General features: G+C 34.6%; 1 protein-coding gene across 1 annotated transcript; it reads left to right on the forward strand.

Moving 5' to 3' along the window:
- The first annotated feature begins 20,585 nt into the window (after positions 1-20,585).
- LOC127106921 (purple acid phosphatase 8) lies at positions 20,586-47,593 on the forward strand. Its single transcript, XM_051044210.1, has 6 exons — positions 20,586-20,843; positions 36,792-36,948; positions 46,450-46,557; positions 46,655-46,782; positions 46,878-47,074; positions 47,161-47,593. Exons 1-6 carry the CDS (start codon positions 20,673-20,675, stop codon positions 47,372-47,374), a joined length of 975 nt encoding a protein of 324 aa, XP_050900167.1. The 5' UTR covers positions 20,586-20,672; the 3' UTR covers positions 47,375-47,593.
- Positions 47,594-72,089: the final 24,496 nt, after the last annotated feature.

A 72,089-nucleotide genomic window follows, 5' to 3' on the forward strand; every position in this document is an offset into this window, starting at 1 on the left:
TGGTAGCCCCCAGACGTAGGTGAGTTGGACCGAACTGGGTTAACAATTGATTGTGTCATTTGCTTTACCATTCTGTATCTTTATCCTATTTGTATTAATAGATATTAGTGTCGTGACATTGACTTCGAAATCTTATATCTGATAACAGAATTTCAATTGGTATCAGAGCAGGCATCCTGCTCTGGTTCTAGGTGAGATCTAGAGACAATACTTTATGGTACAATGGAGAGAGATGGAGGATATGTTCATAGGCCCCCAATCTTGGATGGTTCTAACTATGACTATTGGAAACCTCAAATGGTAGCTTTTCTAAAATCTCTTGATAACAAGGCTTGGAAAGTTGTGTTAACAGGTTGGATGCATCCTGTCATTACTAAAGAAGGAGAAGCCACTACTGAGAAGAAGCCTGAAGAATAATGGTCCAAGGAGGAGGATGATCTAGCCCTTGGAAATTCTAAAGCTTTGAATGCCATATTTAATGGAGTAGACAAAAATATTTTCAGGTTTGTAAACAACTGTGAAGTGGCCGAAGATGCTTGGGACATTCTCAAGACCACTCATGAAGGCACCTCTAGGGTTAAGATGTCTAGGCTTCAGCTGCTCACCTCCAAGTTTGAAAACTTAAGGATGAAAGAAGATGAAAACATTCATGAATTTCACACGAGTATCCTTGAAATTGCTAATGCCTCAGGAGCCCTGGGAGAGAAGATGACAGATGAAAAACTAGTAAGGAAAATACTCAGGTCACTTCCTAAGAGATTTTCAATGAAGGTGACTGCCATAGAAGAGACTCAAGACATCTCCAACATGAGGGTAGATGAGCTAATTGGTTCCCTCCAAACCTTTGAGATGGGATTGAATGATGGTTTTGAAAAGAAAACAAAGAGCATGGCCTTTATGTCAAACACAAAAGAGGAAAGGAGTCAGGAGGTTGATGAAGATTTGGTCAATGAAGTAGCAATGCTGGGAAGACAGTTCAATAAACTGTTGAAAAAGATGGATGTAAGATCTAAGACAAATGTCAAGAACATCTCATCTGACATCAGTAAATCCAACAATGCTGGAAGAAGAGTAAGATCAAATGAGAAGCTCAAAGAAGGAAAAGAGATATAGTGCTATGAATGTGATGGGTATGGACACATCAGGACTGAATGTGGAACCTACCTCAAGAAACAGAAGATGAGTCTTGCTGCCACTTGGTCTGATGAGAGTGAAACAGAGGAGGCTGCAAATCTTGTGACTGCTTTGACAGGAAGATGGGGGTCTGATGAAGACTCAAGTGATGGTGAAGTGACCTTTGAAGAATTGGCCTCTACCTATAGAAAGCTGTGTTACAAAAGTGTAGAGCTGTGCAAACAGGTTGAAAACCAGAAGAAGGAAATAACTCAACTTGAGAATGAGAAGGTAGAATACTTGGAAACCATCTCCAATTTACAAACAGAAGCAGTGGCTCTGAATGCCAAGCTAGTTGAAAATCCACAAGCTGAAAGTCAGAAGATAGCACAGCTGGAAAGTGAGAAGGCAGACCATGTGAAAACCATCTCTAAGTTGAAAACTGAAGTCATATTTCTAAATTCTAAACTAGAAGAGATGACCAAGTATGTAAGGATGTTAAGCAATGGATTTGACTCCTTAGATAAGATTCTCCAAACTAGACAAATAACAGGAGACAAATCTGGCATTGGGTATAATGACTCAAAGCCTGAGAGCAGTTACACTGGTGCCAAATCTGAAGCCGAACCTAAGTGCATCTATAATAAAAGTAAACCTGTGATGTCACATCATATGTCACAACACCAGAGAAGAAAACAGTAGAAAGGGAAACATCAAAGATGGAGATGCCATCACTGTGGGAAATTTGGTCATCTGAAGTCGTTCTGCTATAAACTGTATGGTTATCCTAGATCTGCTCATCATCAGAATCACTATCAATCCAGACCCAAACAGCACAGGCCTATCATTAAGAAGCAATGGATTCCTAAGAAAAATGTTACAGGGTTGATAGCTCACATTCCCCTCAGAATCCCAGCCAAAGAAGAGTGGTACTTTGATAGTGGATGTTCCAGACACATGACTGGAAACCAAGACCTGCTAACTGATCTGCATCATCATACCATAAGCCATGTAACCTTTGGAGATAGAGCAAAAGGTGAAATCAAGGGAGCAGGTAAGCTTGATTGTCTTGGAGTTCCTAAACTTGACAAGGTTCTACTAGTTAAGGGCTTGACTGCTAATCTAATAAGCATCAGTCAACTATCTGATCAAGGTCTGAATGTTAACTTCACCAAAACTGAATGTCTAATCTTTGACAAAAAGAGTGAATTGATTATGAAAGGAATCAGGACTAAAGGCAACTGCTACATGTGGAGCTCTCAAATGGATTATCCCTTAAAGAATTCCTATGTCAAAAAGGAATGGACAAAGATGAGTATAGATACTCTCAAGAGTGATGAAAAATAAGTTTGTGGGAAATGTCAGACAAAGATGTCACACCAGAAGCTCAGGCCTAACCTCACCCTCATAGGAGAAAAGGTTATGATAGCTCAAACAACTGAGAGGTTATATCAAATAGGTGGACATGTGACCAGTCATAGGCAGAATAGAACTGTTGGTACTAGGCCACAGGGGACTATATGTTTATCTCAAAGCAGAAATGCCAAGAACAATGTGGAGAAGATTGGGATGACACCTGCTCCTACACATGTGAAAGGTATAGAAGATAGAAGCAGTTGGGCTCAACTGGGTTGGATGAAACTATTGATGATTGCATACAATGTCACACACGATGTCATGACATTGTATTATGATAACTTGAATGCTGAAACTAGGTCCAAAAATCAGATTCAGCACAGATGGACAAAGTACTGTTTTTGTTACTATCACATCATTAGAAAATTTGTGGAAGACAAATTCAGAGGCCTAAAGCATGGACTGGAACTAGCAGACAAGGTTGCAAAGAATTTGGGTAAAATTCAAATTGAATATGAGGGAGGGAAATTAGGGATTTGGACTCTTGTGAAATTATGGCAATTAAAGTGGAAAAATAAAGGAAATAAAAATAGTGTCTGCCCTCTTAAAAGAAAGAGCCACATTAATGATAAATCATTCCCTAGCATTGAAAATAGTATCTATTCCCTCAGCACACGCTACCTAAACACATCAATCTCCACCTCCATTCAACTTCTCAGAAAAGCTCAGCTAGGGCAAAGAAACTTTTCTCAAAAGTCCTACAGCATGTCTCAACATCCATCATCATCTGGTTCAAAATCCTCTCACCATGCAAAGACTCCCTCCATGGAGTTTGTAGATGAAGACGTGATGGACGTTACTCCACTTTGCATGATACCAGGCGAAACCCCAGGTCCCTCCTCCAAGGCTGGAGATAAGCAAGGTAATACCCCTGGTAACTCCTCTCTTCCAAAAGACATGCATTATACTGATCATGCCATAAGGAACCTAGTCACTAGGATTCTAAGTGAAGGGCATGAAGTCAAAGGGGTTTCTACCCCTCTGTCCAGAAGGGACCCCTCTCCTGAGGAGGAACCTCATGCTGATAAAGATGATGACTCATTTAGATCAGAAAAGGAAGTTGCTGCTGAAGGGCTATGCTCTCTAGGTAAAACTCTACCTAGCAAGAAACCAACAAATGTGTCTCAGGAGAAGGTTATTGACCTAGAGAAAGAAAGCTCTGAATAAGAGGATGATCCTTTGGTTCATCTTGTAAAACCTAGTGTAGCTGAGAAACTGAGAACTAGGAAAGGGAAAAGTGTGGCTAAAATGAGAACAGCAAGAGTGAAAAAGGCTGCTGGTATAGGACCCTCAAAATCCTGGAGCAAAGTTGAGGTTAGGAAAAGGAAAGAAAGAGACAGCTCTGACTCTGAGGAAGATGTCGAAGACGATGTCCCAGACATCTCCCCTGCAAAAAGGCAGGTTGTTCAGAAGTCTCCTGGCAAAGATGCTGCTGTGCACCTAGACAATATCTCCTTTCATTTAGAAGATGGTGCATCAAAATAGAAATTTGTCATTAAGAGGAGAGTAGCTATTGAAAGAGAGCTTGGAAAAGAGGCTGTAGAGGTAAAGGAAATAATTGATTTGATCAAAAATGCTGGACTAATGAAGACTGTGGTAGCTCTACTCAATGTTATGAGGGGTTGGTAAAAGAGTTTATTGTTAATATCCCTGAGGATATTTATGAAAAGAGCAGCAGGGAGTTCTACAAGGTGTTCGTAAGGGGAAATGTGTGAAATTCTCACCAAGTATTATCAACAGGTTCCTAGGAAGAGGAACTGATGAAGGAGTGGACCTAGAGACTACAGACAATGAGGTCTGTAGGGTTATTACAGCTGGCCAAGTTAAGGAATGGCCTAGTAGGAATCACTTATCAGCTGGGAGGCTCACTGTCAAATATGCCATCTTACACAAGATTGGTTCAGCTAATTGGGTGCCTACTAATCACATCTCTACCATCTCCATTAGTCTTGGAAGAATCATTCATGCAATTGGAACCAGGATTAACTATGATTTTGGAAAGCTTATATTTGATCAAATCATCAGACATGCCTCTACAAATGCTGTGAAATTACCCATTGCCTTCCCATCCATTATTTGTGGTATTATCTTAAGTCAACAACCAGGCATACTCAATACAAATGACATGCCAAGCAGAAGAAAACCCCCTCTGTCCATTCGTTATAAGTTGTTTGAGGGAAGTCATGTCAATGATATTGTCATGACATCTGCCAGAAGGGAACCTGCATCTCAAGGGAGCTTAATTGACCAACTAAAAGATACCTGCAAGGAATTGGAGAATGGTATAAAGGTGGCCAAGGCAAGAAAAGAAGCTTTAGAAGCTCTTATTTGTAGCCTGGAAAAAGAGGAGATAGAGAGGGTTGGTAAGGATTCAAATGCAAAAGCACAATCCAGTGGCAGCTCTGAAGGTGAAAGTGATACTTCTTCTTCTGATTAATGGTTCCCCCCCTTTTGTGTATGGAAGACTGAAGATTGTGTGAAAGGTGTTGTGTGGCTGTTATGACTGTTGCTGCTATTTGAAGACCGAGGTGTTATTGTTTTCTTTAAAAATGTGTAATTTGTGGCAGTCCTCATTGATGCCTGTTTTGTAATATTTAAGGCTCTTAAAGAGTTCCTTGGATTTGTTCATTATCTCAGCTATCACAGCTGTGTATGATGATGGTTTGTACTTCCTGAATATTATGTTTTAACATGCTTAATGTTATAACATCTGATCTAACTTTCTCTGCTAGGCTGATAGACATTTATTTTGTCTGATTGGTCACCTTTGGTCAATTTTCACTAAAAAGGGGGAGAAGTGCTGATATGGAAGCTGTTGTGGAAGTTGTGAGATGTTTATAGCTGGAGGACAACTATTATTAAAGGAAGTGCACAGGTGCTAAAACAGAATGTTGTTCTATTTACAGATGTCAGAAAGGATGTTTGATATGGTGCATAGCTGTTGATGTTGAAGCAGATGTCAGAATGACATTCTGGCTTGTATAGGTGCTGGAGTTACAATAGCTGTTATGTTCATGGAGACTGTTTGTTGTATGCACAAATTTAGGGGGAGAAGGAGTACCCTTGTGCATTTGTGTGTCTTACTAGTTGCATCCATAACTAGTAATTCTGTTTTTGTTGCACAAATTTAGGGGGAGGAGAAGTACCCTTGTGCATGTGTGTATTACTAGTAGCTATAGCTAGTAATTGTTTTGCTTCTGCTGCTGATTAAAATTCTGTTAAGTTGTTTAACTGCTGATAGTTTACCTTGTGAACAAAAAGGACAAATATATGTTTTAGCCAAAATTTGTCAAAGGAGGAGTTTGTTGGTTCTATGTGTTGGCAACAATTTTGGTAAAACAAAGAATGTTCACAAGATGTTACGTGTGATGTCTTAACACGAGATGTCCTATGTACCTGCTGAAGTTCAAGAACATGTTCATGCAGGATTGTTTTAGAATGCCATATACAATGCCATGGCTTCTGATATTGGATGTACCTGCTGGAGCTTAAATGAAAGACATGTTCATGCAGGATTGTTTCAAGATGTCATACACAAGGTCTTAACATCTGATATGGTTGTACCAGCTGGAAGTTATAAAAGGAATTATTGGATTATGCAGGATTTTTCCAGGATGTCAGACCCGATGTCATGACATCCTGTACACAGAACATTCAGTGTGAATGTCTGGTGTTTTGTGATTGCACAATTAATGGCAATCTTTGTATGATTGAAGATCTGATTAGCTGGCACATTCAATCATGGATTGCAACCAGATTTACTTATTTTCCAAGGAGATCTAACCAACTGTTATAAAAAGATTTGATTGGAAAATAGATTTAGGGTTTTCAAGATGTCCAAGCCCAGCTGGATGCTTCTATAAAAAGGGACTTAGAAAACCTGTTCGAACACACAACCAATACTGAGCAAAATATAGAGAGAGAGCTAGGGTTTGTGTCTGTTTAGTCGTAAGACTTGTAAGTCATTCAAGTCATCTTTTGATGATTGAATTGGACTGATTTGTGGTTGTAATTTGTCACTCTGAAGCTGTTAAGCAAGACTGTGTGTCTACTTGATCAAAGTTATGAAGCAAGATCAAGTGTGTGTCTTCTTGATTAAAGCTGTGAAGCAAGATCAAGAGTGTGTCTTCTTGATGGAAACTATGAAGTAAAATCAAGAGTGTGTAATTGAAAAGTGTTTTATTTTCTCAAGGGATTGTTGTTTAAGATCACAGGTGTGATTGTAGGGAAGTGAGTGGGTTCTCATATCTAAGAGTGCTTAGGTAGAAATTGCACGGGTAGAGATTAGGTGAGAAAGACTGTAACTTGTTGAAGTGTACGGAGAGTCTTTGAACTGATTCTATTTTAGTGAATTTCCTTCCTGGCTTGGTAGCCCCCAGACGTAGGTGAGTTGGACCGAACTGGGTTAACAATTGCTTGTGTCATTTGCTTTACCATTCTGTATCTTTATCCTATTTGTATTAACAGATATTAGTGTCGTGACATTGACTTCGACATCTTATATCTGATACCAGAATTTCACACAATTCACCCCTCTCTTATGTGTGAAGTATTATGTCCAACACCTATTAAGATTATCAATTATGAGGTTGAGATCTAACAACTATTGTCCATGCCATGCATACTGTATTAACAGTAGTAAAAGACATGTGAAACTTAACAATTCATAATTTTACTCATGTTTTATAGTTATATTGTCACTAATTGAATATGTTATCTATATGGAAGCATGTTTAAAGGACATGTTTCTCACATGAAAAGGTAAAATGAAAAAATATGGAATGGGGAGAAGTAGGTCAAACATGGGTCAATTATCGTACCTAGAAAATAGAATATGACACTCACGAGGCGCGTCACACGCTCGTAGAGTAGACTAACAGAGTCTCCACCGCACTTTATTTATTCCCAAAGAGGGAAAGAGAAAATATCGATAAAACCCCTAAAAGAACGGAAATGATATATCGTCACCACTAAATTGGATTTGGGAGTTGATTATGCAATGGGAAGGTATTAGCACCCTTCACGTCTGTTGTACTCAATGGGAGCCGTTTAGTTAGTTTGTGCTTAAGTGTTTGCTTTTGAAATGTTTGGATTTCCTCATGTTATTAAAAGGTTTAAAGAGAAAAATAAGGGCGTCACAAAAGGTTTTTTATTGATGTGCCTGAAAAAATTGCATAGAAGAACTCAAGGCTACATAGTTTTGGATAGAAAGTATTTATTTGTTGGTCGATTTTAGTAAAAGCTATTTTGTTACAATTGACGGAAAAACATTTCTTACCCAAAACAATTTAGAGGAGCAAGTTTTTACATCACATTGAATGGATTTCTAAATATCAACATTCATGGGAAAATGTAATTTATCTCAACTCACACATTTTTGGATGAAGCATTGTTTTGCATCGTCTCGAGACAAAACATATTTTGTTTGTGAAAAGGGTTTTTGATCGCGCGGCGGCGACGAGAAAAGAGTTTATTTGTTGGATTGTTTTTGGGTTGGAACTAGAGTATTTATGACTTGTAAGCTTTTACAACTTGGATCTAATACTCGGGAATATGATTGGACTTTACACCCAGGTAGTTTTCTCCTTCCATTTTATGAAATAGGTCAAAGTTGTTTAAGTTAGTCATTTTCGGATTTGCTTGAGAAAAGAGATTTGACGTTGGATCAAGCATTTTATAAGTGCTGTAAAGTGTAAATGGTTTGGATGGTTTGAATCGAAAAGGGCTTGATGTTGACAAAGTTGATTTTTGAATTGATTTGAATTGATGGCGAAAATGGCTTGAAAGATGAACAGGAAGCGAGAATCGTAATGCAAAGGTGCAAATTGGATTGCGAGGGGTGCAAATTCAAGCATAGTGGTGTGAACTCAAGCACAAAGTGTAATTAACGCCACAAGGATCAAATTGAATATATATAAGGCATTCAACATGATAAAATGATAAAAGAGCATGTAAAATATTTCTAACATGTATCTATCATAATTAAATCGAAAAGAGTAAAGTAATAATGGACGTGTACAAATTAAAATCATGACGCAAAAATGAAAATCAATGTCGCGTACGCGAAGACGTGCAAAGCTATCACACAAAATTCCAATTAAATTTAAATGTAACGATGTTGGATTGTATCACCTTAATACAAATTGAACGGAAAATTGATAACGCAAATGCAATCATCATAAATAAAATCGAGAAGCAACAAAATATAGCATTGTGAAAGCAAAAGTTATAAGTCGAAAGGAGAATTGGTAAGAAGCATAAGTGCGGATTTTCGCTATGCTAAACCATCAGACGTGCATACAAAATTGAAGCGCAAAAACAACAACTAAAAAGTCGCATGTAAATCAGTAAAAATCAGCCCCTAAACTTGCTATGTTTAATGCGATCATCGCAAGATGGATCGAAACTGTGCAAAAATCAAAATCGATGAAATGAAATGCAAAGAAAAAATGAAACTTAATATGCGTGAATTATAACACAATGCAACCAAACATGTAGAATATAATGCTAAGACGCAAACAAAGTCAGCCCGTATATGCATCAAAATGTTGTCAATGTATCGAACTAAATTTTGGCGGAGTAACGACATATGTATTATATCAAACCCACAGATTATTCAATTTAATTACAACAAAAGCAAACAACAACCAATCACAATGTATATTTTTCATTATTTCAGCAGTGTTACAAGGTTTTTACAACGAATCTTTGCAACTTACACTAAAAGAAACAACACAAACAAATGAAAATATATCAAAATACAAAAAAAAAAACTTAAAATAGAATGTAAAAAGGCAAAGAAATCGAACCGAAATGTTATCGAATCGAGGAAAAGCAAACAACCTTCAACATAGTTGTTTTGTGTGTGCTGCTGAGTAAAGTTAAACTGTTGCGGAATCGAGTGAACCGAGCTTTTGAGTTGTTTGAGTTGGAGTTGCGGTTATCATTATGAATAGTTCCAACATTAGTTCCATGTGATGATGAATGCGTAACCACTTTCCTTTCACTTTACGACAACCTCTATCTTCAGCAAAAAATTCATCAACACTAATTGGAGACATTATATTGCTAGAAACTGAATGCCCAGTACGGATCTGGTCAATATTATTGGTCTCAGAGATGCTTTGTTCAGTTGATTGATTTGCCCTTGTTGCAATATTTGTGGTGAAATACAACCATTCCGTACCAATCTCTTGTGCCCTCTACCTCCCGGAGTAGTGGAAAACACGAGGAGGCAAAGAAACTTGCTTTTCACCTTTTGATTTAGATTGATAATCATTGGATAAAGAAATTCTCTTGCCAAGATTTATAAATAGATGAGAACCTAGAAGTGTTTTGTTAGATTGTTTTTTCTTTTCTAAATTTGGCAATTGAGAAGGATAAATAGAGGTTCTTGTTCTTCACTTTTTTAGTTTCCTTTGTTATCAGAGAAAGAAGAAGTTGATGGGAGGAGAAGGGTACACGATGGTATTATGGTAGAGGGAGGTTGTAAGTTGTTTGAAGGGTGGTGGAATAGATGTGTGTGTGTGATGGTGTAGCTGCTGGTGGTTGTGGGTGGTAAAGGGAATGGTTCAAAGGTGAAGCTTAGGGGTGTATTGGTGAACGACAAAGGAGGTGAAACAAAGTTGTTACATTGGGATGGAGAAGGAGTGGAGGTGAAGTAGAGGATTATTGAGAGAGAAAGAGTGTGGAAGAAGAAGGGAAAAATTGTGTGGTGAAAGAAGATAGAGGAACAAGTTCTTTCAAAAATGAAGAAGAAACTCAATAAATTGTTTATGTTTTTTGTTTCTTTTTCAGACAATGTAGTCCTCTCTTTCTACTGATTTATGTATTTTGAAAAGAAAAAAAACTTCTCTCACACCACGTGGAACTAATTGGTCCCTCTCCTCTCTCTTTCCACAACTTTAATATATATGACATGAACTAGGGTTATTATTTTTTTAATACAAACAATGCCTTTGTTTTTATGATTTTAATGTGAAATGTGTTAAAAATAATTAAAACAACTAAAAATCAAACAATTTTAAATAATTGTAATAAAATCAAAATGAGATCATAAATAATCCTATTTATTTTTTATGAACATGTTGACAAAAAAACAAAAATAAAAGGAATAAGAAATGGACAAAAATCGAGCAGAAAATGCTCGAAAAATTAAAATGAATGAACTAAAATGATCTACGCGAAATAAATTTCCCGAAAACAGATAAATAAAGATTGAATTTTTTACAATAAAATATGCTCGGTTGAAAAGACTTAGGCTGATAAAAAATCAAATGCAAATGGAACCGAAAAAATAAAGCGAACACGTCAGGTTGAACTACGCGAACTGCAAATCAATAAAACTGACAACTGGCCTGATCTCAAAAAATGTTTTCCGTTAAGTATACACACATATGAAAATTGATTTAACCGATATGTCCATTAAGCCAAAATTTTATTTTGAGAGACATTTTAAACATTATTCTGAAAGAAATGCATGCTAGGATATGCAGATGATGTGAATATCTTTTGAATGCATTGATTTATTAAATGAGGGACAAAATTTGGGTATGACAGTCATGTACACCCAACAATAGAAAAATACCATGTACACCCAACAATAGAAAAAATGTGTAATACCCATGATAAAAGTCAAACAAGATTGGAATTTGTAGGTCAAGATATATTGAGCAATAAGATTAGTTTAGTATGTAAATACCACACTTGTATATTTTATTTGTAACACAATCAATTAAACAAGTATTTTTTCCCAAATTGTGATTTATGTTTCTACATTATATTTCACTTACACATTTCTAAATTTATTAGCTCACATAAAACCTCAACGATGCATTTAACACTCTTTTAAGGAGTTAAGTAATCCATAACTAACGGGGTTGAAATTTATTAATCGGTCACTCATATAAATTTCAAATTTGATAACAAATTTGAAATGCTGATGGGAAAGTACAACCAATACCACTAAAAAATCAATTTCACTTGGGGAAGAATACATTTCGCATATGCATTTAAGTTTTGGAAAAATATTTGTAGTGTTGAATTATAATTTCTTGTGTTGAAGCGGGTTACTCGACAGAAACAAGGAAGTGCCGAATCACCTAGGTGTCGAAATATCAAAGAGTATCTTGATAGTAATGTTAGACTTAGCTTTATTTGTTTGTTTACCTGAGTTAGTTATGTTAGTTTTGGGCCTTGCTTGAGAAGCAAACAAGCCCAAAATCTATAAATAGGGAGTAACCCTTATTATTGTATACACTTGAATTTTTGCAGTTGCAAAAGGAATAAAGAAACATAGTTTATGAGCAGAGAGAAACTCTGCAGAATCAATTCATCTTCTTCTCTCTCTCGATAAACCCTAATCCTTTTCTTTCCTCAATTCAATTTTCTTTTCTTGTTTTCATCATAATTGTGTTGCGATACAATCTTGCAACCAAGGTTTGTTGATTCACTCGAGTGAAAAATGAAGAACAAGAGAAAATTTGATCGGTTGATTGAATCTTGTTCATCAAGATTGAATCAGAATTACTCAAAGTTTTGGGTTTAATTCCAACATATGGTATCAGAGCCTGGTTGAGTGAGTCTTGGAAGCATAACATGATGAATCATCAGAACGAGCATTTTCTAGCGAGTCTCCCAATTCTAAAGAATCATAATTACGAGAATTGGTTAAAGCAGATAAAAGTTGTCTTTTGGTATTAAGATCTTTGGGATTTTATGAAGGTGGGAGTGACACTGTTTGCAACAAACACGACAGATGAGGAAAAAACTGCAGACAAAGAATTGAAGAAGAAAGATTATAAATCTCTCTTTCTAATCCATCAATGTGTTGACTCTGATAAATTTGAAAAGGTTAGTGATGTTGAATCAGCGAAATAAGCATGGAAAATTATTGAAAAATCGTTTAGAGGCGGAGAGAAGGTGAAGGTGAAAGAGGTGAGGTTACAAACTCATAAAAGAACGTATGAATTGCTTTAGAAGGAAGACAATGAAAGCATAACTAATTTTTTCACTAGGGTTACAAAACTGATGTATTAAATCAAGGTATGTTGATAAGTGTTGACATCAAGATAAGTTATTTCAAAGATCTTGAGGTCATTGGCTCCAAAGTTCGACCACGTGGTAGTAACCATAGAAGAGTAGAAAGATTTGTCAACATTGACAAAGGAAGAGCTTTAATGGACGTTTGAATCTCATGAACAAAGAATGGATGAAAGAGACGCAAGAAAGTCTAATAGTGATGTGGCTTTGTAGGCGCAATCAGCAAGAGAAAAGAAAGGCAAATGAAAGTGGCTCGACAATAAAGGTAAAAGAGGCTACAACAATTCAACTGGTCGAAATCAACAAGAAGGAGGCTGGTCGATTCAGAGAAGTCCCTCATGCCAAAGTAACCAAAGAGGCGATGTTATAGGTAGAGGAAGATGTGGTGGTGGAAAACCTAACAAAAGTCACATTCAGTGTTTCAATTGTCAGAAGTATTGTCACTACTCAAGTGATTATCCTAAAAAACAAAAGAATCAGGAAACTGATACAAAGTTTGCAAAACATGAAGAAGAAGAGATATTGTTGATGGTTACAACAAGAGATGAAGAAAGATTCTAGGACCAATGGTACTTGGACTCAGGATTCTCATCACACTTGACTGGTAGGAAAGATTGGTTTGCAAACATGAAACCCTAAATGAAAAACATGGTAAAATTTGCAAATGACAATACTATAGCAGCTGAAAGTATTGGGGATATTCTGATTATAAGGAAAGATGGAAAAAGGTCAGTAATTTCTAATGTATTGTACATACCAAGCATGAAAAGTAATTTTCTCAACATAAGGTAGCTAGTCGAAAAGAACTACAAAGTGTCAATCAAAGACAAGATGATGAGAGATATCGACTCAGGTGGAAGGTTAATCTTGAAGGCACCTATGTCTTATAATAGAACCTTCAGGATTGAACTTAATATGATGGAGCACAAGCGCCTTGCAATTGCAACTAGTGGGGATGAATGGATATGGCACTATAGACTTTGTCATCTCACTTTCAAAGACATCAGAGATCTGAAAAGAAGAAATATGGTTTCAGGGTTACCAGAAATCGACATTCCAAATGAAGTGTGTGAAGAATGTGTGTGGGCGAAGCAACACAAGAACAACTTCAACAAGGATGTAGGAAGTAAGTCGAAGGAAATTCTTGCAATCATATACTCTGATGTGTGTGGTCCTACCTAGGTGGATTCGATTAGAGGTAACGAACGCTTTATCATATTTATAGATGATTTTAGTTAAAAACCATGGACTTACATGATCAAGAAGAAAAGTGAAGTGATCTAGGTATTTGCTAAGTTTAAATCTATGGTCGAAAGACAAAGTGGTAGAAAGCTCAAGATTTTGAGGACTAATGGTGGTGGAGAGTATATGTCGAAAGATTTCAACGCATTATGTGAGAAAGAAGGGATTGCGCATGAGGTGATGCCACCCTACATTCCACGTCATAATGGAATTGCAGAAAGGAAGAATAGAACTTTCATGAATATGGTGAGAAGTATGTTTAAAGGCAAGTATCTATCTAAAGAATTATGGGGAGAAGCTGTGTCGACAGTAACATATGTCTTGAACAGATACCCGACGAAGAAGTTAGAAGGAATTATGCCAGAAGAATGTTGGTCCGGTGTCAAGCCTAGCTTAGGTCATTTGAAGGTATTTGAATCTATAGCACATAAACATGTTCCAAATCAGTTGAGAAGAAAACTTGATGACAAGTCGAGTCAGATGGTCCTAATAGGATATCATTTGACTGGAGGTTACAAGTTCGACCCAGTGAACAAGCAAGTAGTGATCAGCAGGGACGCGATCATATATGAGCTTAAGGAATGAGATTGGACTGAAAATGTCAAGAAGGATTAAGTGAGAATCTTATATGAAGAACCAACAATTGAAGTCAAAAGAGAAGTTCGACAGGAAGAAGTCAGCGGTTAAGCAAGCACAAGCAAGCCTCAAAGAACAAGACACGTGCTTGTAAGGTTGCAAGAATGTATGATTACATCAAATGATGTGGTCGATGATGAAGGTGAGTTGGTATATTATGCTTTTTATGCAGATGTTGAACCAGTCAATGCAACTGAAGCATTTAAGGATTCGAAGTGGGTGAAAGCAATGAATGAGGAACTGAAGTCCATCAAAGACAACAACACCTGGTCACTTGTTGAATTTCCTCAAGGAAAGAAGGAAATCGATGTGAAGTGGGTATACAAGGTGAAGTTGAATCCCAAAGGTGAAGTAACTCGACACAAGGCAAGACTTGTGGCGAAAAGATTTCTTCAGAAGGAAGGAATCGACTTCGACAAAGTTTTTGCACATGTTGCTAGGATCGAAACAACCAGGTTGGTTATTGGTCTAGAAAACATGAACGATTGGCACATATGTCCGATGGATATGAAATATGCGTTCCTGAATGGCCCCTTAGATGAAGAAGTTTATGTTGCACAACTAGTTGGGTTTATGAAACAAGGCGAAGAAAGTAAGGTATACAGGCTGCATAAAGTCCTGTATGGACTTAAGCAAGCTCCAAGATCTTGGAACAAAAATATAGATAACTTTCTAAGGGAGAAGGAATTTGTGAAATGCACAACTGAGCATGGAGTATACGTAAGAAGAAGCAATAATGAATTGCTTATATTATGTCTCTATGTCAATGACCTGTTAATATCAGGAAGTTATAAGAATGAGATCAAAGATTTTAAACATGACCTAAGTGAGGAATTTGAAATGTCAGACTTGGAAAATCTCTCATGTTTTCTTGACATCAAATTCTACAAAAGTAGTAGAGGCTTGATGATGCACCAAAGAAGATATGCAAGTAAAATACTCAAAAGATTTGAGATGCAAGATTACAACCCAACTTCGACTCCAGCTAAGCCCATATTGCAACTGTCGAAAGACACAGATGAAGATGATGTCGATCCAACACAGTATAGAAGACTCATTGGATCACTTCGATACCTTTGTCAAACAAGATCTGATCTAGCATACAGTGTAGGTATGGTGAGTATATTCATGTAGAAGCCAAAGGTATCACACCTAGCAGCAACAAAGAGGATGTTAAGGTATCTCAAAGGAACTCTCGACTATGGAATTTTGTTTTATGCAGCTGATGAAGGAAAAGAATGGAAACTAGTGGAATACACCGACTCAAGTTGGTGTAGTGATTCTGAGGATAGAAAATCCACAGCTGGCTATGTGTTTATGCTAGGTGGTGCACGAGTTGCTTGGAGTTCGAGAAAGGAACCAATATTAGCATTGTCGTCGTGTGAAGCAGAGTACATATTCGCTTCTCTTTGTGCATGTCAAGAAACTTTGATGGTGAATTTGGTCGAAGAGATTATAAGGAAGAACCATAGAGATATTACCATGAAGATCAATAACATGTCTGCTATCAATCTAGAGAAGAATTCGATAACGCATGGATAAAGCAAAAACATCGAAATGAGGTTCTATTATCTTCGAGAGCAAGTGGCAGAAGCGAAGCTGGACTTAGAACAACGCAAAACTGAGAATCAGATTGCAGATATCATGACGAAGGGAGTGCCGGTCGAAGTATTTAAGAAGTTAAGATCTACGATGAATGTAGATAGCTTAGATACAATGAATTAGGTGGTGTGTTGAATTGCAATTCCTTGTGTTGAAGCAGATTAACTCGACAGAAACAAGGAAGCGTCGAATCACTTAGGTGTCAAAATGTCGAAGAGTATCTCGACAGTAATGTTAGACTTAACTTTATTTGTTTGTTTAACTGAGTTAGTTAGGTTAGTTTTGGGCCTTGCTTGAGAAGCAAGCAATCCCAAAATCTATAAATAGGGAGTAACCCCTATTATTGTATACACTTGAATTTATGCGGTTGTAACAGGAATAAAGAATGACAGTTTATGAGCAGAGAGAAACTCTGCAGAATCAATTCATCTTCTTCCCTCTCTTGATAAACCCTAATCTTTTTCTTTCCCCAATTCATTTTTCTTTTCTTGTTTTCATCATCATTGTGCAACGATACAATCTTGCAACCAAGGTTGGTTGATTCACTCGAGTGAAGAGTGAAGATCAAAATTAACTCAAAATTACTCAAAGTTTTGAGTTTAATTCCAACATCTGGTATCAGAGCCCGATTGAGTGATTCTTGGAAGCATAACATTTTAGATGGAGGCAGAAAGACGTTAGAGTGTGATGCGGTGTTTCGCAAGTATACGAACGCGTCAGAGTAATATAAAAGATTGTCGAATCCACAGAGACCAAGTGTCAATCTATCGTTATCTATTGTTATGGTGTTTATCAAAGGCAATCAAAATAGGTGTTTTTTGGAGTGTGCAATGAAAAGTAAAGTGTTGAATAAAGATTAATTAATAAAGACAGGGTCGAATGTAATTCACGTAATCAATTAATAATCCTAGTACTTGCTAATAGAATTACTTATGGGCATTGTTTCCTACTTTGAAAAGAACTAATTTAACAGGAACTGTCGCTTTCGCGTATTCAGAACCGAGTTGTACTCCCTAATCAAACCCTCTTATTGTCACTTATAAAAAGGCGCGCATTGCGTTAGAGTAGTAAACCTATTTTTAAGAAATATAGTATCTTGACTAAGTTGAAAAGTATTATAACCTGGATTTCTTAACCAAATGAGGTTCTCACGAACCAGACTCTAAACTTATAAACGCGTCTGAAAATAATTTTAAAATCTCTTTTCTTCTTAAGTTAAAAACTCCTAATGAACTAAACAAAGCGCTTTCGCTGTTTTTGAAATAGTTAAAAACAATTAAGTTTAGATAGACGTTGGATGACTTTCGATCTTACCCAACGGAATTGAAGTGCGGGAAAACTTAAGTTGAAAGTTAAAATAGCCCTTAAGTGTTTCTACGAACAATTGTACGGATTATCGGTTCAATTATGATCCTTACATTCTAACCTTATAGATTTAGTTAGACATGGTAAAGTAAAAGTGCATTAATTTAAATAAAAGTAGTGCGAGTGCGGAAAGTAAATAAAAGTAGTGCGAGTGCGGAAAGTAAATAATTTAAAGCGAGTGCGGAAAGTAAATAATTTAAAGCGAGTGCGAGAAAATAAACAATTTAAAGCGAGTGCGAGAAATAAATAAAGTAAAGAGAGTGCGAGAAAATAAATAAAAGTAAAGGGAGTGCGAGAACTGAATAAAGTAAAGCGAGTGCAAGGAAATAAATAAAAGTAAAGCGAGTGCGAGGAAATAAATAAAGTAAAGCGAGTGCGGGAAAATAAATAAGATAAAGACAAGTAATAAAAACCTGCTCCAATCGGAGGGTTGAGTAAATTGCAAAGCGGAAATGAAAATGGCGGCAGGATTAACTTCCTTCCAAAGTGCTCCAAACTCGATTATAGACTCTATCACAGACTCGATTACACAATTGTGGTAACACTCCAATGCGAAGCGATTACCACTTTATAATACTGAATATATGCCTAAGTGAAACAAAGTTGCTCTGAGTTTGCCTCTGCTCTAAGTATGGATGATTGTAAAAGTGATTTCGAGTTTCTATTTATAAGCAAGTAAAAAGATGGAAATGACAAGGATGCCCTTCAACTTGAAAATGGGTGGGAAAACGTTTCCTCTTGTGGCGCCCGCCACAAGGCCAGTCTGAGGCGCCTTAGTGGAAGTAGTGGGGAACGTGGCAGTTGAGGGATGTTGAGCTTGGACACATCATGGAAGGGTCTATGACGCCAGCCATGGGGTAGGCCACAAGTACAAAATGTTGAATTTTAGGGTTTTTAGCTCTTTTTCACTCCTTTTCTCGATCGGGGCTCCGATTAAAGTAAAAACCTGAAAACAAAGGAAAACATAGCAATAACACAACAAAATAACAATAAAACAACTAGAATGCATGTGAAATCGGAGTCGAAAATATGGTAAATTTCAGTGTTATCAGAGTGGTGTAGAATGGTGGTTTGAGATTTATTTTTTATTTTTTTGGATGGGTAATCGAAAGGAATATATGTTTTGGGATGATTCTTGGTTGGATGAGGGGATGTCGAGGGGTCATTTTTCTTGGTTGGTTGGTCTCTAATGGGGTGGGGTTAGAGTTGGATGTGGCCACTTTTGGTGTGGGAGGAGGATTTGTTCAAAGGGTATTACGGTCTTTTCAATAACCTTATTTTGTAGATTAATGTATCAGATATGTGAGTGCGAAAGACAACTCATTCAAAGACTTTTTATGTTAAGGAAGTATATCCGACATTGACGCGAAGAAAGGATGATGTTGACATGGAGAGGAATGTTAATACTTTGGGAATAAAATGATGTTGTTATAAATATAAGAGTTTGCTTAGAGTTTTTTAACTTATTGGATACCAACTCTAGATACAATCTCTTTAAAAATAGCGTTCTCGATATTGATGCTCAAAATTGCATATTTGGTTGTGGTTTTGTGAAACTTTGGACCAATTTATTTTAGGTTTTAAAAATATATTTTTTATTTGTATTTTTGAAAATCGATTTTATAAAAATGTTTTTCAAAATATTATAAATTTTTTTAAATTTTTTTTTATAAATTAAAAGACTAATTTTGATATTCTATAACATAAACCTAAATTATTAAAGATCAAAGTATAGTCAAAATCACAGTTTTTTCAAAAAGTTTTATTTCAAAAAAGTTTTTAATGAAAAGTTATTTGAAATAACTTTAAAATTAAGTGATTTTTTAAAATTTCAATATTCAATTTTTTTTTTGATAAAATAATGAAATATCTAAAATAACACTTTAAGAATAACTATTCAAACCAAATTTTTATTTGAAACTTTTATGAAAAAAAATTTGCAAATTTTTTTACATCAAAATATGTTATATTATTTTTTAAAAAATAACAAAATCAACAACCCTTTATTCTTTTTTTTAACTCATATGGTTTGGTATGGTGTCTTTTTGTTTGGTAGAAGTGTGAAGTGTCTATCATAATAATACATTTTCACATGCCCGGTAATTTATCGAGTTACAAGTTTATTTTTTTTGAAGAGTAAGAATTATTTTTAAATGAATTGGCTCTCAACAATTTGATTAATTTGGAGAGCTTTGCAATGGAGAATCCTTATCCAGTCAAATTATAGGTTTGATGGCGGTTTAAGGTGGAATTCAAAGGCTTCGATTGCACGTTTACCGTTTGGTATAATAACCCCTTCTTTTGTTTGGGTTGAAGGGTTTGTAAGTTTCTATGTTTCATTGCTTGTTTCTGATGATGCTATTGTATTTGATTTTTGCTTAACTCCTAATCTGTGTTGTAAAAACATTAAGTGTAAAAATAATGCTTAGTATATTATAACTTTTCTTATTTAGTGACCGACATTTATTGATAGTATGTTTCAACAACTTCTTTAATGATTTATTTAAAAAAACATTGTGAATAATTTAAATATAAAATATATTATAATTTGTATCTTATAATTATTTTTTATTTTATGCTAAAAAAGATTAAAAAATATATTAAGTCATATTGTCTTACTAATTATTTTTTTGATTTATTTTTTATGTCTAGTGTAAATTACAAAATTATCTCATATACTAATTGATAATTTTGATGAATTTGTGGCAACATTTGCTGATAAAAAAGTTCATTTATAATAAAAAAAATATAATTCGTATATTATAATTAGTTTTATTATATAAGTCATATTTTCTTGCTAATCATTTTTTATTTACTTTTTATGTCTAGTATAAAAAATTATTCCATATACTAATTAATTGACAATTTTGATGAATTTGTGAAAATATTTGCAAATGAAAATGTAAATATAATATAAAAAAAATTAGGGACAAAGAGATAAATAAAGATAAGAGTATTATTATAAAATACTTATGTAAGAATTGTGGCAATTCTCTACATAATCTTTAATTTGTATAATGTGTCAAAAGTGTGTGGATTGGAAAGAAGGATTTAGTGGTTTATTTACTTTATTGAAAAAAAACATATATCATGGACCCCATGCACGTGGATAATGAATGATTAGCCTTATTGCAACTCTTAATTATTTCCTCTTAAAATCATATATATTAAAGGTCACTAATAAAGTGTTCTCTCAAATTAAATCCTTCAAAATCTTTCTTTCTGCAAATATATATTTTTTTCTGATTGAACTCATCATGCTCCTTCTAGCTGTATTCCTAGTTATCATAACCCAATGTTTGGTTTATTCTTCAGCAGAGCTTCAATTGTTTGAGCATGCACCTAAATCAGATGGGTCTCTAAGCTTCTTGGTAATTGGAGATTGGGGAAGAAGAGGAGCTTACAACCAATCTCAAGTTGCAGTTCAGGTATTGTTTGGAGGATTAATTTGGCGAGCTTAATTAATTGATAATATACATGTTCTTAATCATTTTATAGCTGGTTAATATTGAAATTAATAACTAATACTTCTTCCGATTTTTATTTATTAAAAGAAGACACATTTATCCACAAATTTATAATACTAATAAAGAACCAAAAACATATACCAAAACATCTATTCTAGGTGATCATCATGAGTGAATTTTTTAGTGAATTGAGAAGGCATGGGTGTTGAGACGTAATATATATATATATATACTTTTCACTTTTTACTTATATTTAAATTATTGTATTTTTATTATTTGCTTAAATCAACATGTCTTCTAGGAGATAACTCTTCTAGATTCAAACTATCTCTATTATGAAAATACAGTATTTACGATTTATAACGTAAGTCTCAACGATAGTATCTTATCTACGAGATTGAAAGTACAAGATCAAATCATTGGATCTGATCAAGTTCTAGAAGCTATATCTTCTACTTTTTATCACCAAATAATTTATTATCAAAAAAATCATTCGATATATTTTCCTATCTTGGGATGTTCTTCCAATTCGTTGTTGGTCATTACTAAAAGAGAAGAAGATATAATCTCTATTGTTCAGATACCAAGAAGGATTCCAAGAGAAGAATTAACCCAACTATTCCCCTTGAATGGATGATAAATTATGAAAACATCCATCTTGACAGAAGAACCATATAATCTCAAGAGGCTACCTTGAGAAGATCCATTGAAAGAACTGTCAAGACAATTTTCAAAAAGTCAGATTAAGGGTCAAGTTTAGTTTCTCTTATTTTCATAACCATGAGATCCAACCAATATTTAAAAAATACACGTGTTTGGTTCATGTTATCACTACAAAAGAAAAACTCATTTATCCTGACAAGATAGATGGCCATTTCATTGGGGGCGTTGATCCCAAAAAATGCGGCCCAAGATGTGACTGTTGGATGCACGATGATGATAATAACAAAGAAATTATCCTCCCCAAAGGAAAAAACAAAGGGACGTGCAAGCCATCTCCTCCTCCCTATAGAAGATCTGATCCTGATAATGGCCCATGGGTAAGAACCCATGAGAAAATGAAACCTCTCCCTATCTATGAAGAAACTCCAAAAAATCCCCAAGAAAGAATATTTGTTGCCACCTGGTGACCCTACTCTTGTTACGTGGTCACCTTAAGACTAATGTAAACCATTGGATCCTCCAAAGAATATTGAGTCAATCCCTTATTTTATGTACTCAGCTACAACATTAGATTATAGCCAATAGTTTCCTGCTTTAGAACGGAAAATGGACCCAATCAAAAGCAGAACATCCAAACCCTTCATTCATCCTAATGAAGTCTAGCCTGGTGGAAAACTTAAACCTTTAACTCAACCTGAGGAAGTTCTAAATTGGCAATCGAAAGACATGGTTGCTTAAAATGATATCCTCCATAATCTTGACAAAAAGGTTGATAAGATTGCTGAGAAAATAGGCAAACAAATGATTATCTAAAGGCTTTGTCTCAGAAAATGAAAAAGCATTACAAAATCCTAAAAGCTCAAGTCTCTCAGTTGGATCATGACTTAAGACAAATGTTAGAAAAAATAACTTTTGGAAATACTTTTCACCAAAAGGAAATAGAAATAAGAAATCTACAAGGCCAAGTAAAAGACATGGGTGATTTCTTGAGGGCTTCTCATGAAACAAAACTCAAGCCTGTTGAAAACTCTTTCTTTAACTCTCCTACTTTCCCTACATATTTCACACGAATATAAAAGCCTTCTCTTTTATAACCTACATATGTCTATTGTCCATCATATTATGTTAAATACATAGCCACCGCTTGCAGACCAAAATCTGGTAGAACAAATGCTACCTCAACCGCCAGGAAAAAGGGAAAGTTGTCTTTTTGAGAGCCTGGTCCTCATACTCTCAGGATGTTCCTGAAACACCTCCTCCAAAACTACAAAAGGAAGACAAGATTTATGATAAAGGTTTCCAAGACATGGTAATCACACAAAAGTATGAATTCCCCTTAGAAGATCATTCTCCTACTGAACCATCAGCATAACATGGTGAAGATTCCTCCTTGGATGAAAACAACGATTCTTATCAAGATGCATCTGATGATTAAACAGCGAGATCATTTTCATCGGAGTTAAAATTTAAAGAGAATTATATTTCCAGGCTCTTCATGGCAAATATAAAAGAGGAAGAATGTTTTTATGAAGAACCACCTAAAGAAACTCCATCCACTGAAAGGACAAAAGTAAATAGTGGTCCTTGGTTCACGCTGCTGGGGGAAAATATTCCTCTAATTTAGGGCTTGGATTTACACTCAGATGATCAAAACAAGTGTAGATAGTTATAAAGTCATTGCAGAATCTTGCTGTAAAATGATAGGAACTATGAAAGAATGGTATCATAATCTTTGAGCATTTAAACAAGATGAGCTACACCGAATACAAAATATTGCTAGTTTCCTTGGAGTCCTTCACCATGAATTTATTGATGACATGGAGATATTTGATAGAAAAAGTATACAATGATTATGTGAGATGAAGTGTTATTCTCTAAAAAAAGACCTTGACAAACATTACCATAGAATGTCATAGAGGTATTATATCCTCAATAGTTTTGATGACCCTAGTCTCAAAAATACATATGTCACCTCTCTACCCTAAGAACTTCAGGTTGAAATTCGTAGAATGTTAGCAACAACTCAAGAAGATATTAAAGCCATGAGTCTCATCCATATTCATCAAGTAGCTTTAGAAGCACTTGAAAATCTATGCAGACCACATCATCATTTATCAGAGGTGGTAGAACAAAAGTCAAAGTTCACCAAGGCATGCAAGAAGCCTTACCTACATATCAAGTGTAAAGATGAAAAGTATAGTTATGCAACAAAAAATTAACATCATTAGAAAAAATACACCAAACCTCATAGGATCTTCAAGGGAAACAAAAAGAAAGCTATGAAGTTTTAAAAAAAGAAAACCTTTCAAAGGAAAAGAGAAAAATCAGAGATGCTTTGTATGTGGGAAAAAAGGGGTACTTTTCTAAGGAATTTCCTAATAATACCAATAAAGTCGCAAAGTTGATCAACTCTTTTCAACATCTAAAAGGGGACCTGAAATCTTTGTATTCCGAACAAAGCTCTGCTGATGAAGAAATAATTTTTCCCTTCAAAACTCTTCATTTGACGAAGCATCATTTTTGGAATCAGGAGATTACAAATATTTACCTATTTACTCCTTCAAAGAAATAAGGAGTTCTCTTCCTAATACTCCTCTCCCCTGTGTTGAAATTCATGTCCTTGCATCAAAGTTTTCCCATCCCAAGAAAGTGATAGTTTATATGGATACAGGTGCCCAGATAACAATGATGAATCCAAACATCCTCCTGACAGAATCATGGGTGACATATGTTGCATACTTTGTAGCAACAGATGGCAAAGTTTTCAGGACTGATTTAATGACAGAGAAAAAGATAATAATCAAATTATTCTCGTACTACATAGTTTGGACAAAGGTCATTTGGAAGTAATCTTTCAAATAAAGATATTGTTGTAGGAATGGTTGTCTACTCAGCAACAAATAGACTTTAAATTCTCCCCACAGGAATCAAATTCAAAAGAGAATTCAAACCCTACTCTAGAATACTAAAAATATATTCCATTTCTAAAGTCCCTGTTAGATATGAAGAAATAAAGTCCAATTTACTGAAACTCTATGCAAACAACCATGAAAAATTTCTCCATCCAAAACCTTTATGGGAAAATGAAGACTTTTTTGTCCAACTTCCTTCGAAGCTCAATGAAGAGGTTAATCCAACCAAGCCCACTCATTCAAGAATGCGTCCATTAGATAATATATTGGCTAGGGAAGAATGCAATCAGCTTCTCGTACAAGTTCTAATAGATCCCACTAAATCTGAGTGGGTTTGCCAAGCTTTTCTATGTGGAGAAGAGATTTGAAAACATGAGAGGAAAAATGAGGCTAGTAATTTTTTACAAACCTATAAATCATTTTCTTAAAGATGATAAATTTACAATTCCGAAAGCCTCTTCCTTAAATGTTTTCATCAAAGATGCCCAAATCTATTCCAAGGTCGACCTAAAGTCAGGGTTTTGCTAATTGGGTGTCGATACTCAAGACAATTATAAAATGGCATTATGCATTCCTAACGCCCAGTACTAATGGACAATATTACCATTTGGGCTTAAGGTAGCTTGACCGCTATTCCAAAAGGCTATGAATATAATTTTGAGGCCATTCTCAATAGTATCCTCATTTATATTGATGATGTGCTATTATTCTCAAAAACAGAAAAAGGCTCATAAACAGTTCTTGGGAAAATTCCTTCATTTATCCCAAAAACATGGAATGACGTTCTCTAAAAATAAAATCCAATTGGGCCAAATAGGAATTGATTTTCTAGGAATGCATTTCTCCCAAGGGAAATACCAACCTCAACCCCATATTGCTCAAGAATTGTTTCCTGATGAAAATCTCACCGTTAAGAAAATTCAACAATTTCTTGGTATAATTAATTATACCATAGATTTCCTACCAAAGATAGAAAGATATGCGAGTCCTCTGTCCCAATTACTCAAGAAAAAACCACCACCATGGGGAACAAAGCAAACCAAAGCAGGAAAGGCTTTAAAAAGGATCGCACAAACTCCACCTGACCTGAAAATCCCGGGGAATGATAAGAGAATTTACAAATTGATGCTAATGATCATTATTGGGGACCCGTCTTAATAGAAGAAACTAATGGGATAAAGTATTATTGTAGTCATGTTAGTGATCAGTCCAAAGAAGCTGAAAAACATTATCACACCACTTATAAGGAAGCTCTTGAAGTTAAGTTGCGTATCCAAAAATTTGACTTCCACCAGAAAGGCTATCACTGGATCGGTGGTCACAATTTAAAATCAAGGATCTTAGGAAAAGAGGAATTATCCATATGAATTTTAAACTGATAGCCTCTCAGGTGGAAGTTAAATTTTTGGATACCTAGCTTAACTACAAGAGCTTCCTTATAAGTAGTGTGATAATGTTTTTCAGCTTCTTTGAATTGACCACTAGCATGACCATAATAATAATGTATCCCCATCAATTTTTTCTATTAAGATGGCTCCCCAATAATGACCACTGGCATCAGTTTGTAAAACTCTCTTACCATTCCCCGAGATTTTCAGGGCAGGTGGAGTTTGTGTGATCTTTTTCAAAGCCTTTACTACTTCGGTTTGCTTTGTTCCCCATAATGGTGTTTTTTTCTTGAGTAATTGGTATAGAAGACTCGTATATCTTGCAAGCTTTGATATGTAATCTCTAATATAATTAATTATACCAAGAAATTGCTTAATTTTCTAAACGATGAGATTTTCATCAAGAAAATTTAACAATTCTTGAGAAATATGGGGTTAAGGTGGGTATTTCCTTTGGGAGAAACACATTAAAATCAATTTCTGTTTGGCCCAATTGGCTTTCTTTTTAGAGAGTGTCATTCCACGCTTTTGGGCTATTTGAAGGAATTTTCCTAATAAGTGTTTATGAGCCTTTTCTTCTTTTGAGAATAATAACACATCAGCAATATAGATGAGGATACTATTAAGAATGAGCTCAAAAGTTATAGGCATGGCCTTTCAGAAGAGATATGGATCTACCTTAACCCCAAATGGAAATATTGTCTATTGGTACTAGGCGTTAGGAATACAGAATTCCGTTTTGTAACGGTCTTCAGTATCGACACCCAATTTCCAAAACCCTGACTTTAGATCGAAATTGGAATAAATTTGAGAATATTTGATGGAAACATTTAAGGAAAAGGCTTTTGGAATGGGAAATTTATCATCTTTAAGAAAATAATTTAGAGGTTTGTAATCAATTACTAGCCGTTTTTTCCCCTCTCATATTTTCAGATCTCTTCTCCACATAGAAAGCTTGGTAAGCCCACTCAGATTTAGTGAGTTCTATCATACCTTGTATTAGAATATGGTTGCATTCTTCCCCGACCAATGTATAATCTGATGGACTCATTCCTAGATGAGTGGCCTTGGTTGGATTAACATCTTCATTGAGCTTAAAAGGAAGTTAGATAAAAAAAGTCTTCATCTTTAGATAGGGGTTTTGGATTGAGAAATTTTTCATGGTTGTCTGCACAGAGTTTGAGTAAATTGAACCTGATTTCTTCATATCCAGCAAGGACATTAGAAGGGGAATATATTTTCAATATTCCAAAATAGGGTTTGAATGCTATTTTGAATTTGATTCCTATGGGGCGAATTTAAAGCCTATTTGCTGCCGAATAGACATCCATTCCTAAAACAATATCTTTATTTGGAAGATTACTGCCAATGACCTTTGTACAGACTATACAGTTTGGGAAGAATTTTATTCCTATCTTTTCCTTTATCATTAAAGTTGTCATGAAAAATTTTCTATCTGTTGCTACAAAGTATACAACGTGTGTCATCCCATGTCTTTGTCGGGAGGATGTTCGGAATCATCATTGTTATTTGAGCACCTGTATCCATATAAACTATCACTTTCTTGGGATGGGAAAAATTTGATGCGAGGACATGAATTTCAACACAGGGGAGATGGGGAGTATGAAGAGAACTCCCTATTTATTTAAAGGAGTAAGTAAGGAAATATTTGTCAACTCCTTATTCTGAAAATGATGCTTCATCAAACAAAGAGTTTTTAAGGGAAAAAATTGTTTCTTCATCAGTAGAGTTTTGTTCAGAATACAAATATTCTAGGTCTCGTTCTAGAGGTTGAAGAGAGTTTATCAACTTTGCGGCTTTGTTGGTATTATTAGTACATTCCTTAGAAAAGTGCCCATCACAAACAACGCATCTCTGGGTTTTCCCCTTTCCTCTGAAAGGTTTTCTTTTTAAAAACTCCATAGCTTTCTTTTTCTTTCACTCGAAGATCCTCTAAGATTTGGTGTATTTTTAATGATGATGTTTCTTTTTTGTTGCACATCTACACTTTTCATCTTTACACTTGATCTTCAGGTAAGGCTTCTTGCATGCCTGGGTGATCTTTGACTTTTGGTCTACAATCCCTGAGAAATGCGGATGCAGTATGCATTGCTTTTCAAGTGCTTATAAAGTCACTTGATGAATCTAGCCGAGACTCATGGCTTTAATATCTTTTTGAAATGTTTCTAACAGTCTTTGAATTTCAACATGAAGTTTTCGAGGTAGAGAGGAGACATATTTATTTTTCAGACTTGGGTCATTAAAACCTTTGAGGACATAATACCTCAGTGTTATTCTATGATAATGTTTGTTGAGGTCTTTTTTTTAGGGAACAACACTTCATCTCAAAGAATTATTGTATGTTATCTTATCAAATGTCTCCATGTCACCAATAAATTCATGGTGAATGATTCCAAGGACATTAGAAATATTTTCTAGTCGGTGTAGCTCCTCTTGTTTGAATGCTCCAAGATTATGATACCATTCTTTCATAGTGCTTTTCATTCTACAACAAAATTCTACAATGACATTATAACCATATGCATTTGTTTTCATCATTTGAGTGTAAATCCAATCCCCAAATTAGAGAAGTATTTTCTCCAGCAACTAGGTGGATATCATGAAGCGTGAACCAATGACCACGATTTACTTTTTCCCTTTCAATGACTAGAGTGTCTTCAGGTGGTTCTTCATAAAAATATTCTTCCTCTTTTATATTTTCTATGAGGAGCCTAGAAATATAATTCTATTCAGATTATGACTCCTATGAAAAGGATTTGTGTTTTATCAGCGAATGCATCTTGATAAGAATCGTTGTTATCATTCGAGGAGGAATCTTCACCCTTTTGTGCTGAGGATTCAACATGAGAGTGATTTTCTCAGGGGAATCCATATTTTCCTATAATTTCCATGGTTTGAAAACCTTTATAAGGAATTTATTCTTCCTTTTGGAATTTTGGAGGAGGTGTTTCAGGAACATCCTAGGAGTCTGAGGATGAGGCGCTCAAACAAACAACTTTCTTGTTTGTCCTGGCGATTGAGGTAACATTTGTTATGTCATATTTTTGGACTATAAGAAGTGAGTATGTATTTGAAATATTTTGGTGGAGATGAGACATAGGTAGGGTATAAAGGAGAAATCTTTTCTAATCGTGTGAAATATGTAGGGAAAGTAGGAGAGTTAAAGAAAGGGTTTTCAACAGGTTCATGTTTTCTTTCATGAGAAGTCCTCAAGAAATCATCCATATTTTTTACTTGACCTTGTAGATTTTTTATTTCTATTTCCTTTTGGTTAAAAGTCTTGCCAAAAGTTCTTTCTTCTAACATTTGGCTTAAGTCCCGATACAACTGAGAGACTTGAGCTTTTAGGATTCTGTAACGCTTTTATATTTTATGAGACAAATCATTGAGATAATCATTTATTTTATCTATTTTCTCAGCAATCTTATCCACCTTTTTGTCAAGATTATGAAGGATATAATTTTGAGCAACCATGTCTTCCGATTTCCAATTTAGAACTTCCTTAGCTTGAGTTTAAGGTTTAAGTTTTCCATCAGGCTGGACTTCATTAGGATGAGTGAAGGGTTTGGATGTTCTGCTTGTGATTGAGTCCATTTCCTTTCTAGAGCAGGAAATTGTTGGCTATAATCTGATGTCATAACTGAGTACATAAAATAAGGTATTAACTCAATATTCTTTTGATGATCCATTGATTTACAATATTATGAAGGTGACCATGTAACAAGAGTAGGGTCGTCAGGTGGAAACAAATTTTCTTTCTTGAGGATTTTAAGAGCATCCTCATAGATATAGAGGAGGAGATGAATTGCACGTCCCTCTATTCTTTCTTTTGGATAGGAAAATTTCTTTGTAAATATCATCATCATGCATCCAACAATCACATCCTGGGTCGCATTTTTGGGGATTAACGTCCCAAATTAAATGGCCATCTATTATGGCAGTATATATGGGTTTTCCTTTTGTAGTGATAACATGAACCAAACACTAATATTCTTTAAATATTGGTTGGATCATCATGGTTTGGAAAATAAGAGAAACTAAACTTGATCCTTAATCTGGCTTTTTGAAAATCATCTTGCAGTTCTATCAATGGTTCTTCTCAAGGTAACCTTTGGAGATTGTATGAGTATTCATTCAAGGAGAATTAGCTGAGTTGATTCTTCCCTTATGATCTTTCTTAGTATCTGAATAATAAAGGGTATATCTTCTTCTCTGTTAATAACAACAAATCGCAAATTGGAAGAACATCCAGAGAGAGGAAAATCTATCGAATGATTTTGTAGGCGATAAATTATTTGGTGATGAAGAGTAGCAAACATAGCTTCCAGAACTTGATCAAATCCAGTGATTTGGACATGTACTTTCAATCTCGTAGATAGGGTACTATCATTGATGTTTACATGATAATTTGGAAAAATAGTAAGGATAACACTTCATGCATGAAGTGTGGTTAGAATTGTCCCTATTATTGCATCTTCGTAGTGGAGATGACTTGAATATATAAGATATATTTTGCATAAGACATGTTGATTTCTTCTTCAATATAGAAATATGATAAGGCTGACAACTCCAAAATGTAAAGTTGTGTATCCTTCAAATTTCCAACGATTTACGAGAATCTGAGGAATATCTAAACCTACATATTACTCTTAGCTCTTAGAATACATTGGTCTAGCCGAGATGACTGGACATTCTACTTCATATGAGGGCGGTTTGTAGTGATTAGGTGTCAGATGGATCTGGTAATTGTTTTTGTCTTTTGAAGATATTATAAGGACTTAAAAAGGGAGGTATTGTAACGCCTCAAACGGCTTTCAGGATTACTGACTGACACCACAAACCAACATAAGTATTTTCAACATGTTTTATCCTCATTCACACGCTTTCTAAGAAACTTCCCAGAAGGTCACCCACTCAAATACTACTCCAAGTTAAGCACGCTTAACTATGAAGTTCTTTTGTTAGGCTACCAAAAAGAAGATGAATCTTGTTTATACAGGTAGTACCAATTAATCCTTATAAGCCTTGCTTTATCCATGTAGTCCCATACATGCATATCCTCAAGATCCCTCTCATTCCAATATGAATTTGGTTTTTCCCTAGAAGCTGCTAGAAGTGTCTCATTGTCATGCCTCATGCACCGAAAACCACTCCCTCTCCCTCGGGTATTACATGTACCCGATCTCCGCCCTCTTCGGCCTCAGGTGTTACATGCCCACCATTGTACTGGGAAAGGTCTGCTCTGAAACCATTTATAACACCTCAGAATGCTTTGAAGATTACCGACTGACCCTAAAACAAACACATGCTTTTCAACATGTTTTTTCCTCACTTACACGCTTTCTAGTAAACTACCAAGAAGGTCACCCATCCAAATACTACTCTAAGTCAAACACACTTAACTATGAAGTTCTTATTTGTTAAGATATCGTAAAAAAGATGCATCTTATTTGTATAGGTAGTACCAATTAATCCTTATAATCCTTCCTTCAACCATGCAGTCTCATACCTGCATAGCCTCGGGATCCCTCTCATTTTGATGTGAATTTAGTTTTTCCCTAGAAGCTGCTAGAAGTGTCTCATTATCATGCCTCATGCATCGACAACCACTCCCTCACCCTCGGGTGTTACATGTAACCACTTTCCGTCCTCTTCGGCCTCGGGTGGTACATATATAACACCCGAGACCGAAAGGGAGGAGAATGGTTACATTTAAAACCCGAGAGTGGTTGTCGGTGAATGAAGCATGACAATGAGACACTCCTAGCATCTTTTAGGGAAAAATTAAATTCACACCGGAATGAGAGGGATCATGAGGTTGTTCAGGTATGAGACGACATGGTTGAAGAAAGACTTATAAGGATTAATTGGTACTACCTATATCAATAAGATGCATATTTTTTGATAGCCTAACAAATAAGAACTTCATAGTTAAGAGTGCTTGACTTTGAGTAGTATTTAGATGGGTGACCTTCTGGGAAATTTCTCATAAAGCGTGTGAGTAAGGACAAAATATGCTGAAAAGACCCGTGTTGGTTTGTGGGATCAGTCGGTAATCCTGAAAGCAGTATGGGGCGTTACAAATGGTAATAAAACAAACATATCCCAGTACGACATGGTTCGGGGACGAACCAAGCGAAAGCTGGTGGGCATGTAACACCCGAGGCCGAGAGGGCATAAAGTGGTTATATTTAACACCCGATAATGGTTTTCGGTGCATGAGACATGGCAATGAGACACTCCTAGCAGCTTCTAGGGAAAAATTGAATTCACATCGAAATGACAAGGGTCCCGAGGCTGTGCAGGTATCAGATTGTATGATTGAAGTAAGGCTTATAAGGATTAATTGGTACTACCTATACCAACAAGATGCATCATATTTTCGGTAGCCTAACAATAAGAACTCCATATTTAAGTGTGCTTGACTTAGAGTAGTATTTGGATATGTGACCTTCTGGAAACTTTCTCGGAAAGCTTGTGAGTGAGGACAAAGCATGCTGAAAAGATCCGTGTTGGTTTCTGTGGTCAGCCGGTAATCCTAAAAGTAGTCTGAGGCGTTACAAATGGTATCAAAGCAGACCTCTCCCAGTACGATGTGGTTCGGGAATGAACCAAGCGAAAGCTAGTGGGCATGTAACACCCGAGGCCGAAGAGGGAAGAAAGTGGTTATATTTAACACCTGAGAGTGGTTGCCGGTGCACGAGACGTGACAATGAGACACTTCTAGCAGATTCTAGGGAAAAATAGAATTTACATCAGAATGAGAAGGATCCTGGCGTTGTGCAGGTATGAGACTGTATGGTTGAAGGAAGACCTATAAGGATTAATTGGTATTACCCATACCAACAAGATGCATCTTCTTTTAGGTAACCTAACAAATAAGAACTCCATAGTTAAGTTGTTTGACTTGGAGTAGTATTTGGATGGGTGACCTTCCAGGAAGTTTCCCAGAAAGAGTGCGAATGAGGACAAAGCATGTTGAAAAGACCCATGTTGGTTTTGGGGTCAGCCGGTAATCCCGAAAGAAGTCTGGGGCGTTACATGTATTGTTTCAATAATTTGAGCATCTTCTAGAACATAAGAATACTCAATAAGATTCTCTATTTTGTGAGAATCAATCTTTTTACATAGCTTAGAAAGCGATAGGGAAGAGGCGATAATAATGGGTCGAGTGTTTGGTTATGGTGTTTCCATGATAAAGATGATTTCTCTCTTATTCATTCTCTTTATTATATTCATACCATATGCACCCCCTCTTCTTATTAAGGCTTTGATACCACATTGACCGGGAGCCTCACATACTATAAGACCAACCTTTACCATATCGTTAAACGAGACAACAACCAATCAACCATAGGCATAACAAAGTCTCAAGCACAAAAATAAATAAAAATAAAAACTATCATTTATATGTTATATAGTTAAATATGTTCGAAAACATATAATATAACTAATTAAATATTATTAAAAGAATAATTTTAATAATTATTTTTATTGTTTTTCATTTTTTTATTTCATAATTTGGGTAAAGATTCATTTTATTCTTTAAAAATATATATTTGACTCAAATTAATTCATTAAAAAAATAAAAACAACTTTTATACTTCAAAATTTAAACATATATGAATAGTTTTCACCTCTTTAACTTGGTGCTTAAAATCATGGAAACCTTAAAAGAAAAGAATAGAAATAAATAAATGTTAATTTTTTTAAAAAAAAATTCATTAAAAAAATTTGACCACTAATAGAAAATAAATAAAGTGTAAAACAACAAGATTAACAATAAAAAGCAATTCTTTCAAATTGTATAGAGAAAAAATGACTAACGAACAAAAAAACAATAAATAATATTCATTCAATAATAATTTATTAATTGGGTGGGATAGAGGGATTGAACTTTAATTAATTCCTAGAATACCATATAGCACTGATGGTGTGGATAATTGCAACACCCAAACCACCCTAATTTTCTATATTTTATTGATCAAGATTTTTTACGATCTCCTAACAGTTTGAGAGGGATGCAATTTGACTGATGGTTCTGAGTATGTTAGATAGTTAGGTCTGTAAGTGATAATCAATATCATAATCAAATAGAAGATGTTGGGATGTTTCACTTTACTTGAAATATAGGTTATAATCAGAAGGAACATGACATCCTCTAACAATCATATTTTCATTAGTGGGTAGCTTGTTATGTATAAATCAACAAAAGGAGTATTGATTTTGATGGAGGAATGTGAGCATTCCAAACATGCTTTCTCTAGCTGAGTGATTGGCCATGTTTGATGAAGAAGTTGTATGCATCCTTAAAGGTCAAGCAATTTGGTTCCAAGTGGTTCCAACATCTAGGGTCTTCCAAATCTTCAGTTGGAATATGACAAGCATGAATGACGTTGTTCAGGGTAGGAAATGCCAACTTGTATTTGTTGGAATCAATTCGGGGGGTCAACATGACATAATATTTTTTACTTTGGAGTTTTTATTTAAGAACAACCCACATTTGTGAGAGACACACCACATACTCATCCAAAATCTTAAGGTGATAGATGTGTGTGTTCTCCCACTTATAAATGCTCAAGTCTACATATTTCCAACTAATGAGGACTTCCCCACACTACTCACACTTATTATTCTCAACACTCTCCCTCCAGTGTGGATTTATCCACAATGCTCCCCTTCAAGCGAAAGTTTTTTATTACATATACTTGACACTCTTCCAATGGGCACTCTACCCACAACCATGTGAGAATACTTTTGATACAAGTGAGTTTGTTCCTTCACTCGAACCAAAGGCTCTAATACCAATCTGTTAGTGATGACGCAATTTGGTTGGAGAAGGAAAGAGAGAAAATAAAGATAGAAAATGAAAGTTGTTATTTGAAAAACTGTTATTGCTATATATGAATTACTCTATGTACATGTATATATAATAGTAACTATATTCTAACCCAAGTAACTAACTTGAGTTTGGACTTGGATTATATCACAACAGTAGTATCGAGTATCTGCCATAACTTGTTTATAAGGAAGTCACTTACTTTTTGGTTAGAGAGGATTGGTCAAGAAATGTAATGTTGAAAGTTTGAGCAAGAGATGACCACACCAAGAGTCCTTCCAAAAGATGATTTGCTTACCATTGCCTAGAATCCAAGTCATGTTACCAATGATTTAAGGGTAGGAACTTTTAGTTGAACTCCATATCGAAGAATGAATATGATGTCTTATAGATTTGTCATGTCTCAATTCTCTATTTTTGAGTAATATGGCCCTACTTTCTTTGGATTTAAGCATGTCCCAACAAAGTTTAAGCTTATTTCGTTCAAGGTAGCCAGAGATCTCAGGCCAAGCCCACTCCCCTCATCAGTAAGGGGTTTGCTATATTTTCCACCTAGCCACAATCATAATCTATATTTTCTCAATGTCTTTACTCCAGATAAAATTCATCATCCAATTCATAAATTAATGCAGTAGATGAACATGCTATGAATAATGGATTTGACAAGTTAGATATTTTCACTTATAGATAAAAGGGGTAGCTTTCTAAGCAAACTATTGGATATTTCCACAATAAGCTGAAGGCATCTAGATTTTAACTTTCCTATGAAGATAAGGTCTCCAAGGTAGATAAAAGACATATATCCAATAATGAAACCTAGCAAAGAGCAGGGTCAACCATATACAAGAGCAACAAGCTCTACTGCGCAAGGTTCCAAATTTTAGAGGCCCAATTTTTTTTATAAATATTATTAAATATAATATAAAAAAACCCGGAAAAAAAAAATACAAAAAAAACCCAATATATTAAAAAACGATATTGATCAAAAGTCAAAATAATTATAATTAAATTTATTTTTTATTAACATATAATTATATTTTTGATGTGTCATTTTTTATTATAATAATTGTATTTTAAAAAAATTAGGTTCATTTTCCAAATTAAAGTGAAGCCACCAGATTGATTGGGCTAACCCTGAAAATAAAATAAAAACACATTGAAGATGTTTAGCACTGCTCATGCACCTGCATAAATTATAGACTTAACAGCAAGCTTCATATCTATCCAAGAATTTGTCAATTGATTTGATTGATTTTATGTCTCCTTTTCGGAATATCATAATCTCATAAGAATATAAGGTATAGGAAGGGACATCAATATTTCTAGTTCCATTCATAAGCTTAATATTTGAGTTAGCAACCAACACATAGACTTCTAGTCAAAACTTCTTCTATAAGAAAAAAAAGAGAGTGGAGAGAGATTCACCATGTCTCACTCTTCTTTGACGATTGAAAAAAAATCCCATTTGCTTACCATTGATGGAAATACTTCTTCTACAAAGAAAAAAGGAGAGTGGAGAGAGGTTCACCATGTCTCACTCCTCTTTTAATGATTGACAAATCCCCTTTGCTTACCATTGATGGAAATTGAAAGAAAAGTTGATTGAAAAATGATGTGAATCCAATGACAGAATTTTATACTAAAGCCAAAGTAGTTGAGGACTTTCAGAATTTTTTTCCAATTGATGGTGTCAAAGGCTTTTTAGATATAAATCTTAAAAGCAACATTACCACCAAACATTTCTTATCCAAAATATTAATGGACTCATACGTCAAGCAAATACAATCTCTGATGTTTCTACCATTTATAAAACCTTTATGTTTTATGTTCCTTTGACGTGATGTGTGGCATCATAAAAGCTAACTTATCTACAACACTATTTGTGACATCCTTATGTTTGAAGTTGGATATTTGTGACATCCTTATTTTTGAGCTAACACTTCAAAGACATGTTTGTTGTGTTCATGTATATCATTGATGAAGAATTCCAAGCTCATAATGTTCAATTTCCATTATGTCTTTTATCTTGTCATGGTTGTAATAATTCAATATGGAAACTAAATATATTTTGTTTACTACTTACTAGATGGGGATTATTGGAGAAAAACTGGACATCGATTTTGTAATTTCTACCGGGGACAACTTTTATGACAATGGTTTGAATGGCATAGATGATACATATTTTGAGCATTCATTCACCAAAATCTACACAGCTCCTAGCTTGCAGAAGAAATGGTACAATGGTAAGACTTTATATTCATTAATCATTTCTCTCACTTGATGATTTATAAAAAAAAAACACATTTTAATTCTTATAAATTATAAGTAAGAAAACGTCAACTTTATTTTATTTTAAAAATACATTAAACTAAAATTAAATATAAATTGCATTAAATTTTTTATCTGATTATTTTTCATAAATAACAATCAATTAAAATTGATTTTTTTTATCTTTTTGTAAAATACATTTTAAAAGACATACAAAATTAAATTTTCTTAAGTATGAAATATTGATTTTTCCTTTTAAAATTGTTAGAGAGAGAGTATTCATTAGGCTACGAGGAGCCTCCCATATATGAAAATTAGTATATTATATGATATAAGCAATCACTCTTGTGCTAATTCATAATTGATACACGATACGCGCCAATATCGACACTTATGTCTTAAAATATGAGAGAGAGAGAGAGAGAGAGAGAGAGAGAGAGAGAGAGAGAGAGAGAGAGAGAGAGAGAGAGAGAGAGAAGAGAGAAGAGAGAGAGAAGAGAGAGAGAGAGAGAGAGAGAGAGAGAGAGAGAGAGAGAGAGAGAGAGAGAGAGAGAGAGAGAGAGAGAGAGAGAGAGAGAGAGAGAGAGAGAGAGAGAGAGAGAGAGAGAGAGAGAGAGAGAGAGAGAGAGAGAGAGAGAGAGAGAGAGAGAGAGAGAGAGAGAGAGAGAGATAGAGAGAGAGAGAGAGAGAGAGAGAGAGAGAGAAGAGCTCGAGAGCTAGAGAGAGAGAGAGAGGAGACTCTCCTCTCTCTCGAGAGAGAGAGAGAGAGAGAGAGAGAGAGATCTCGCTAAGCTCTCTCGGAGAGAGAGATCTCGAGAGAGAGCTCTCTCTCGAGAGAGAAGAGAGACTCGCTCTAGAGAGAGAGAGAGAGAGAGAGAGAGAGAGAGAGAGAGAGAGAGAGAGAGAGAGAGGAGAGAGAGAGAGAGAGAGAGAGAAGAGAGAGAGAGAGAGAGATCGAGAGAGAGACTCGAGATAGAGAGAGAGATCTCTCGAGAGATCGCTCTCTCGTTTACTATGAAATTTTAGTTACAAACTTATGAAAATTTAAGATCGCTTGGGAATGAAGATCTTAGATTAGTTTAAAGATGATAATTTGTGTGTGATATTTTTATCTCTCTAAAATCTTATGTCTGGTGGAGAGAAATGAAATGACTACTTATAGACAAAGCATAATTTTCAAATGAAGGAAATACAATAAAATTTGAAATCCGTCTTGAGTGGAAGATATCTTTGAAAAAATCTTTGATTGAGGGACATATTTTGATAAAGTTGTAAGAAATCTTTGACTTTGAGAATTAGTTATTTAGTGGGCAAGTGTTTGATTATTTTTTTGTTTGTAAAAGAGGGTCAAGGCCCTTGTATAAAAGAAAGAAGGATAATGACAAAACGAGGAGACTAGGCCAAAACCTCAAGGATAAATAAACCTAAAATTAGGTATACCATGCAAGTCTCTATTGAAGGCCACAATAGCATTAGAATGAACCTCATCCCCCAAGAAAAAAATGTTTAAAGTTAGGCCTATGTTAGCTAACATATATGCACATTTGTTAACCTAGGCTTAAATCCTAGCATACATCTATTTGCTTTGAAGATAAGGATACAAACCATTTGTTTGCTTGTTTCGCGGGGAAACTATTTGGAATGAATAGATTTTTTTTTAGTTCTATTTTTCTTTCTTTTTATTTTATTTTTTAACTAAATCTTTTTTCTTTTATTTTTCTTTTTTCATTTTTTTTCCTTTTATGAATATTGTTTTTTATTTTTCTTTCTTTTATTTTTTATTTTTTTATTTTCTTCCGAACTACCAAAGGTAGTCATAAATCTAAAGGAATTTGATCATAATTTCCTACGAAAGGATCAGAGGACATTTCTTCTGAAGTAACATCTTCATTGTTTGATTCTCTTTTATGTTTGAGGAATTACAAGTAACTTTTGGTCAATTCTGGATTTGTCTCGAGCATTTTGAACATCTCAAGTTCCGTTTGAGATAAAGAAGTCTCCATGGGATATTTCTTCTTTTATGATAATGATTTTTAAATTTGAGGAGATGATTTTTCCAAGGTAGTTTTTTCTCCAATAATGAGAAAATTTCGGACTACTTATGGATTGCAATAATTTATTGAATAATATTTTCACCACTTGATTTTGAACTCTCTAAAATTAGATAGTGGTCGTGGTTTTAGAAAGTGTTGTTTGAAAGTAAAACTCCAACAGAGAATTCAAGGAACCTTGAATTCATAAAAGAATTGGATTTATTTTCTAAAATGATTCTTCAGGAGCCTTATGATTCATATGGGAAAACATATTTGCAGAAGTTAGAATGTTTTAAACCAAACAATTTTAAACCAAACAATTTTATAATCCACATAAGTATAATCTCCGGGGTTAAAAGGTTTTGAAAAATGTTTTTCTGCGGAAGCAAAAGTCCAATCGTCAAATTTTTGAACATTTTTGATAATACATTTTGAAAAAGAAATCTTGAATCATCATTTTGATCCATAGTGTGAACAAGTTCAATAAACTTTGAATCAACAAGAATGCGTTCATAAAAAGTTTTAATTTTCCTAATGTCGTTAGAACACCATTGACATCCCTCCGTGAAGTAACATTTACGATGTCTTTTAAAATTTTGAAACCCTAAATAGTTGAGAATTTTGTCATATTAATGTGTTGGTCATTTGGTTTTGTGAAGTAAGTTTTTGGATGATTTTTGGAGTAGTAGGGTTTGAGGATTCACCTTTAGAAGGTGTTTTTGGGATGCTTGAACTTTGAATAACCTAAGAATAAGGCTAGAAATTTGTAGTTAAGGCTGAGAATTCTTATAGCGTAAAGAATTGGTTTGAAACTGGTAAGGTGGTAGGTTTTGAAGTGGGTGCATTCTTTGAATAATGGTCGAGTGTTTGCATCCTTGGCCTTATTTGTCTACTCATTTTCAGTAGAAGATTGTAAAAATACTCTAGTTAGAAAATCAGGTAAAGAATTATTTTCACCTTTGATATATCCAAAGAATTTTGTCAGAGTAATGTTATCTCTTAAAACAAGATATACCGGTGCATCAACACCTATATGAACTAGAGGTTTTACATCTACTTGAATAGATCCAAAATAAACATACCTATAGCCTTTTTAAATATATATTTTGATAGGAACTTTAGATAAAAAATAATGCCTTAAAATTTTTGAAAAAATATAATTTCTTCATGAGTTTTTATAGAGAAAGCTATTTTGAAATCAAAAGTATCTATCTGGTACATGGTTTCAACTTGAGTTTCAGGAATATTCTAGTTTGAGTAATTGTTTAGTATAAGTACTTCTTTCTATTGTACTATACCGGAACATGAACTAGCATTACCTTTAGAAAGTAAATTTCTTATTTTAGAAGCCATTATTTCAGTATGAAATCCTCAGGTATTTATCATAAAGTATGTGTTTATCGGGAACACCAAATTTTAGGGTTACCAACAAATTTACGATGGCCAAACGCTAAATGCAAAGCTTAATGATAAATTCCTTTGAATTTTAAACAATTAGCTGATTCTAAAAAAAGAAAAGTATTTTCTTGAATAATGACAAGTATCAGATGAGTGCTATTGGAGGAAAAATGGACATCGGGAGGCCATATGGCACTTCAAGGTTCAAGTACTTCATGGTAAAGCAAGGGTTTGTATGCTAAGTCCAGAGACAATGAGTTTAGCGAGGCAAGGCGACTAGGTCCACCTATTAGACAACTAACATTGCTTATTTGGGAAGAAAACATACTGACTAGGCGTAAAGGCAGTGTGTCTAGTGAGGGGCTGAAATCCTAACTTATAAATAGAGGATTCTAGTTAAGTTCAACATGAGTTTAGGTTGATTAAGGTAGTACAAAATTGGCTTATGTTCACCTTGGTATACAACAAGAGAATAAGAGATGAAACTTTAAGGAGGAAGCACTTCTCAAGTGAGAAGGCAGATAAACTTACAACCTTAACTTCACGAGATTATTGCAGCATGTGTGATTAGTAATCATATCTAAAAATGTCTTTGTTGGGGGTTAGATGTAGTTATTATATTCTTGTATTGAATATGTCAGGGCGGTTTATGTAAATCTACTCAAGTTTTAATATTGATGACTTTTTAATCTAAATACCTATTTATATTTGTTAGCTAAAACTTGTTTTCATGGTGTGACTTGACATTCGAAAGATGTTGTCATTACTAGATCCAAGATAATCATCTATTGGATACTATATTCCTAGATATATGGTTAGGTTCAATATCTGCATGTACGTTAATAGGATGGCTATGAATTCTTGCTGCTTTATAACTGTTGGAACACAATGTTTTGCCTTAGTTAATAGACTAAGGTATCGACTATTAGGTAATGCACTAATGTCTCGGCGTTGAGAACATCAGAAGATACGAATGGGACTAACATGTGTTAAAATTAATAGCTGAGTATAGAAGCATATTAGTGGCCTATAGTTATGCATGTTAAATACGTAAGACAAAATCTACCCCTTGCAAGCTTTCTTACTATTAACACCAAAATCTCCATTTTACTTTCTGTCATTTATTTTATGTCATTGACTTTCACGCATCAAAAAAAATATAAATTCCTTCTATACTTAGAATCTTAAAAATTGTTGAACGGTCTTTGAAACCACTGGTCTCTGTGGATACAATAATTATAAAACTTACTTTTGTTGCCCAGTGAATAAAATGGCGCAGTTGTCGATGACTAGTACTATTTTTAAAGACATCGCATAGTTTTTATCATTTTAAGTGTTATTTATATTTGTGTATATTTGTTTATATCTGTGTATATTTGTTTATACATGTATATTTTGTTTAGAGTCACTAACCCATTAACATCTAGAGTTAGTTATGCTTTTACTAGTTTATGCAAAGTAAGGTTTCTACAGAACAATTGTTATGGGATACAAAAACTAAAAGAATCGCATGCAGAAATCTGAGTAATAATAGGAAAAAGAAACAACGAGCCAATATGCTAGATCTAGAAGAGTCTTTTGTCTCTTTCAAAGAACTATGACTGAAGTCGACAACAATAATAACAACAATAGAAATGAATGTCCTAATAGCCCCAAACGTCTAGCTCACTTAACTAGAGTGCAAAGGAATGTCGGAAAAAGTGAAATGAAAAAGGGCCGAGTATAAATTTTGTATGTTAATCCTTATGCAAGTTTAGATCATGAAGACCCGTACACGCACCTTAGAAAATAATGGATAATTATTGGTAAGTTAGGAGCTACAGAAAATGAGGAAGAAGCGATATTCCTATGATTATTTCCACTCTCTGATTGGCAAGGAAAAGAAGTGGTATCTAGATCAATCAACGTTGGCGGTGAAAATTTGTAATTTGTTGGAGGAAAAATTCTTAAGCATACTTTTTCTTCATAACAAATTCATGGAAGCTAAGACAACTATCGCAGTGTTTTCTGAAGGAGTAAGATACACTCTTTTTGATGCATGGGAAAGATACAAGTCCATGCTAAGACGATGCCCAAACCACAATTTTGACGAACTCTCATAAATACACATCTTTAGAAATGGACTCCAACAACAACCAAAGTTGTTGATAGATGTTACTGCTAGGGGTTCTCTCATTTGCAAAAGTGAGGAAGATGCATTAACAATTATTAAGCGAATGACCCTCAATGATCATCAACGACAAGAAAATTGAAACCCTTCTTATTGGAAGAACAGTGTCATAGAACTAAACACCAATAATGTAATTCTTGTTCAAAATAATTTATTAACTCAAATGGTGGATGAACCGAGTAAACAACTGTCAATGCCACCACAACAAATGAAAAGATGCATGAAATACCTTAACAAAGGGAGATTGCATTTTGTGAACTCTACAACAGAGACCATCCAACCAAATTTCTCCTCCTTTGATGAAGAAGTAAAATATGCGGAAGAAGAAAGACTTGGGCAACATATGAACAACAACTTAACACAAAGTAACAATTTTAATCAAGGATGGAGATTCGAGGTTGGTCCATCCAATAGACAACCTTTTCAACATTACCCACAAGCACCTCCACAACAAGACAAAACAACAAAGTTGGAAGATACACTCAATCAATTCATGCGGTGTCTATTACCAGTCATAAAAATACATAAGCATCCACTAAAAATCTTGAAATATAGGCGGACCAATTAGCCAAGACATTATCAGATCTCCCAAACAACGCATTCCGTGGAAATACGAAGAACAATACAAAGGATCATTGTAGTGGTGTTCTTGTGGATGAAAGAATTTTTGTCAAAACCAAAGAAGAAGGAGCATAAGGACCAGAAGGACTAGAAAAATGAGCAGAAGGATCAAAGGAGGAAGAATTGTAGGATGAAGCCGACAAAGATAATTAGAAAGACCCACTCAATAAAAAAGTTGGCCCTAGTGTAGTTTTATTACATGTTTCCATATGTAATATGAAGTTTGGAAATGCACTCATTGATTTAGGTGCAAGTGTGAATATAGCATCATTATCACTAGTAGAAAGGATTGTGTATATGCAAATAGAGCCATCATCACCAACATTACAAATGGCAAATAAAACATGCATGACACATGGGAACATTCAAAGATGTACTGATACATATTGATAAGTTCCCATTTCCTATTGGCTTTGTGATACTCAACATCAAAGCAAACCCAAAGATGTCTTTCATCTTAGGAAGACCATCCATAAAAACTTCTAGGATGTTTGTGGACATTTATAAAGGTGAAGTAAATGTCAAAATCAAAGATCGTGATATATGTTATAAGGTAATTGGTATTATCTAACATTGATAATTGTATAGAGAAAACATGTTTATATAAGTAAGGAATCATAAGCCTACCCATGTGAGATGTGCGCAACCTTATGTTTTACTTAAATAATGAGAGCAAACATGCATGCTAACTATGTAGACTTTGCATCAGTCTGAATATTACTTGATATGTTTGAAAGTCATGGATATGATCAAGGCATTGCTTATTTTTTATTGAAAAACTACTTGACCTAAAAATACTACCTTGTAAGAGTGATACTCCTTTGGCAAACCCCTTTAAGCCTTAAAATGGAAAATTTTGTTCTTTTCAAAAGATACAACCCTTAGCGATTTAAAAGAAAAACAATGTTCACTACCTTACCTTAAGGATATGAGAGCACGTAAAAGCAAAGGTATGTCGAAATCAAAAGTTGGGGAGAAAAAAAAAGAATAGGATTTGAAAAATAAAATTCAAGTAGTCCTAGTGTAGTAAAAGAAAAAGAAATTGCTTTGACATAAAACATTTCCAAAATCAAAAGTCAGGCATCCAAAAGAAAATGATTGAAAAAAGTGAACTTTTGAAAATAAATACCTTATGCTTCTTATATTTAGGCTTTTGAATGCAAAGAAAAATCAATATTGTTTGTAAATCTCAACCATATTACAACCAAAAGAAAGACATTAGTGATCCATGGATGATGATGTATCTGGTGATACTGTTAAGATGAAATGCTAAGTGTTTCTATAGCTCATGCAATGTCTAATTTTTTAGGGAAATACTAATTATTTAGTGATACTCAGTGAGATCATGATCCTAATAAATGATTAATCGTTGATCTAGACATGTTTTAAAATCTAGCTTTGTTCAAGCAAATGATTCATCTTTATATTATGTTGTATGGATAGTCATGATGTTGATTATGAACTTACATTTAAAAGAATGTCATGCCATAAAAACAATTTCAAAATTCTTGACCCGAGTTAGTCAACCCTTTCAGAGAAACATGCATTTAAAAGACTTATGAACCATTTGATTAATTTTATTTGAGGACAAACAAAAAGATAAGTTAAGGAGAGTTGATAAGTTCCAGACTTATATTTTATATGTAAACACTTATTAACTTACTTTACAAGCAAACAATATAAACCTCCCAATTGATCTATAAAAAGCTATAGCACACCCATTTAGACTTTCTTAGCATGTATTAACTAAAAACAGGTAAAAAGGACTGAAAAAATTGAATCCATATGTTCTGGGGATTTTGTTCCATTATATTTCCACATTGTTTTCCACTATAATAGATCAATGTGAAGTCTTCTTATTTTATAACTGTTGGAACGTAATGCTTTGCTGGGTTAATAGACCAAGATATCGACTATTATGTAATACACTGATCTCATAGAATTGAGACCAACAGGAGATACGGATGAGAGCAATAAGTGGTAATATTAATTACTTAGTAGAGGAGTATATTATTGACCTATGATTACGCATGAGAAATACGTAATGACGAAATCTATTCCTAACAAACTTTTTTACTATCAATTCTGAAAACTTCATTTTAAGTTTTATTATTTATTTTATGTCATTTATTTTCACACATCAAAACAAATATAAAACCGTTCTCTACTTAAAATCTTAAAAACTTTTATTACTTAGCAAACAAATAACATTATCGTGAAATTAATTTACAAAATTAATGATATCTCTCTTCATAGTCCTCCTTCAAGTTTTAATGAAGGAAAAATTGAATCCATGTGTTCTCGAGATTTTGTTCCATTATATTTCCACATTGTTTCATTAATCCCTCTTTAATGAAAAGTTATTCAAGATTAGCATTGCCAATTAAACTAATACTTTTGAAATCAATCCCGTTCAGATTAGGATGATTAAAGTTGCTTTCTTGAAATACTTTTTCAAAGTGATATTTCACTTCATTTTTTATTTGTTTCACTTCTTCAAGTTTGTTGTTTGGTGTGTTGATAAAAACAATATTATTCTTCCTTCTTCTTACAAGTTTGAGTCTCTATCTTTGATCCACTTTTGTCTAGATTTTTGTTTGAGCATGCTTTCTTTGTCATTTTTGTTGTTGCTAGACAATGTTGGGTGCCTTTACATGTCAGTATGCAATGGTGGATCTGCCAAAATCATCATCATTCATCACCAATTGATCAAGTCATTAAATTCTCAACAGCTTTGTCAATCTTTAAGTCAATCCACCCGAAAACCTCCATATTCCACCATTTTAACATATCCTTCATTTGTTTGAATTTCTCTTACGAGGAGCCTAAAATATATAAATTAGTACTATTATATAAGCAATATTCATGTGCTAACTCATAAATATATAAATTAGTACTATTATATAAGCAATATTCATGTGCTAACTCATAACCCATTCTAGTAATACGAGATTCTACTCATGTCGGTGTCTACACATGTGTGGTAATATGTACGACTCATACGCGCGTTTGTGTCTACACATGTGTGTGTGGTATATGTACGATACATGTCGGAAAATTCATAAAATCATTCTATTAAGACAATAAGTTTGATTTAATTTTTTAAATTTTTTTATAACAATAGATTGATAAATGAAGATCAAATATTATCTTATATATTGTGATTTTAGTGTCCTATATTTTTAATATTTTCTGTGTCGAATTTCATTTTTCATAGCTAATGGTAGTTCTTTACTATATATATGGTTCTGCAGTTCTAGGAAACCATGACTATAGAGGTGATGTTGAGGCACAGTTGAGTCCCGTTCTCACAGATCTTGACAATAGGTGGTTTTGCTCGAGATCCTATGTTGTTAATGCAGGTGCAAACAATTTTTATACTTTTCCTCATATTATCTATAGATAAGAAGTTCACACATGACATGTAATTACTAATTAATATCTTGTTTTCTGTATCAGAATTTGTAGAATTTTTCTTTGTAGATACTACTCCGTTTGTGGAAAAATACTACACAGAACCTTTGGATCATGTTTATGATTGGAGAGGCATATGGCCAAGAAAACAATACATTTCCAACCTCCTCAAGGTTCAAACCACTCATCATTCATATTAGAATACCAATATATAAAAACCATGGTTATAAATTGATCATTTATATATACATGCATATCTTCAATATAGGATGTGGATTTAGCTTTAAAACAATCACATGCAAAGTGGAAGATTGTGGTGGGTCACCATACAATTAGAAGTGCTGGTCATCATGGTGATACAGAAGAGCTTGTAAACCAACTTCTACCAATTCTTGAGGCAAACAACATTGATCTTTTCATAAACGGACACGATCACTGTCTACAACATATAAGCACTCTTAACAGGTTTGTTTCAATTGGTAACTATGAAATCAAGCAGTTATATACTTATATATAGCACTGAAGATTCATGAGTTTCATTTTGATTTCAGTTCAATTCAATTTTTGACTAGCGGTGGAGGGTCAAAGGCATGGGGAGGTGATGTGAAGTGGTGGAAAGAAGAAGAGATGAAATTCTATTACGATGGACAAGGATTCATGTCTGTGCATGTTATTGAAAGTGAACTGAATATAGCATTCTATGATGTGTTTGGCAATGTTTTATACAAATGGAATACGACCAAGCAGCTTCATTCGACCTTGTAGATAAATGGGATGTTGAAAAGGAAATCATTGGACCACAGTAGATTCTCCAGAGTCATACATGTACTTTTTAGGGTTGAAGTGCTTTCACCTTTCAAAGTGCACTTCAAAATTGCAACATAATTCCTGTAGTGTAATTGTAAGTTATCAAGATACCCATTTCCACGAAATTATACTCCAAAAATATCATCCTTAAAAAAAAAAAAGTCCACAATTGTCATATTTTTTTTTTTTATGGTGACATTTTTTAATGTTTTTTCAGTATCTCAAAGGTGCAGTTGAAATCTACCATCTTGGATGGAGTCCTTTTTTTAAAATTCTAAATTATTGTTAATTGATTAAAATTATTTTTTAATATTAAATCATAATTAAAATATTATATTTAATATAATTTAATTTTAAAAAATCAATAAATTAAATACTTTTTTACATGATATTTTTAATAAATATTTAATATTAATTAAAATTAATATTTAATATAAATTTGAATAAGTTTTTTTAATAAATTAAATAAATTGTTACATAATATTTTTAATAAATATTAAATATTAAATAAAAAATTAATATTTAATATAATTTAAAAAAATTAATTTAATAAATTAAATACATTATCACATTCTATTTTTAATAAATATTAAATATTAAATAAAAAATTAATATTTCATATAATATTAATTAAAAACAATACTTACAATGTTTACATTCTTAATATTATTAAAGTATAATTATAAATTACAAGAAATTAAAAAGAATTAATTTATACGTTAATTGGGATCTTCATCGACGAAATGACTACCGGTTCGACATCTTGCACGAACTCGAACCTGGTGACCACGATCTAATGGTTGTGTTGAGGTAGGTATAAGAGGGGCTGATGTTGTGGACGGATAAGCAGTGGTTTCAAAAATGGGTGGTTGTTCACGAAAAATTTCGGCCAAAGAAACTGAATATTAGAAGAAACTGAAATATCTGAAAATTCCTCTCATGACGAAATCATTATATATACAAGAATGTATAATATATTGTGCATTGCATTTATCTTATTCCCTGATAAATCGGCCAAAGATGTACATAGTATGTGGATACCGTTTGTTCAAGATTTACGGCAGTGTGGTGAATATAGTTAGGGATTGGTTGTGTTAACATTTTTATATAGGGAAATGTATAAAGCAGTTAACATTAATGTTGATGGTATGGGGGATGTGTTATTCTGCTACAAACCTGAGGATTTACACAATTCCCATTTATAGCACCAATTAGTTCTGTCGTTCCACTTTACCCATATGCATCAATGTAAGTTTAAATTTATTCATGTAAATCTATTATTTTTAATTTACGTGTTTCAATATGTTAATTTTTCAATGTAATCTCAATTTTTTAAAATGGGCTTTGACCAACAAGAAAAAAACTGCTCTACAAATTCTCGCCATTACCTTGACGGTTACCGTGTCATGTTCGATCACATGTCGTCAACTAACGTAATATTAGTGTCTCTAATTTTTTATTTCAAATCACTAAAACAATAAATGGTACACTAATGTATATTTTTTATACATTAATAGTTTATATGGAGGTCATATCTTGGATACCCACATTGGAGAATGATGACAATTTGATTTGGAGTGCAACGACACCTATCTTGTGCTTTTGGATCGTTGAAATGCATCAATCAGATAGGGTAAAATTGTAATTTGGGTATTATCAAGACATACCCAACCCTCCTAAATGCCTCCAAGAACAACATACCATGACTATGCAAGAGTCATGGAATTATAGCTACACAACTTTGAATAGAAATGAACAACAACTTTGGGAAAACAAACACCAATTATGTTTGACTGGGGTTACGTTTCAGGGAGAATTGAAGCCAATCGAAGAATATTTTAATTGGCTTCGAAATCTTCCATTACAATACGTATCAATAGAACAACTACTTACTGACCCCCGTCAACATTGTTCCGCATCACAGATGTCGACTCCACCACGACCACAATTAACAAACCCCTAAACATAAATCCCTCCTAACCAACATTATACCCAAACATCGACTTCCACCCAATATGAACCACAAACTCAATATACACAACATTTTCAACAACAAACACAATACACCAAATACCATATACCAAACTACCAAACCCAAACACAACACACCTAATACCAACAACCAAACTACCACACACAAACACAACAAACACCAACTAATTACCCATATCAAACACCACAAACCCTACAAACTACCCTTCTCAAACCCAACAACAACCATACCTACGTCCCCCACATAACTACACACCCATCGCACCATCTAACTTTGATTACTCAAATACCTATCAACAATCAACAACCACCGAGCGACTATTACATCGCAACCGTAGAACCTTCAAACTCAAACCCTGCCTCCTTTACACAAATATTAAACAACTTTTCTCCTAATATGGATTTTGATAATTTTGAAGCATTCAAAAATTTTCGTGAACAACCACCCATTTTTGAAACCACTATTTATCCGTCCACAACATCATCCCCAACTATACCTACCTCAACACAACCATTAGGTCATGGTCATCGGGTTCGAGTTCGTGCAAGATGTGGAACTGGTAGTCATTTCTTCGATGAAGATCCCAATCAACGTAGAAATTAATTGCTTTTTAATTTCTTGTAATTTGTAATTATACTTTAATAATATTAAGAATGTAAACATTGTAAGTATTGTTTTTAATTAATATTTAATATTTATTAAAAATATTATGTAACAATTTATTTAATTTATTAAAAAAAATTATTCAAATTTATATTAAATATTATTTTTTAATTAATATTAAATATTTGTTAAAAATATTATGTAAAAAAGCATATAATTTATTAAAAAAACTTAATTAAATTATATTAAATATAATATTTTAATTATTTTTAATATTAAAAAATAATTTTAATCAATTAACAATAATTCATAATTAAAAAAAGGAGGGGGGGGGGGGGGGGACTCCATCCCAGGTGATGCATCCCAACTGCACTTCTGTGGTGTCTGCCATCTAGGATGGAGGATGCTGAAAAAACATTAAAAAATACCACAAAATGACAAAAAAAGGTGATAAATTGTGGACTTTTTCTTCCAGAGGGTGACATTTTGGGAATATAATTTCGTGGAAATGGAAATGAGGTCAAAAACTCGATACACGACAGTCTATATCTCAAACTAATGGTTCTAAACCTATCAACATCACAAACACTCTTATTTTCTTTAGCAGGTAGTAAAGTGTTTTTTGGCAAGACAGTAACAAATTGCTCCATAACAAGACCGTCGAGATCACAAACTTCATTCTTATGGGGAGTCATATCATCTATAAATTGTGTGTCATTGGTAAACAATCCACACACCTTGTTATTTATAGCACAAAATACACGTAAACTTTCATCCTCACTTATCATGTATTCACACAATGTCTCCACATGATCATTGGTATTAACACCACCACCATCACTCTTATCATAATCAACCTCAACATCTTCATGGATATGATTATCATTGTCCTTAAGCTTTTGAGTCTTTGTCAACATGTCAGACAAGATGTTTGACATATTTTTTATCAACATCTCGATTTCTCATATTGGATTCTTAGGATTCTTCACTAACAGAGATGTGAATGAGATGATGATTTCTCATCACAATTTCTTCAGTAACTAGATCAATCTCATCAGCCCATGGAAAGTTGTGGAGAGCAATATCTGGAACAAATTTCTTGTCAAATAGCCAGTGGTTGGACTTCAAGATATCAAGAGTAACACCAATTCCAATTTTACCAAACACGTGAACATGTTTTTGGTTAAACAAAGCTCCATACATATGAGAAGGAATGCCATAATTCTTATTATTCTTCAACTCTTTCTTCCGAACCATTACTGGTTGTTGAATGTTGGGAGGACCTCCAGCCTGACCATTAGCCTTCCCTTCAATGGAAACTCCTTGCTTGAGTCTTGTAAAGTCCATATGTTATAAATCCTAAGTATGAGTAAGATGTTTAATCATATTGAATGACATCTTGGTTTGCTTATCATCTTGACACATGTAATGAATTTTACCTTCTCAAATCTTGAGTTTTGGCAACCCCTTGACACCATCTCAGATATGATCCCCTTCTTGCTCTTAACCTTGGATGAGGGCTGAGAAATCCATATATAATAGTTGTCTTTGGATCTTTAACCCTTCATTAAAACAACTTGATATTTGCTAGAGACAATACATTCTGACTTGGTGTAGCTAACATTCATACCTTGATCACATAATTGATTTATGTTGATCAAGTTAGCAGTTAATCCTTCTACTAGCAGCACATCATCAAGACATGGTAAATTTAGACTCACCAACTTGCATATCCCCTTTATTCTTCCTCTAGTTCCATCACCAAATGTGACATAACTATTAGAATAAGGCTTTAACTCTTCAATGTAGCTCCTTTCACCAGTCATATACTGTGAACATCCATTATCAAAATACCAATCCTTTCTAGAAAACACTCTAAGAGGAACATAATCTAATAGACAGTTGACATTTTCCTTGGGTTTCTACATTTTCTTAGTTTGAGTTTTCTTCCCTTTATTTCCTTTGGACTTTGGTTGACTATAATACTGAGGATATCCATAGAGTTTATAGCAAAAGGGTCTTATATGACCACATCTACCATAGTGGTGACATCTCTTTTTAGAGTTCTTGTAACCCCTGTGTTGACGATACACATGTCGAGCACGATGCTGAGACATATGGTCCACCATCTAAAACACAATCTTCTTATCAGGTGGAACATTAATCTTTTTGTTCATGGAACTGTAGCAAATGCTACATCCTTCATATTCCCTTCCAACACATCATTCAACATATATAACTTGTTGTTCTTCAAATGTACAAATTCTGGCATATTTTTAAGTTTGAACTTTAACAATGTGATTTCTTCTTCCAGATCTAAAATGGTTGAGCTTCTCTTTTTCAAGGAGTAGAGCACTTATGGTCTTCTTTTTTTGTCTTCTTTCAATCAAGATTCCATCCATTCTGTGAGTAGCTCTCTATAACTTTCATCAAGTTTTTCTACTAAAATCTCTTCATCACTAGTCTCACTACAAGAATCATATTTCCCTATAACTGCCATCACTTTATCATATATTTCTCCTTTACTTTTATCATCAAATTCAAATCAAGTATACATAATACCTTTTTATGTTTCCTTAGAAGAGTAGTACATCCATTTTTAATGTGACCATAATCTTCACATTCAGAATATTTAGCTTATTTACCTTTTTTATCTTTGAAATCATCTTTGCTTTTGTTCAGAGGACTGATGCCTGGCCTCTTTTTTGGGACATTTGTCCTCCAATTTCAGTCCAGCTTTTCTAAATCACTATTAAACTTTCTCCAATCAAAAGCTATAACCTCAGAAAAACTTTCTCCAATGTTCTTATCTCCCTGATCCTCCTTCACATGAGTATTAGATACAAAAGCTACAACTTTTCTCTTCTTTTATGATCTTCCATTTATAGAAACTTCAAAGGTTTGAAGGGAACCAATGAGTTCATCAACCTTCAAGGTGCTTAAGTCTTGGGATTCTTCAATAGTTGTTACCTTCATGTCAAAATTTTGACATAAAGATTTGAGAATCTTCCTAACCAACTTTTCTTCTGACAACTTTTCTCCCAAAGCAAAAGACTTGTTGGCTATGTCACGCAGACGAATGTTAAAATCAGATATGGATTCATCTTCCATCATTTTTACATTTTCAAACTTGGCTGTGAGGAGCTGTAACTGTAACACCCTTCTAAAATACCCCAAAAATTAATTAAAATAATAAACATATAATCAGAGTAATAGTGCACCAAGGGTGTCACACCAACATTCCAAACCATTTAAACAATATAACAATCATGCTCTTTTATTTAATTTAAATATAAGGTATTTGCACAATTACGCAGCGGATAGAGATCAACTCAATCATGCAAAACATGTAACATCACATGTAATTTAGTTCAACCACAACAAAAATAATCAAAGTGTTCCCGCCCGATGTTACATCTATCAGAGCATGACCCACTAGGGAGACTACACTAGACTCCAAGCATTTGCTCCTACTCAACTCATTTCTCGTTACCTGAAAAATAGTTGTAAGGGTGAGTTCCTCAATCAATATAATAAGCATTATAAAACAACATGTAATGCCAAGTAATTAACACATCAATCACCCTAATTGCAATACACATTCAGTAATAGCTCATTGGCTTAAACATCATACTCAACATCAATATACAATACCAGTATACTCTCAAATCCTACTTAACAACAACACAACACACGTATAATATTGGAACACATCCATTCATATTATACGCCATACATATTTTTATGCAATGAGACTCTACACATGCGGTACCGACTATTCTTGAACATATAGTTCAAGCTCACCGATCCCTCCAGATACGGCTACTAAGCTCACTAGTCCCACTCATTTGAGACCTAGTGACTCACTCACTAATTCCTCACCATGAGAATTAGCTACAGCCCCGAAGGCTAGACTATGCAAGCTAATCATCTAGCATGCAAACATCAACAACAATTCACAACGATTCACTCACCAATTCCTCACAATGGGAATTAGCTACAGCCCCACAGGCTATGCCATGCACACTAATCATCAAGCAATGCAGCATCAACAACAACTCACAATGGACATATGCTCACACTCTAAGCCATACAACAGTCCATTCACAAATACATGCATATATATATACATTCACAACATTTTGCATATCATTATACATCATCAATACATGTATCAACACATCATCAACACATGTATAAAAACACTTCCTCAACACATGTATGAAACACCTCAGCAACACATGCATAAACACTTCTTCTGCCTTGCTCGCTAGGCGAGGCAGTGGCGAAGCTCTGGTTCGCTAGGCGAGCTCAAGGCGAACAGCTCCAGGAAATTGGTAAATTAATTCGCTAGGCGAGCTCAAGGCGAAGGTAATAGCGAACTCATTCTGTTTTGGTGAAAAACACAGCTAGCACTCACTCGCTAGGCGAAGCTCCAGCGAGTCCACAGCGAACATTACAGTAGCAAAACCTCTCAATCTCGCTGGGGCGAGGTTGAGGCGCGTTCCTTCGCTAGGCGAAGGTTATGTTCGCTAGGCGAACATGACAGTTCACCAGACGCGTTTCTTTGGGCAGGGATCTCATGTGCCCATTCCAGACCCTTCCCACTCAAACTTACTCGTCGCCATTCATCACCAATTTATCGGTTTGATTACACACACAATTATCAATTTGATTACGGTTTTCACTCAGCCTATTCATCACAAATTTTCAGCATTCCAAATCCCAATTAGGGTCGATTCAACGGTTCCTCACTACCCATTACATATTATCCCATAATACCCATTAATCGACGATAAACCCCCCTTACCTTAACAATCTGGCGAATCTTTGAGCTTCAAGCCTTTCCGTTCTTCAACCTTTGCTCTTCAGCTCCTTTCTCCTCTTCTCTGCCCTTTCCCTTTTCACGATTTTCTCTGTTTTTCACGTAGAAACCTTTTTACTCCAAATGGGACTTTTTCCTTAATTCCAACTTATATATATTTTCCAAATAATAATTATTATTCCAAAATAATAATAATTCAAAAAAAAAATAATAATAATAATAAAATTTCCAATTATTTAATTAAATTAATAATTAAATTATTAACTCAATTCAAATAATTATTTTATTATTATCGGGGTGTTACAACTCTCCCCCACTAAAAGAGTTTTCGTCCTCGAAAACATACCTCAAGCGAACAACTCTGGATAAGATTCCTTCATCTTACTCTCCAGTTCCCAAGTCACGTTGCCACCTGCTGGCCCCCCCCAAGCTACCTTCACCAAGGCAATCTCTTTACCCCGCAACTGCTTCAACTCTCGATCCTCGATCCTCATAGGTGATGTTTCAACAGTCAGGTTATCTCTCACCTGTACATCATCTATTTGGACTACATGCGACGGATCATGAATGTACCTCCTCAACTGAGACACATGAAAAACCTCATGCAAATTTGCAAGCGACGGCGGTAAAGCGACACGATAGGCTACCTCCCCTATCCTCTCCAAAATCTGATAAGGACCAATAAATCGCGGTGTCAACTTCTTCGACTTCAAAGCTCGACCAACACCAGTTATCGAAGTGACACGAAGAAACACATGATCTCCCTCTTGGAACTCAAGTGACTTCCTCCTCTTATCATGATAACTCTTCTGACGACTCTGAGCAATTCTCATCTTCTCCTGAATCATCTTAATCTTTTCCGTAGTTTGTTGAACAATCTCCGGTCCAACCACAGCACTCTCACCGGACTCATACCAACATAACGGTGTCCGACATCTCCTACCATACAAAGCTTCAAACGGTGCCATACCAATGCTCGAATGAAAACTATTGTTGTAGGTAAACTCAATCAAAGGCAAATAACAATCCCAAGCGCCTCCTTTTTCCAAAACACAAGCCCTCAAAAGGTCCTCCAGTGACTGAATCGTCCTCTCAGTCTGACCATCAGTCTGCGGATGATATGCAGAACTCAATCTCAGTTTAGTTCCCAAAGCTCTCTGCAAACCTTCCCAGAACTTCGATGTAAATCTAGGATCTCTGTCCGAAACAATACTCGACGGAATACCATGCAAACTTACAACCTTCTCAATATATAACTCAGCTAATCTCTCTAACGGATAATCCATTCTGATCGGAATGAAATGAGCCGATTTTGTTAACCTGTCAACAATCACCCAAATGGCTTCAAAATTCCTACTTGTCCTCGGTAAACCCGAAACAAAATCCATACTGATACTATCCCACTTCCACTCTGGAATAGCCAACGGTTGCATTAGTCGGACGGCTTCTGATGCTCAATCTTTGACTTCTGACAAGTCAAACAAGAATAAACAAAACTCGCAATTTCTCTTTTCATTCCCGGCCACCCAAATAACTTCTTCAAATCATGATACATCTTCGTAGCTCCAGGATGAATACTTAAGCCACTACGATGTCCCTCCTCAAGAATACTCTTCTTAAGCTCAATAACATTCGGAATACACACCCGACTACCAAATTTCAAAACACCATTCTCATCAACTCTGAATTCACCACCTCGACCTTGATTCACTAAAGTCAACTTATCAACCAATGCATATCGGATTTCTGACCCTCTCTGATCTCCTCCAGAATACCACTCGTTAACTTCAACATTCCCAATTTAACACTGTTGTGAGTACTCTCACACACCAAACTCAAGTCTCTAAACTGCTCAATTAAATCCAATTCCTTAACCATTAACATAGACATATGTAATGATTTCCGACTCAGCGCATCAGCCACCACGTTTGCTTTACCCGGATGGTAATTCAAACCAAAGTCATAATCCTTCAGAAACTCTAACCATCTCCTCTGTCTCATATTCAGCTCTTTCTGATCAAACAAATACTTTAAACTCTTATGGTCACTGAAAACCTCAAATCTTGATCCATACAAGTAATGCCTCCACAACTTCAAAACAAACACTACAGCTGCCAACTCTAAATCGTGCGTCGGATAGTTCCTTTCATGAACCCTCAGCTGTCTCGAAGCATAAGCTATAACCTGCTTATTCTGCATCAACACACCACCCAAACCCAACAATGAAGCATCACAGTAAACTTCAAATGGTTCCGACGAACTCGGTAACGTCAAAATAGGAGCAGTAGTCAACCTTCTCTTTAACTCTTGGAAACCTTCCTCACATTTTGAGTCCCAAACAAACGCTTGCCCCTTTCTAGTCAACATCGTCAACGGTAACGCCAACTTAGAAAATCCCTCAATGAACTTCCTATAATAACCAGCCAAACCAAGGAAACTTCGAATTTCAGCAACCGACTTCGGAGCTTCCCACTTAGACACCGCCTCTATCTTAGAAGGATCAACAGCAACACCACCTCTTGAAATCACATGCCCAAGAAAACTAACCTCTTCTAACCAAAATTCACATTTAGAGAGTTTAGCAAATAACTTCTTTTCTCGTAGAACTTCTAAAACCACTCTCAAATGCTCAGCATGCTCTTCTTCAGATTTCGAATACACCAAAATGTCATCAATAAACACCACAACAAACTGGTCTAGGTACGGATGGAAAATCCTATTCATATACTCCATGAATACTCCAGGCGCATTAGTCACACCAAAAGGCATTACAGAATACTCATAATGTCCATACCTTGTTCTGAAAGCAGTCTTCTGAATATCCTCAGTTTTCACACGTATCTGATGATACCCAGATCTCAAATCTATCTTGCTGAACACACTCGCACCAACCAACTGATCCATCAAATCATCAATCCTCGGCAAAGGATACCGATTCTTGATCGTCACTTTATTCAGTTGCCTGTAGTCCACACACAACCTCATAGTACCTTCTTTCTTCTTAACCAACAACACTGGTGCACCCCACGGTGACACACTCGGACGAATAAACTTCTTATCCAACAGATCTTCCAACTGACTCTTCAATTCAGTTAACTCAACCGCAGACATACGGTACGGAGCCATCGATATCGGTCTAGTACCAGGTACCAATTCAATCGAGAACTCAACTTCACGCTCTGGCGGTAACTCATTCACTTCTTCCGGAAACACATCAGGAAAATCACACACCACTGCTAGATCACGAATCACTAGTTTATCTTTAGCCTCTAAAGTTGCCAACAGCATAAACAACTCTGCCCCATCTGCCACTTCCTCATTCACCTGCCTGGCTGATGAGAAACAGACTCTGCCCTTCCTCAGTCTCAGGAAATATCACCGTCTTATCAAAACAGTTGATATAAACTCGGTTAAACACCAACCAGTTCATACCCAAGATAACGTCAATCTGCACTAATGGAAGACACACAAGGTCTATCCCAAAATCTCTACCAAAAATATTCAAAGGACAACTCCAACAAACCGAAGTAGTAGTCACTGAACCCTTTGCAGGAGTATCAATCACCATACTTCCACGCATCTCAAATATCTCTAACTTAAGCTTCACAGCACAATCCACAGATATAAAAGAATGAGTAGCACCTGTGTCAATAATAGCTATAAGAGGAAAGCCATTAATATAACACGTACCTCTGATCAAACGATCATCTGCAGAAGTCTCAGAACCTGATAGAGCAAAAACCTTGCCTCCTGACTGATTCTCCTTCTTCGGCCTCGGACACTGGGGACTGATATGACCCAACTCTCCACAGTTGAAACAAGTTACAGTCTTCAATCGGCACTCTGCAGCCAAGTGACCACCTTTCCCACACTTGAAACACTTCATCTCAGCACTGGTACACTCATGAACACGATGTCCAGCCCGACCACATCTATAACACTTAGCAGGAGCACTAGAGTCTCCCCCACTAGGCCTCTTCATCCCACTCTGCTTCTGAAAACCTTTGCCAGCTGCATACGGTTTTCCACGATCCATCTGATTCTTACCCTTCCTATCAACCCTCTGCTGATAGCTTTCTGCTCTAGCCTTGGAATCCTGTTCAAAAATTCTGCAACAGTTAACCAAGTCAGAAAACACCCTGATCCTCTGATATCCAATAGCTTGTTTGATCTCAGGACGCAACCCGTTCTCAAACTTCACACATTTCGAAAATTCTCCAGCGGCCTCATTATAGGGAGTATAGTACTTTGACAGCTCGGTGAACTTCGCAGCATACTCAGTAACCGACCTGTTACCCTGCTTCAATTCCAAAAACTCTATCTCTTTCTTTCCTCTGACATCTTCTGGAAAATACTTCCTCAGGAACCTTTCCCTGAACACAGCCCAAGTGATCTCAGTATTCCCAGCAGATTCCAACTCAGTACGGGTAGCAACCCACCAATCATCAGCTTCCTCTGACAGCATATGTGTACCGAACCTGACCTTCTGGTTATCAGCACACTCAGTTACTCTGAAGATCCTCTCGATCTCCTTCAACCACTTCTGAGCACCATCTGGATCGTATGCTCCCTTGAACATTGGAGGATTGTTCTTCTGGAACTCACTCAGTTGACGAGCAGCTCCCATTCCTACAACATTTGGATTCCCTCCAAGTACTCCAGCCAGCATACCCAGAGCCTCAGCAATCGCAGCATCATCTCTACCTCTTCCCGCCATCTCTATTCTGAAAACCCAACAAACTAAAACAATAAGTACTGATAGGGTTACACAACACCTATCCCGTACAGGGAAAACATAATAATTACGACTCGACACGACCGACTATGCTCTGATACCACTAATGTAACACCCTTCTAAAATACCCCAAAAATTAATTAAAATAATAAACATATAATCAGAGTAATAGTGCACCAAGGGTGTCACACCAACATTCCAAACCATTTAAACAATATAACAATCATGCTCTTTTATTTAATTTAAATATAAGGTATTTGCACAATTACGCAGCGGATAGAGATCAACTCAATCATGCAAAACATGTAACATCACATGTAATTTAGTTCAACCACAACAACAATAATAATCAAAGTGTTCCCGCCCGATGTTACATCTATCAGAGCATGACCCACTAGGGAGACTACACTAGACTCCAAGCATTTGCTCCTACTCAACTCATTTCTCGTTACCTGAAAAATAGTTGTAAGGGTGAGTTCCTCAATCAATATAATAAGCATTATAAAACAACATGTAATGCCAAGTAATTAACACATCAATCACCCTAATTGCAATACACATTCAGTAATAGCTCATTGGCTTAAACATCATACTCAACATCAATATACAATACCAGTATACTCTCAAATCCTACTTAACAACAACACAACACACGTATAATATTGGAACACATCCATTCATATTATACGCCATACATATTTTATGCAATGAGACTCTACACATGCGGTACCGACTATTCTTGAACATATAGTTCAAGCTCACCGATCCCTCCAGATACGGCTACTAAGCTCACTAGTCCCACTCATTTGAGACCTAGTGACTCACTCACTAATTCCTCACCATGAGAATTAGCTACAGCCCCGAAGGCTAGACTATGCAAGCTAATCATCTAGCATGCAAACATCAACAACAATTCACAACGATTCACTCACCAATTCCTCACAATGGGAATTAGCTACAGCCCCACAGGCTATGCCATGCACACTAATCATCAAGCAATGCAGCATCAACAACAACTCACAATGGACATATGCTCACACTCTAAGCCATACAACAGTCCATTCACAAATACATGCATATATATATACATTCACAACATTTTGCATATCATTATACATCATCAATACATGTATCAACACATCATCAACACATGTATAAAACACTTCCTCAACACATGTATGAAACACCTCAGCAACACATGCATAAACACTTCTTCTGCCTTGCTCGCTAGGCGAGGCAGTGGCGAAGCTCTGGTTCGCTAGGCGAGCTCAAGGCGAACAGCTCCAGGAAATTGGTAAATTAATTCGCTAGGCGAGCTCAAGGCGAAGGTAATAGCGAACTCATTCTGTTTTGGTGAAAAACACAGCTAGCACTCACTCGCTAGGCGAAGCTCCAGCGAGTCCACAGCGAACATTACAGTAGCAAAACCTCTCAATCTCGCTGGGGCGAGGTTGAGGCGCGTTCCTTCGCTAGGCGAAGGTTATGTTCGCTAGGCGAACATGACAGTTCACCAGACGCGTTTCTTTGGGCAGGGATCTCATGTGCCCATTCCAGACCCTTCCCACTCAAACTTACTCGTCGCCATTCATCACCAATTTATCGGTTTGATTACACACACAATTATCAATTTGATTACGGTTTTCACTCAGCCTATTCATCACAAATTTTCAGCATTCCAAATCCCAATTAGGGTCGATTCAACGGTTCCTCACTACCCATTACATATTATCCCATAATACCCATTAATCGACGATAAACCCCCCTTACCTTAACAATCCGGCGAATCTTTGAGCTTCAAGCCTTTCCGTTCTTCAACCTTTGCTCTTCAGCTCCTTTCTCCTCTTCTCTGCCCTTTCCCTTTTCACGATTTTCTCTGTTTTTCACGTAGAAACCTTTTTACTCCAAATGGGACTTTTTCCTTAATTCCAACTTATATATATTTTCCAAATAATAATTATTATTCCAAAATAATAATAATTCAAAAAAAAAAAATAATAATAATAAAATTTCCAATTATTTAATTAAATTAATAATTAAATTATTAACTCAATTCAAATAATTATTTTATTATTATCGGGGTGTTACAGTAACCTTGACATCTTAACCTTGGATATGCCTTCATGAGCAGTATTGAGAATCTCCCATGCTTACTTTACTTCAATGCAAGTGCGGATTAGTCTGAACATATTCTTATTAACACCATTGAATATAACACTCAAGGCTCTATCATTATCAAGAGCTTCATCATCTTCAGCTTATGACCAATCCACTTCTGGTTTTAGGTTGGTTGATCACAACCTTACTTGCTTTGTTTCCCAATGGTTTGAGAAAAGCCACCTTCATCACCTTTAAATGATCACAATTTGTGTCATCCAAAACAAGTGGTTTGTTGACTAGTCCTTTATCTTTAATTGTCTCCATTTGAGCATAATTTATCTTCCCTATAGTTCACCTAATAGGATAGGGTTCCTGCTCTGATGCCAATTGAAATTCGATTCCTCAGGGGACAGATGTCGAACTCGATGTTTCGATAACAAGTTCAACAAGTTACACCATAACCACTACACTAACAAGTAATAGATTATGAAGCAAAAAAGAAATAAAGAACACAATCAATTATTTATTCATTTCAGTGAAACTACACCTAGGTTAGGAAGGTTGAGTCCACAACCTAAGAAAATAAATTCACTATTATTAGTTTAGTACAATTAGAATTACAAGCAACAACAAACCCTATTTTATCGAATGCCTCTTCCTAACACTATCCAATGCCTTTATATTTAGAGTCTCCCCCTAAATATGAGAACCTACCACTTTCATCTCTGGCACAATCCCAATGACAGGGAAAACCAATAAACCCTAGTGATCAACTTCAATATTCACAAGATGAAAGAATATTGAATATTATAAATCAACTAAACAAACCATCTACGCTAAGTTATTGAAACATAAAGGTGTACATAAACAATATGATTATAACTCAACTAGACAAACCATATATGCCAAGTGACTGAAACATAGAGGTGTACGTAAAGATCCTACACTAATCCTATTAAGGCATTAGCGTGGATACACATAACAAAATCTAACACTATAAGATCTTCAATGGGAGACTTGCTTTTCAATGTAGGTTTGAACTCCTTATATAACAAAATAACTCTGAGCTTTTCTCCTTGAATGATATCTTTGAATTTGTCCAGAATTAATGCAGAATCTGTTCGATATTTGATTTGCTCCTTGAAAATCTCCAACAAGATATTTTTTTTAATTCAAATTTAAATTTAAAAATCCATTTAAATCCGAATTAAACTCCATCCAACTTTCAAATAAATCACCTAATCATATTATTAAATCAATAACAATAAAATCTTTAACAAGTCTTCTGCAGAACATACTTCAAAACGCAACATTCTGGTGCCTATTGCACAAGGCCTAGATATCGTACCACCATGTTGGAGCATAACGCCCATCATGTGTGTTTTCTGCAGCTTCATACAACTTTAGCAAGCTAGACCAATCTTGAATACTTGGACACTTCTCCAAGTTGTTGTTTTGCTAAAATCCAGAACAACAATAATAATGGATGATTTTTTTCGATTTTAATAATAATGAATTTTATTTAGCTTAAAAAATGTAGTATAAGAAAACAAAGCATATTAAACAATAATTGTATATCAAATACTATCAGTTTTTTATTAGCAAATGATTGTATTAAAGAGGGAACAAAGAATACTCAATTCGAATATAAAATAAGGAGAATAGTCGCGACTACCTCAAAATTAGGGGTGAGAATATAACGGGTCAACTAACAGGGGCCTATGGGGTAACCTACACAGGCCCATGTCAGGCCATACCTTTTTTTTAAATAGAAAATTCCTAGGTTTTTTTATAAGCTTATTCAGGCCAGACCACGAGCTATAAGAAAAGTCTTTTAAGCCTATCAGACCGACTTATTTAAAAACAATTGAATAAATTTATTATTATTATATAGTATTTTGTACTTTGAATTAAAATACGAAAAATAAAACTTAGTTATCTTGAAGAACTTATGAAAATAAGTTGAAAAAATATTATGAACAATGTCATAAGTTGTTGTCATAAGTTATATCCAACAACTAGTATCACAAAACTTATGCTAATAAGTAAACTTAAATGAGTCAATAAAAACAAACATTTAATCTCATTAATCTTTTAATTTATTAATTTATTTAACATTAGTTGAATTTTTTATTTATAAATGTTCAAATAAAAAAGATTTTTAAATAAATTTATAGATCAATCCACTCTTCAGACAAATCAGACTCAAATTTAAAAATAAATCTATTATAAATTAATTTATCTCGACCTTATTCTCATCCCTACTCAAAACCTACTTTTAATTTATTATAGTCTTGAAAAGACAATTGCTTCTCTATAGTCCATTTTCCATGTATTGCATTGCATCCTATTTGAAGCACAAGCAATTTAATTTTATGTCCATATTTTTGAGCTGCGCCTTAAATTATATCAGGGAAAAGAAAAAGTCATTCTTCAAAACTTTTTATTTTTAATAATTGAGCCAGTTTGTCAAAAAAAATAATTAAAAATACTAAGATAGAGCCAAATTTTTCTTTTTACTAAAGACAAAGCCAGTGGTGGCAATATTATAAATATATAAAAACAAAAAGAGTGAGGGTTCAGCCAGTAAACGCCGGCACAAAATTAAGATTGGTTCTCACTTATATTCTTTTTATTAGTGTTATGTTGTTTTTATTTTTTCAGATAAATAATTACGCAAGTTGAGTTTTTTAAATCTTACAAGGTTACAGAAAATTATAAGGCAACTTGGATTTTATAAATCATACACCAATAAACTTTTCTTATCGGCAATATAATTGAAATTAATGTCTTTATAAAAATTGAATTGAATTCTTATATTCAACTTAAGTTTGCAGAATTGTGTTATTCTTATTAAATAATAAAAGTGTAGATTCAAGAACCAAGTAAAATATTATTCAATAAAAAGAAGAACCAATTAAAAAAGCATGGATCTCTTGCCACATATATGGATAATATAAAAAAAAGCCATGTGACCAAGTAATTGTGTCTATTTGTATCCATCGTGTCAACATGTTATTGGCGTCATATGAATTTAAATAATTTATAAGTTCAAGCTTTTATATTTAATCCCGAAACAGAGTTTATTTATCATGTACTCGTCTTAATTATTTTTTGCAACCAACACTTATGGCTTGCCACCAGGGTTTCTATCACTCACACTTGTGAATTACCAAGTTACAATAATTTAGATAAAAAATAGAAGATAGTAATCATGAAATAATGAACATGATTAAATATCAAATTGCTACGTTGTTTAACTTAGTAAACAAAAATACCAATGCCACGTATCAATCCCTGGCTAGACAAATAGGATGAATAATGTAAAAATTAAATTATTGAATTGAATTATTTGGATTTATTTTATTTAATTATTCGATGTTGGTGTGAATTAAATAAAATTATATGAATATAGGTTGTTGGGGCGTGATAGTAATAGTAGGGTCGGGTAGGAAGGTAGAATAAATTGGAAAATAATTATAATAATTAGAATTTTTATTATTATTATTATTAATAAAATGAGAAAATTGGATAAATAGGAATTTTGAATCAATTGTGGGATTTGAGGAAAGTTTATGATAGAGGAGAGAAGCTAAAATTAATTTGGACAAAAATAATAATTAAGCAAAAGTGACGAGGGTACTATATATTCTAAAAGTTGGGGGAGAAGGTAGGTCTTAGAGAAACTGACTGTACGTGAAAATAAGAGGCATAGGAGAACCAATGACTTTTGGGAGTGAGAGCTAAGAGTGGGAAGACGATCTCATAGAAGTTGTTCAATTCATCATCATTGCTAGAAATCTAAGGTAAGGGGGAAGAAAGGGTTATCGATATGTGTGTATTGCATGACGGGGTAGAGAAGAGAGGTTCTTACTCTAATTAGGGTTCCTAGGTTTTTTTGATGAATTATTGTATGATGAAATTCTAGAAATTGTTGGTTGATCTTGTGTATATGTGTTGCTATGACTGAATCTATGTTTGAAATATCATGAATATACTTGTATAAAATTCTGCCATGGATGAATGTTTGAGTTGTGTTCATGATTGATGTTTGAATTGTTGTTGAAATTGTTGATGGATTACCATGAATCATGATGAAATAGGTGTTGTAACATGTGATGGTTGGGATAACATGATTTCATTGTTTAATTCGTGTTGGAGTTGATTTTTTTTGGAAAATTTTGGTTGGGTTCATGTATGGTGGTTTAGAGAGGAAGAAGAAGATGGACGTGTGTAAAAACTAATTTTTTTAGAAAATAACATAATGACAATCAATTGTCACAGAATTAAAAATGATTGAACTTCCTGGAAAATTGTTTTTTTGTTAAGTCAGTAGCAAAACATGTTTTTTGACAATCGATTGTTATCCCTTGTCAATTGATTGTCCTATGTTAAATTTCCAAATTTTTGTTTTGTCTTTTGTTGCATTGTCCGACGATTTTGGTCGTAACTTTCATTCCGTAAGTCCAAATGAGATGTCTCTTGAAGCATTAAAAAGCTAACAGACAGAGCTACCTCATGATAGTGCTTAGAGAACTATTTGAATTATAATCATGTGTCTTATATGGTAATGTTTATGCTGACTTGTATGATCGGTTAGCGAATCATTATGTTTATATAATGATGTGTTGTTGTTTTGGTGAATTAACATGAATGAATGTCTATGAAGTTACATTTGTTGAGTTGCTGTTGTTGTTTGTTGTTATTTATTGATTTTGTAACATTGATTGATTGTTGCGTATGATGAATGATGTTGTGTATAAATGGTGAGATATGCATGGTGATTCTTTTGGTGAATTTGTTGGTAATAATGCATGCTGTTGAGAGTCATGCATCAGTTTGTATGAAATTCGGTCCAATTTTAGTGTGCTCTGGTCTAATGGTGTGAATCGGGAACGAGTAGCTAATTCTAATAAAGATTTAGTGAAGTGTTACCTATGGTAAGAATTTTGGTGTGTTATGGTCTTATGGTGGGGATCAGGAGCGAGTAGCCGGTTCCATGTGGGAGCTGGTGAAGAATTACCTATGGTGAGGGTAACGATTTGATGTGATTTGGTTTTATGGTGGAGATCGAGAGAGATATGAACTTGAGTGTTCATGAATGGTACCGCATGCATAATGAGTCAGTTGTGGAGTACATTTGCATACATGATTGCATATGTAGTTGATTATTCATAATGTTGTTGATTGGTTGTGATTGTGTACGTGTTGTTATGAATGACCATGAGACTTTGAAGTGTAATGAATATGTGCGTGTTGTATGCCTCCACCTTATCATTCCTTATACTGTTTATATTGGTTTGTTGTTTCTCACCCCCTTTGTTTCATGTTTTCCACCATGGACATCTTGTAGATACTAGGGAGTAGAGTTTATTGTTGTAAGTGAAAGTTAGCTCCTAAAGTTACTTTGTTTAGTTTCATCGTTGTTTAGAAGTCTTGCTCTGATACTGTAACATCGGGTTGGGAACATTTGTTTGCTTATTATATTTCGTTGGAGTTTAATTGCTTTATTCGGTTTATGTTGAAGTTATTGAGAGTTAAACATGATAACTCAATATTTTGATAGCAGTTTATATAATTTTGAAGTTGAGACTAAATGTCTAAATTATATTTTTTTATTTAATTAAATTAAGATCGATACCACTACAAAGATGCTTTAAGTGAAGGTAAGCATACGATGATAGATGTTGTATGATGTTGTTATTTTTGTTGCGTGTTTGTTAAATGTTTGATTTATTAGAGGATTTATCGTTTGTGACACCTTAGATTGTCGTGTAAATCTTAATATATAAGTTTCATAACTAGGGGTGATGACAATGTGATCCATCAAGTGATCCTTATGTGTCTCGTGAAAATGTGATAAAAAAAGATACTCAACATGCATGGATACAATATTGGCTATGTTAATAAACCATATTTTTTCTTCCTTCCCTAACATGGTCTTGAAAACCAAGATTCCTTGAGGGATTAAGATCCATATATTCACTAAATTTTCTGGTGAAGTTGGGGAATCTATTGTAGATCACATGACTATGTTCCAAATTCAATGTGGCGACTTAGCCAAGGACAAATACCTAAATATTAATTATTTTACCTAGTTATTTAACTAAAAATGTGTTCACTTTACTTCCTAACTTGATTACTAATTGGGATCAATTGTAAACAAATTTTTACAAACAAATATCTAGAGGATAATTGAAGACTAATGTCATAAACTTAGACAATATTCGAAGAAAAACTAATGAGTCTTTAGATGACTGTATTAGTATTAGTAGATTCAGAAAATTGAAGATACATTGCATCACCAACATTTATGAATATGAATTAGTTCAAATGGTCATTGAATGCCTATGTTATGATGGTCGAAAGAAAATGATAAGCCAATAGTTGAGAAATTTGCATGAACTAAAAAACAATGTTAGGAAGATAGAAAAATTGAACCTTATATATATATATATATATATATATATATATATATATATATATATATATATATATATATATATATATATATATGTCATACCCCAAAATTTGCCCATTAATATTTCAAGACATTTTGCAAGGCATTCCGACTCATATATAACACTGATCTTGAAGAAACAAAGGCCCAGCTCACGGATGGCCCAATCCAGAAAATGGCCCAAACTGGCCTGTTCGCTACGCGCTCGCCTAGCGAAGCTGACAGACAACAAAAATTTCGGGCTTCATTCTGAGCCCAAAAAAAAAAAAAAAAAAACGAGAAACGAAAAAAAAAAAAAAAAAGAGAATTTTTTTTTAATTAATTAATTAATTAATTAATTAATTAATTAAATAATTAAAATAAATAAATAAATAAAATATAACAAATTATTTTGGACTTGGGTCTCCCTCATTCCAAGCCCATTACCCACGAAATTAGTCTATAAATACTGAAGTTTCAGTAGGGGAGTTACACTTGGAGTTACACTGGGAGATTCACTGGAAAAAAAAAAGAGGAGGAGAACAGAGAAGAACGAATAGAAGTTTTGGCATAGGAACCCTGCCTACCCGGAGAATTCAGAGTAAAGAAACCCTGAAGGCAGCCCATCTGCACCGAAGCCATCGCCGTCCAATTCCCGCTGCCTAACTTATTCCGATACTACAAGTGGTCAATCCCTTCAACCTTGAATTGGCAAACAGGTTTGCGTATCTCTATTGTTTATACTTTCAATTGGCCATATCTACATATATAATGCATCATGATTAAATGTTGATATATAATTTGCTTTCGTATGGGAATTTAAATATGCCTGAATACCCTGAATGTTTGATCATGTTATTCCTGTGATAAAATGCCATAAAATTCAAAGTTCCTAACGTGGGGCTGTTTTCAAATTCAAAATCCGTGGCCGCTCGCTAGCACCTCGCTAGGCGAGCCTGGGGCGAGTATTCGCCTGGCCTTCGCTAGGCGAGGCAGAGGCGAACGAGACAGTAGCTGACTTTTCTATTCTGTTTTTTTTTATGTTTTATCATAGCCATGCATTATTCATCCTATCCTATTTATTGTTGTGATATTTCTCCGGTGTAATCTTCGATTGCACCCTGATTTGGTGTTCTGACATGTTTCTTTTTTTTGAGTTTTGTAAAGGTTCACATATCTCAGGAAAAGGTTATTGGCTAGGTATTCCACTTTATTTGTGGGATACCCTTGTGGAGTTTCACCCTAAATTAATTTTTAATGTATTAATTTCTAATGTATTAATTTTTTAATATATTATTTTTAATAATTTTAATGTGGAGTTTCATCCTAATTATATAATTAATTGTAAAACTTTGCCTTTGAATAAGTGATCTTGGACCTCTCTTTGTTGCCTTACGATTACGATATTACGGTCATGTCCCGCGAACGTGGGGATACCCTTAGCAAAGACCCTTCGGTTAAATCATCATAAAATAAATTATAGTCCCTCGGATGTTGCCTTCGAATATACAACTTTGTCCCTCGATGACCCTCCGATGTTGCCTACGGTTAAAAGATGATAGTCCCTTCGAATGCTAAGATATCCTCGTAACTGTTGCCTTCAATGACCTATCGATGACCCTACGATGACCCTTAAACATCCAAAGGATAAAACTACTTATTTCTCAATAATAAGGACAGTTTTACCCTCATAAGGATAGGAAATGCTCATAAAGACCTTGGGTCGGTATAACTCTTAATTGTTGGCTCACAATCTAAAAACAATTTTCACACCTCACACCTTTCAAAATATCTTTAGAAAATCACTACTTGGTATATATTCATACTAGAATCATTACCGAGTTATATTTTTCTAAACAATTTCCAAAACTAAACGAGATAACTACTTTGTATATATTCATACAAGAATCATTACAAAGTTAAATTCTCTTTCCAAAAACAATTTTCCAAACAATTCACAAACACTTTTTTTCAGACAAAAATAATATAAGTGATCGAGCAATTAAGAGCCCATGGATAACCATGGATACAAAGGGTGCTAACACCTTCCCTTTGTATAATGTACCTCCCGAACCCAAAATCTAAATTAAGGTCTTTCCTGTTCTTTTCCACCTTTCCTTATTGGATAAAAGAAAAGTCGGTGGCGACTCTTGCTAACCGCGACATTGCGATAAAAACACAAAAAAAGTCCAGTTCACCGTATGACAATATATATATATATAATATATATATATATATATATATATATATATATATATATATATTATATATAATAATATTATATATATATTATATATATATATATTATATATATATATATATATATATATATATATATATATATAATATATAGAGAGAGAGAGAGAGAGAGAGAGAAAAACCATTATGTAGCATTAGTCATTAATAAAATAAGAGTATGAAAGAAGACTCGAATGAACTATCTTACATAGTTGTAAATATGGTTTGACTAAAACTAGAGACACCATATAACTTCTCTACTTTTATATTTTGAAACAGACATGGTAGATTAAATGTTTGATATCTTACTAGAAGAAAAACAAATTTCTCTCAATGATGGCCACATAATTCTTTCCCAATAATATGATGACGAGGAAGAGGATGATCTGATTAAAAAAAGTTCAAATGTTGATTTGATGTTAATATCCAAGACAACTGTTATATGGTTTCAATATTCCCTAATGAATATGCAAATGTTGTTGTAAATTATTAAGAATTAATAATAATGAGTGTGTTCCAAAATGACAAGAAAATATGCAAGTGAAGATTAATTTTGAATTCAAAAATAGACAACACTTGTGAAGTGTTGCAGTAGGTTTGAATTCAGAAATAGACAACACTTGTGAAGTGTTGTAGTAGGTTTGAATTCAAAAATAGGCAACACTTCGTGAAGTGTTGTAGAATGAAAGTACGCAACTCTTGAAGAATGCTGCAGTAGGTGAAATAATATAACTTTTGGTAAAAGTACGTAACTTTTGGCAAAAGTTTGTAACTCTTGGTAAAAAGAAGTTGTTTTACCAAGGGTGCAACCTTGTAAAACAACACCAATATGACCTATAAATACTTCATTCCAGATTCAGAAAAAAGATTTTAAAAAATACATCATCTTCACTAAAATTCTAGATACTCTTCCCTACATTCAAGTTTTCATCGGTCTTGTGCAAACTCGAGTATGGGCCGAATTATCCTGGGAATTCCTGCTTTCCAACTCTAAGACATTTGAGAGTGCTTGAAATGCTTATATAGAAAGTGATTTTTTCACGATTCTAGCCTCGATCCATTTGATTTTAATTATTTTTATAACAATCTTATAAGTATATACAAATAATGTCAACTGAGGCTTCTGTTTCAAGTATCAAATGGAAGAATGAAAAAACAAATTCAAAATCAAGAATCTAACAAGAATGAAAATAATTGATCTAAATGAAATTCATTATTATAAGACATATAAAGATCATTCAAAGAGAGGTCATGACTTATATAGATTTTTGAATTTGGAGTCTAATGTAACTATTAAATCTTGAGATGTGTAACTTTTAGAATATTATCACGAAGTATATGGAATTCGTGATTCCCAAAAATGAAGGGCCTTGTGAGGAAGGTGTAGCGGTAAATTCATGACCATCAAACTATGTATATGCTAGACGTCAATAAAATCAGAGTCTCCACCGCGCTTTTATTGTTTCCAAGGGAAAAGGGAAAAGTAGAACAAAACCCAAGAGATAAAAAGTTTTCAAATTAAAACTAATAAAATACTAGAGATTACAAGTAAGAGGGTTGGTTACATAGAGGGAAGGTGTTAGCACCCAAAGTGTCCTAGGTACTCCTAGGGAGCCCTTTTTTGTGTGCATATGTGTTTTTGTACAAGATGATGTTTGCAATAAATAGAGTGTATGGATGGGAAAAGAATTCATTAATTATATTTTTGTGTTTGACAAGACCTTCGGACTTGTGCCTACGTAC

Source organism: Lathyrus oleraceus, chromosome 7 (assembly GCF_024323335.1).
Source record: "Lathyrus oleraceus cultivar Zhongwan6 chromosome 7, CAAS_Psat_ZW6_1.0, whole genome shotgun sequence".
NCBI lineage: Eukaryota > Viridiplantae > Streptophyta > Magnoliopsida > Fabales > Fabaceae > Lathyrus > Lathyrus oleraceus.

What these genes read in the sequence shown, in the direction of transcription:
- LOC127106921 (XM_051044210.1), top strand. Translation starts at nt 20,673, where the DNA reads ATGCTCCTTCTAGCTGTATTCCTAGTTATCATAACCCAATGTTTGGTT. An exon ending in ATCCTATGTTGTTAATGCAG is followed by an intron (nt 46,558 to 46,654) that starts GTGCAAACAATT and finishes TTTCTGTATCAG; the next exon opens with AATTTGTAGAATTTTTCTTT. An exon ending in CATATAAGCACTCTTAACAG is followed by an intron (nt 47,075 to 47,160) that starts GTTTGTTTCAAT and finishes TTTTGATTTCAG; the next exon opens with TTCAATTCAATTTTTGACTA.